This window comes from Anopheles ziemanni, chromosome 3 (genome assembly GCF_943734765.1).
Source record: "Anopheles ziemanni chromosome 3, idAnoZiCoDA_A2_x.2, whole genome shotgun sequence".
NCBI classification, from domain to species: domain Eukaryota; kingdom Metazoa; phylum Arthropoda; class Insecta; order Diptera; family Culicidae; genus Anopheles; species Anopheles ziemanni.
The window spans coordinates 56,607,310-56,668,257 of NC_080706.1; the positions used below are offsets into that span (position 1 = coordinate 56,607,310).

A 60,948-nucleotide genomic window follows, 5' to 3' on the forward strand; every position below is an offset into this window, starting at 1 on the left:
GCTACGATGGATTTGCCTGCGTTCGGTCATCTAGTCATTTTTCGGCGATCACTTGGTGAGCCCGCCTCTAACTGTCGTGACCTCAACAGATTCGACTCCGGCACATTGCCTGCGAACACCGCCTACTGAGAGGGCTACGGTTGGGAAATTTATAACCCATGCCGCCGACGTCCACAGACACGTCCTTTCGCATGCTGTGCGAGGTATGGCGTATTTTTTGTTCTCTTTAGGACAGGTCGTTTTTTCGCAGAGCACTAACAAACGGAAACGTCAAATAAAACCTCTTGAGCTTTTACCATGAGGTGTCAACAGGTGTGTCGGTTTATCCACACTGTACAATGTTTAAACCTCGACTAGCTAGTATACACCATTGGTATTATCATTTACTTTGAGCTTGCATCGTTTGCAGAATTGTTTAGATTTGCTATGGACTGACTTTTCCCTGCTCCTTGCTTTTACGCCAGCTGGACTGATACAGGGAAGTACTAAAAAGGCATGATAATCCATCGTAAAATGTGATTTATAGCGTACCACTATCGTGAAAGGCTCAAATAACGATCGTTTGATAAGGGATCCGAGCGTTTTATTAGGGAGGATGAAGGGGATTACTGCGTCGGGCGTGCATAAAACAAACCAATCCTGACGCAAGTCAATACGGTCGTAAAATCCAACCCCAAGGGTGCGGGGCGGCTTGACTGCAGCTGTGAATAGTAGTTCGCGATCGCCGGCCCCGGATTGCCACTCGTCGATGTTTATTGATACGATCACGATGGAGACGCATGGCTGTTGATCTGGGTGCGTGCGGCCGGAGGATCGCAAGTTTGTGTGTCGCTGGTTAAAAACTGCATGATGGCCTGCAGCATCACCGTTGACTGGACAAAAAGAAAGTAACAATCCAACCGGACAGCAATTCCTTATGCATGTCATACTGATCGCTAGAATCAAACGGAAGCAAATAAAAACTGATACTCATCGAGGAATCGAATTAATTTGATTTCGTTCACCTGTAGGATGCAATAAAGTGATCACTGCTGGTACGTTACAGATCCGGTTAATTTAAAACCGTTCTACACGGTAAATGATACGGCGTGAAGCGAAACGCATCGTTCCCTCGGAAACCTTTATATTGGCCTACGCTTCACGATTTTCCGGACAAGGAAAGCGCAACAGGTAAAAGGTGCTTTCTCGTACCATGCGTACGCATCTGGTTGTCCCGGGTCGCACTGTTTGGATTTTGAATTTGAACGAAATTAAGAAAAAAAAGTTTGACTCGGGGCACGAGAAGAATTTGGAGATGGAAACAAACTGAAGAATAATAAAGAGACGTTAGTCATGAGAGCGACAAAACCATAGAGCAACTGAAGGAGAGAAAGAGAACCAACAAGCGCCACAGAATCATCCGCCAACAAAAACTGGCCGTGTATGCGTGGGCATCTCGTTTGGAATACGCAAAATAGAATGAAATTGTTCCTGCCATGGTGGGGACAGTCTTCATAAAGTGGTATCATATGCGCCTCCACAAGCTACAGCATCATCATCTTCATCATCATCATCGTCATCGTCATCGTGATCACGACCATGATCAACAACATCATGCCCAGCATCATCTACATCGTTGTCATCGTTGGCGCGAACAATATCATCATCAACAGTAACATCAGCAGCAGAAGCACCCAACGTTTGAGGACTTCATTTCTTCGCAAAGCGTTTCGAAGCCGCTCTCCGTTCTTCGCACCGTCCGTCCGCCAGCCGCTCACCGATCAAACCCATCGGGTCTCCGGAACCATTTCTTCTTCCAGACGATTATCGGTCGATTCGTTTTAGTAGCGTCTTTCGTATTCCATGTTGTTTTCGTTGTCTCTCCGCTTTCCCGTCCTTCGCAGTTCCGACAACGTTACGATGCTGTTTTTATTCTCTCATTTGATCTTTCTGTCATACTCCCGACGCGTCGAGACGCACACTAACGCGAACGATCATTCCTCTGAGGACGATCCGCGATCATCATGCCACTACTGACAGCCACGCATACAGCGATGGTCGGAGAATGGCTGCTGCAACCAACACCCACGAAGAAGCGTGAGCCGTACCGCGCAACTGATCCTCCGCGCTCCTCACTCGTTGGCATGGCAGCGACCGTCCCGCAGTAGGCTGTGTAGCTCCCGGAGCCTGAACCGGTCGGAACGGTTTTGCGCTACATGATCACTTCATTACCGAAAGGCGGCAGCGGCCGCACGTTTGTGTCTCTCCCGATCGTCCGTGTCTGCAGCGCGCTGGTTCAACGCTTTCGTGGAATCGCTCTCCTGCCATCGTGTGCTTCAAATTCTCTTTCGTCCATTTCGCACCCACACGCACACAGCGAGCGCGTGCGGTCACGTCGGATCGTACCGGAATGCCGCTGACGGTGCGCTGATCCTACTCCGTGCCAAGCGATGAGCAGTCAGTCCATACGCAGAAGTCGATGCTGAGAGTTCGTTCGGGTTGCATCAGTGTCTCGAGACGGGTGTGCTGTTCCGTGTAAGACAGATCGATCGTACCCATAACGCTCGATCACATCAATTTCAAACGAGGTGAACACAAAACCCATTCGTGCGAGTGTTGTTGATTCCTGGCTCCAGCGAAACGGCAGCGTGGTGGAATACAGTGGTTATAGCAGTTTTATAACTGTGCGCTGATAATTCTTCTGGCTCCGTGGGGCCGAGAGTTGTTTCCGCGTGATCGGACGACAAACGTCCGTTGCTCTATTACCATCAACAACGGCAGCAACTAAAATCTGTCACTTACTGATGTGGTGTTGTTAGCTACCAGCTGTCAAACCAGCCTGGTGTGCTATTAGATTGTCTTGTTCCGCGCTCGTCTACGAATTCTTTATTGGAATGTGACCGGGAAAGGTAGTGTGTCCGACGGCATTTAAAATCACCGAGGTGTGTGTAGCAGTTTTTTAAACTTCAGTTTAGTTACCATTTGTCAGTGCGAGAAACATCCAAGTGTAACCCAAGTGAATATTTAGTGCCGACTGACTGTCGGTATACCGAATAATAGTGTGCGAACCAGGGTTTGTGAAGTAAGGGCTTGTCTTGTTGTAGTCCCTAAATTTATGCCCAGACAGGTGCAGCCGAACGTAGTGCTACGTTGTTTGAACAGATTCTGATTACGAGTCGGCGGTTGCAGTGTTTCGTGCAGAAATAAGATGGTAAATGTAAAAGATTGCTTATCAAGTTGCTAACAATCTGGATCAGTGTTTGGTATCGTTTGGAAGAAACGATTTTACTCGAGTCACATGGGGGCAATAGTGTCTCAGTGGAAAAAAAAGAAAAAGCTATTGCTCTAGTGATAGTGTGCTAGTTTCATTCGGGCGAGAAAAAAGGAGTTGAGATTCGGAGTAGGTCCTGGTGTGCAGCACACAATGCCGGAGAAAGAAACTTTCCACGAGCATATGCAAGTGCACCCGTTCCATCACCCCGGCCATCCACTAGCCGCGCACCATGCGCACCATCATCCGCAAGCAGGATTGTCGGCGCATGGACTAGGGGCGGCGGCGGCGGCGGCCGCAGCAGCTGCAGCAGCGGCAGCGGCGGCCAATGGTCCTGGCGGTGGTGGCGGCTACGGTCCTCTGCAAATCCCGTCGGCTTTTGTGGCATTCCACACGCAACTTCCTGCCGCGGCCGGGCTCGAGCAGCGCTCGCCCCACGATGGCCGCTACCTCTGGGATCCGACAGGATCTGCCGCGGCCTCATCGTTCCATCATCCGCACCACGCTGCACCGCATGGGTAAGTCAACGAGCGACACGTGCTTTGCATTGTAGACGTCATTACTTTCAGCTCTCTGCGGGCTGCTGGTTTCATAGGAGAAATGTGAAGGAAACATTACACAACCCCATGAGTTCACTCAGACTTTTTTGTTTTTGATTAGCAGCCAGCAAATCGCTCGTCAATGTGTTTATACATTCGAGCAGTGCAGTGCTACTGCATTCCAAATCCATATCAATTAAAGTCGGGGAGGAGAGCATCTTGATTCGACACGGGACGTGGAACATTTATGTCCATCGCTCGTCAATAATCTTTCACCCCAGCCCGTCGTGAAGAGCTGACACGCCGATAGTGTCAGTGCACGGTGGGGAGGAAAATATGATTAGAATTGAGCGCCGATCTCGAAAGGTCCACGGATGGCACGAAGATCACGGAAACACATGTAAACACATCCACCAAACAAGGCATCGTTGCCGGCCGGCAAGGTGCCAGAAAGGGTTTCCGGCGGCAGCATTAGGGGAAAAGGCACATATTTATAAATAAAATAGACAGTTTTTATGATGCCCGCAACGCATTGCACTGTAGTCTACCGATGGTACTCCGGTTGTACAGAGGCCTGAACAAACGACGACCCCCGTAAACATGTCGATGCAATTGCATCCCGGTGCAAGAAAGGGAAATAGGGAGGAACAAAAAATAGTATTTAATGGGGATGCTGCTATTGCAAGAATTACTTCTCCCCAAACAGAGTCAATCAACGGCATGTGAAACACAGCACTAGTGGGGGAGGTGTATGTGTCTGTTGAGGCAGCGAAATATGTGCGTTTGGACATTGCGTTCTCGTCAGCGAAGATGCACCGTTTATTAATGAGGCAATATAAAAGCGTCCCGGAGGTCCAGCGACCGGTCCCGATTCGGCCAAATAAACAGAAAGCTGGATAGTTGTACTGCGGGCCCGTATTTTTTGATGAACGGATTCGCAAGTGCAGCAAACGATGGAGTTATATTTAAAAAAATGAATATTATGAGCAAAACATCTACCAAACGCGACAGAGTCGGTGCGGCAAGATCCAAACAAAAACTGGACCCGTTAACGACGAATGCAAAGAAAACAGTACTAACCGTAAAGAAATTTGATGCAAAAAAAAAAAATCAATCACAAAATTAAATTAAAACACAACATTGAAAAACAGATTACAAGTTTATGGCGAAATTTAATCTATTAAAATTCCTTTACTTATTATTGTCGTGGAGCGACGAGGTTTAGCATGAATTACAAAAAAAAGGTATGATGTCGCGAATTTGCTACCCTGCCAAGTGCATCAATAAATGTACTCCAACATTACTTTGATGCTCATCAACTTTCGCTCCGGTTCGAGGTCACGTTAATCCGGGTAATCGTTTACCGTTCATTCCACGACGATCATATGCGTTAAATGGAATGATGATTTATCGTTCCGCTCAAACCCTGTCAGTGAGGTGATTGTATCCCGAAAACACTGTGAAATCGGAGATTTTTCGCTGCAACAGAAGCGTGAAGCAAGGGGTGTTGATGCCAGTTGAGTTGACAAGTCCACGGTTGCAGGTACCAAGGATAAATCGGACACCGTTCCATCGTTCCTCGTTAGTGGGAGTGGTGTTTGCCGCGTGTCGGTGGGACAGAGATATGAAGATGCTTCCAAAAGTCGGTCCCACGCGATGAAGGGATGAAGTGTGGTGTGGTAAGGGATGAAATATGGACATGATAATTTTCTACATTTTTCACAAGTTGTATTTTGAAAAGCGGGAAAGTATTTTGTTTCTTCAATGTTCGGCTTTTTCTAAAATCTAAACGGTTGTGATGTGTGCTAGAAGAAAGTGTGGAGAAGCAATGAACAAAAACATACAAAATAACGACTCTCTGCGAGTCCTTATTTTTCATAGTCCTCGCTGTGAGACGTGCACTTGTGTAGCATGTGATTTTGAAGGTTTCGTCGAACCCTCCCTCCCGCTGATACCGAAGAAAAAAGGACAACTTTCCTGGGCTAGGCCATAGCGAGAAACACCCTGCGGAACGGGTCGGAATGACCTGCCACACTTTCTTCGTTAGGAATCCTTCATGCTGCTTGGTACATGTTGAGAGATCTGCACACTTTTCCTGCTTTTCAACCAGAGTTATTCGACAGCCGTTCTAACCTTGGTATTCGCTGCGTGAGCGGACAATCGATAGGATAGGGTCGGCTGTAGTAACACGTTTTGGTGTTCCACCAGGATTAAGTCGAAATGATGCTTAACGATCGGGTCCCGTTGCGTTCGGCTTAACTAGGGTCTTGGAGGAAATAAAAAAAATAGCAGACACGCAGCATCCAATACTTTAAAGGAAAGGCTGTTGCACAATACCTCCTATCAATCCCGGCCCGAAAACAGTGCCTTTGAAGATGCATAATTGAATGCGGCTTATTGCGTTCCGGGAAGATTGCAACTCGGCAGGAGTTCCGTTGCCAAACGAGCTGTTGGCTAGCATATGTTTGATCGCCGAAGGTTAACAAACGCGTCCTAGCGGCATTCGGTCCCGCGTCTTTGACATTTGACACCTAACGTCTCGCCTTCGACATTTTGGGATCCAGAAAAAAAAACAAAGTTATCGGCTTTGACCGTTTATCCATCATCACGACCGTTCCTTTCGTGACAGCATCGCATCCTGTTTCATCCTCAGATTTGCTTATGCGGGGAGGGATTCCGAATTTTGTGGCTACTCGCTTCCAGTTAATGTGGGTAACTTTAGTCTTCTTTGGGGCGCATCAAATTTCGACAGTTGCCAGTCCAGTCGCATTCTTTTCCATGTGTCGTATGAATGCAACTAAAGAGTGATTAATTTGGTTGTATTTTTTACCCTTGTCTAAATGAGTTTCTTAACACCACTCGCTCTTCATTCAGTTCAATTTTGGGCAAGTGCAGATAGACACAGACACGGTCGGACACACGTTCCTCCATTCATCAGCCAACCGCAGATGAGCTGCTCTTTCGTCGTGTTGGTCGTTGAGTGAAGAAAAGTAACACTTTTTCGGTTACATCTGAAACCATCCGCTCTTGACACGGTGGGTATGCAGCATTGGACCGGAATTGACGCGTCATTTTCACCAAATTCCGTTCACTCCTCGTGGTCGAGTTTGTTATATAGCACGCGATCCGATAATGTTCAGTTGTCACATTTTTCTTCCGGCCACGGAAACGTAGAGTAGGGTTGCCTGCAAGGGTAGGGAACAGACGGATGAGTTGGTTATTTTTTGAACAAATTTTATAGACTAGGTCTGCGGCTCCTCCAATCGTATCTTAACCTCAAACTGCAGTTGAAATGAAAGAGTAAAAAAGGGAGCGTTTAAAGATCGCGATGATCATGAGGAACATGGTGATGAGATCCATTTGCAGGTTTTTCCTGTGACAGCTGGGCAGGGTGTTGTAGTTGAAGATTAGAACAATCGAGAAAGGAAGGTGCATACGCCCACAAATTATCAAATTGTGTGGAACAATGACAATGCCTTTTTCTTCTTTTTCGATCGGCAGTATCGAATTACTTTGCTGTCCGAAACCACAAATGTTGATCATCATTTGCCGCGAGATATGCGGTTTTCGTATTTTCTTTGCGAAGTGAATCTGACGAGCACTAACACAGAAGGGCATATCTTACCGGTCTACGGCCTCTTCTGCTTGTCATCTTTCTATTTCTGTGATACCCATCAAACCTTGAATTTCTCGGACTGTTACATGTTGCACAATCCGTACGCAGAGAAAAAGCCTTAGAGCTTTGTATATCCGCTTCGATCTTCACACCATCACATGACGTCAAGTAAATCAACACCATCACCGTGGAACACCATTGATCGTGTATCGAAAATTATCAGTTCAATTTTTGGGTCATCGATAATTTGTACCGTATTTGATGTTCTTGGTGAAAATCGAATTCCTTTTTTTTACATCGAGTCGGTTACTGCTGATACACAGGTTATGGTCATTGAAGGATAAAAAGATATAGCATAAGACCCGAAATAATTCCGGCTCCTAGTGGCACATGTGCCTGGAAAATGTGGGCATATTGCTGGTTTTCCTTTATGTCGGCAATCGACCCTTACAAATTAACACATTACTGTCGGAGTAGAAGTTCTCACAAATAATAGAACATTCATGTTCTGTTCATAGAAATCCTGCAACAGCATTAAACCGAAAGACCCAGCGACAGGAGGAAGCGGACCGTCCGTTTTCTCCGAAATTGTCCATTCAGCAAAGGTCCTTCTCTTCTCTGCCGTTTCTGTTTGCACAAAACCAAATGTCTTGAGGGAACGGTTTTTTCGTTGGCTTTATCTTGACGTCGAGTTCAGTCAAGTTCAAAAGTCATGCTTCGGGTGCTGCCACTGCTCCTGTTCCCTTTCGGGTTGCATACCATAAAGATATAGGATAAAAGAAGATGCTGATACGAGAAAAAGGATCGACCATAAAATGCACAAAGAGCGGCCAAGTTGTTTTCTTGATGGTCTCATATTCTTCGGACGTTAGAATTTGGTCGATATTGTACTGGTCATGATCAGGCAGATATGTATCCGATCGGCTGCAAATGCTCGGGAGATCCTTCCTGGAGATGACTCGAGGAAAGCTGACAGTTTTGTTGGGCTTGAAAAGTCCATAAATCGACTACAATGATACAAGTGGTATAATATGTGATGTGATATGTGAAGATTCGAAATTGCGTCACTAAAAAGAGAAGGCATAATTTTACAAACAAAAGTCACGGTGAGGAGATGAATCGAGATTACTTTGTGTCATCTTAGAAATTTTAAATAGCAGAAAGAAAGCAGACTAGAGAGTAAATGTAAATGTATGATTTCATTCTTTTAATTTCATCACGTCGTCATGCAGTCATTCAGCATTTTCTGTCCTGCATATGAATGAATGCGAATCTTTAAATGAGAGATTCGTGGATCTTCAAATAATCATAAAGAATCGTGAATTGCTAGTACTCCAAATGACACTCAGAAAACGAGCAGTAATGGAAACGATATCCTTCTTCAAAACGTTATCCTTTGCACACTAACGAATCTTTGATGCATAGTCAAGATTCATGAATGTTTAGAGATTCGAAAAATTCTCTAGTACAAAGATTCATAGGAATAGATCTTGTTGACAAATTCATAAGAAACTACATGTTATGAATTGATTACCTTTTCGATACGAACTTGGCATTCCCGTCGTAAATACACAAAAAATTGAACATCTCTATCAAACTGATACAAGTAGGCATATGGTTTGATGATGACATACACCTCTCGGTGCAGTCTGATAGCGTAACTGAGAAATCTGAAAGCTGTCGATTATGGAAGTCGTAGCAAATTAAAAACCTCACCTGCGAAACACCTCCCAGATAGAGGAAGGGGGCGAAAAACCGACTCGATCGTACTCGAGAGCTTTTTCCCCACGGAGAGGTAATCTTTCGCACCATCGCGAGAAAAGTTCCTTTTGCGGCAAACACTAGAAGTCAATAGCGCACTGGCGTAACCAGTAGTGCTGACCAGTTGTGTCGGTCCGACAGCGGCAAGAAACAGTAAATGGTGAGTTGACAAGTTCCGATTATGGGAAAGCGTTGGTAGAAAAAAATCAAAATAAAGGAAGAGAGCGAACATGGAAAAAAGTATACAGCATCGACGATCGGTTAATTATCTGCACTCGTAGCAGACGCATCATTTCAATTACTATGCTTTAAAACGCCTGATCTACTCCTTTCGACTCGTTGGTGAAAAGGAGCAAGGGGGTCGATAGCGACATCATCAATGTGTCGAGGTTTGCGTCACGTGCAATCCTTGTAATTCCTGACATCTTCGGAGGATTTCCTATCGAAACTTCCAAACAGGAAACTCACAACCTTCAGCGTGCAGCTAATTCAGGTTGCTTGTTTTGGAGCGCAATAAAACGCGGCCATTCTGTCCCGGCAAGCTTTTCGTTCGCGATGGGAGCGGCCAAAGTCGGGAATCGTGGTTCCAAATGCGACTGCCCCGTCACGGAATACGTCCACGTCGACTCGCTACCAGGGAAATGGGGGAAAAAGCGAATGAACCGAAGCTAACGAACGAGCGTGCGAAAGGAAGATCGAAGAAAACAATCATGGCCGCCGATCCCTTCGGCAGACGGCCGGCATGAAGAGAGTGGCCGTGATGACGATGACGGGTGGTAGTGGCCTTTTTCGAATCGCATCTCCTGCGCCACGATCTGCGCCAGTGCTCCAGCTTAACGAGAAATGGAGCTCCTGAGCTTTATAACCAAGACCACACGACGACGACGACGACGACGACGACGACGACGACGACGACGACGACGACGACGACGACGACGACGACGACGTCGAAGGCGGTTGCTCTGAGGATGACAGCGACCACGACAACTGAAACAACAACGAAGATGAGGTGGAATGCAGGCAGGCTTCAAGGTCCCAATCGAGCGCAGGCTTTTCGAATATATCCGGTCGGTTCTCGAGGAAAGGCAAGAAAGAGAACAATAATGAGATGGACATACACCATCGACGGAGGCGAAGACAACTCTAAACACAACGGCGAGTACTAAGATGACAGTGCATTGGAAGGCACTGGTAAGACAGGCGAGGAAAACGATGACCGTGTACGGACAGAGTGCAAAACGCACCCCAAAAAAGGACCGACCAGAACGGAGATCAGAAAGCAGAGCATAGAACAGAAAAAAGTGCTAACCAGTTGCCAAGATCTCACGAGATAGGCTGATCATGAGGCGGGTTTTTTTTCCCGGAACAGACAATTGCAGCCCTTTTCGTACCTAGTGTCCACGAGTCCGACCTGTGTGCTCGAGCTTATGCGATCAGAAATCTTCCCAGAAGCAGGCAAGGTAGACAGCGCCAATAAATAAGCTTACAGTGATGGCTGAAGGCGACCAACAATAAACACAGGACCACGCGATGAGCCCTACGACGATGGATGATAAACGAGCTTAAACTGAAAAAATTCCCAAAATCTACAAATAAGTTCTTCTTGTAAAGTAATGTACAAATCAACACCTGAAATGTTAGTACTGCTGACAAGTTGATAAGTAACGATGGAAAATATTGAAAACACTTCTAACATATTTTAAATTAGTATTTCACATTAAAAATCACTATACACATGTTATATGTTACTAGGTCCTTAGGGACCAAGCAGAGTCAAATCGAAGCAATAAAGGAAACCTGCTTGAATTAGTCAACGTTTCGATTAAATAAGCAGGTCCAATTTGGTCTGTTATTTACTCTCGTGTATTATTATTATTATCATTATGGTTTTAATGTAATCCTTTTTTGTCTGTTCTCAGTTTACAACAAAATGAAATATTTCTTGCAAAACTCTCTTATATTTTATATCTTACGAGATGAACTTTATACATAATTTACCCGATCAATTCAAAAAAGTACATACTTGCATAGGAGAATGCATCGTCGTTTAAACAGTTGTGGCCATGGCTTGTTGACAAGCTGACGTTAATGAAGCATTCCAATTTGCATCGTTAATGCTAAGGGCAAAGAAAATTAATCAGGAAAAATCCTTGAGTCCTGAAGATAAGTCCTTCCAACACAGAAATCCTATTTTTGCTCAAAAGGGAGCAAGAAAAATAAACAAACTAAGTAAACATAACATAACAAGTTTCGAGATTCCAACGTCCAAGACACAAGAACTTCTGGGGTTCGGAACATAGGGACACATGGGATGGATAAAGCGTCTCCCAAGTCCCTTTTGCTTACTCTGTGACAAATGGTAGCGAAGAGGGCGAAGGACGTGTTACTTTCTAAATATTGTTTGTGCAAATAAACAACACCAAACGACGCGCTCTCCAAAAGCAACAAGTCTGGCCCAGCTTCCCTAAAGTATCGACGAGTTTTCTGCCGCAACATACACATACATACACAAGCACACTTTCCGAAGTGGAGAAAATCTAAAGTCTCTTCCATGCGGAGTGTGAAAAAATGTTTCTTGTCGTTTAGGCGTCGAGAGACGCGGGCAGCAGCCGTTTGTATGGTTTTGCGTTCTGTGGACAAGCAAAAGCCCTCGGTGGTGGGGGATGAATGCGCCTGTTCGCTCACATTTCACACATCATACGACTGTTTGTTTATTATTACCTTTTTTGTGAGTTAATATTTGAATTCCTACTACCTTTTGACTGCCAATGTAGCTTCTGCGGCTGCTGGTGTTTTCTTTGGGACAGTCCAACGTGTTTTGTCACTCAGGGGCCATGTGCTCAAGGGGTTGAGTTTTCCAAGCCAAGTTCTTCGCCGAACCGTGGCGAAAAGACAACACAATCTGGAAGCGTTTTCTCCGGTTTGTTTATTTGCATATTGCTCAAAGAGGGTGCAAAATTTGACAGCAGCTCGTACGCTGGCCGTTTTGCTATAGGAGTTAGCTTTTCTTCTTCTCTCTGTCTCACGACAGTTTTGTCAAACCATCCATGGCAATTAGCATGTGAAAGAACACACCATCTACGCGACACAGCCACCACAACACTTGGTCATCGTGGATTGCCTTGGACATCATTTGGTCCCTCAATTTAGGAGTTTTGTTTTTGTGGTTAGGTTTCATACGGGCGTCATTTTGGTGACATTTTCATCACCTATTCACACTTCAACACTTCCACGCTCCTCACCGTAAATCCCATGGAGACCACGATACGGATCGAATGTCACTTAGCCGTTAGGCTAGTGGAACGTTTTCTCACAAGACAATATTACCGGGCGGATCGGGAGAAAACTTGTACGGCGCTGAAATTTCATCTTCATCGCTGATGGAAGCTGGTGGAAAGTCGGAGATCGACGGACGAAGCGGGGTCGTACTCGCGCTCGCCCGCATCCTTCCGTGTCGATTGGCACGCGAAGATTGCGATCGAAGCAAAATGAATGATAACAAGTCAATCACGGACTGACGAATGGAGACCGCACGGTAGGGTGTAGTCCGGAGAAGTCCGGGTGAATTGGTGCGATCTGTCGCTGCCGAAATAATGCAGTCATTCAAGGTGATTAACGCCGCTGTCGCTGCCGAGCCGATGCTGCAGTGAATGGTGCGGCAGAGACTGGTGTCGTGGAGTGCACTTGCCGGACGGAGCGAAGACGAAACCGACCGTGGACGGATCCAGCGAGATTGATCGTTGTTAAATTGAGCATGGAATCCACGGTGGAATGTTGAACGATCATTAATTTGCATCGGAACCGTAGATATTTGTGCATGGCTGCATCGATGTCTTTTTTGCATGTTGTAAATGTTTTGTTGCCCTACTTCACCATGTCAAAATATCCATAAAAAAATAATTCTATCACAATTGTTTCTTATATACTTAATAATTACGTTAAAAATAAACGTTTGTAAATTAAAATATAATCCAATTAAATCAAAGGCGAACCACGAGATGAGTGATTTATTTTGAAGGCCCAGGTAACTAGCGCATCACTTCTAACAAACACTTCCACTTTACGGATTCATTAGTACGAGCCTCGATCGAGGGATGGATCGCGCGGCTTCAGCGAGAGAAAACACATGGTCTTGAGCGATCCGATCCGGTCTGGTGTTCCGGCATTGCTGATTGCCGACCGTTCTCAATCTTTCTTTCTTTTCCCGATTTTCTGTGAGTGTGTTTTCTGGCCTGACGCATCCCAGCAAAAGACGACGCACCCTTATGTCAAGCTCTGTCCGACAGGTCTATTCTATACGATTTCATCTCGTGGAATTAAGATGAAATGCACTTCATCCCAAACGAGTTTCGAGGTCTTGGCATTCACTGGGAGAACCCCTGGGTACCCGGAATCCCAAGAGATTTTTTTTATAATGTGTTATGTCCGAGCACTTTCGAACCTGTAGGTTGAGGGGTCTCTTTCCATAGATATGGTATTCCATAGCCTGATAGGAAGGAATGGTTTGACGGAGGCAAAAACCCCGAAGCAGCATGCCGAGAGATAAATTTAAAATTGTAATGTCTTTGTTCGAAAAGCCTCTGAAGGTGCGGCACGAAAGGTTGTTGATATGTTTTCTTTCTTTTTGATGATACATCCTTGTGTGTTTATCTGAGAGTTGAAGGCCAATAGTTTTTTTTTACAAATTTGTAGTTCGATCCCATTTTTGCAGCTCAATTGAGTTAATTTGCCGTTGATCCTTTGAGTTTTACCAATTTTTTGATGTAAAGTGTAAAGTTTTACGCAACATTGCAACAATGTAGGACTACCTGTACTTTTCATGACGGAGGTCAGATGCCGATATATTGGACATGTCAAATCGCTTCCGGCTTCATGCTGAAAGGAACGAACTTGGAGTGTAGCTGGACCAATAATAACCTAAATCCCCAGTATCGTTCAGGTGCTTTAAACGGATGAGCACCCAATTAGCTTGTACCACGGATAGGTTTCAGAGCCTCCGGTTGATCCCCTCCGATCCGTTCCCTGGACCTTCGTGACGATGACAAAAGAGAGTGTAACAAAATATATCATCAGACAACATCCCGAAACACTCGAGTGGGAAAATTCATACTTTCGGGCCACGATCAAACGGCCAGAGGATGCTGCCCGTGGCCCTGTTTGGACCGTCTAAGAATGGTTTTGAGCGCTAAAAAAGCCGCTAATAACAGTGAACGAGAATATGTGGCCGGGCGAGCTCATCTTGCCGTTGCGTCGGTTTCTTTGTTGACTTTTGGTTCAACCCAGAACCTGGATCGGTGTCTGAAGAACCCTGGAACGAGTCTATTAAAATGATAGCAGACTGGATGTTGATCTGGCATCACTCGGGTCTAGTGGACCCGTCATCGTCGTCTTTCGGAACGGATGATTATATAGTAGAGGAATTTTTAATTACAATATCATGTAATGAGCCTGTGTTTGTGTGTGAACCGGCAATCCTGTGATAGAAAAAGGGAACACACCCAAAACTGTTTGATAGGCAAACAGGCGGCCACTTTTCTCCCAATTTAGTACCACCAGGCGCCGCTCTGGTTACGAAGTTGTTGTGCAGGTACCTTCTTCAAAATGCTCTTCCGGAGCGACGCAGGTTATTAGATTGATCTACTCTGGGTAATTTTCATTGAGTCATTTTTCCGGTGAAAAATTAGACGAGAATTCAATTCAAAACCCTTATTTCGCTTATGGAAAAGAAGATTAGAAATATCGTTCGTATGTTCTGGATCGTTTTTTGAAGAAATAAAAAGTATTTCAAAAGTCTGTTTTGATTGAACGGTAGGATTGATGGCTTCAACACACATGTAGAACCTGAAGCATGTAAAAGTTCTTCTTCTCTTTCCTTTGGACGTTGATTATTTCAAGCACCCAACAACACCCCGCCTATGGGCAGCCGGTTCACAATCATCATAATTATGTTTCGAGCCCGGTGGCGAAAACACGACAGCAAAGAGGCCATCCAACGAGGCCGAACTAATCAATCTGGTCGTGCGCGCAGAAACCGGTGCCTGTGTGTTCCGACGGTGTGTCCATGGGCCAGCCGTCTGTTGGCTGTGTAGTTTTCGTACGATAAACGAAACGAACTGCCCCGAAATATTAAGTCATTCCAGAACACACTTGCTCCTTCTGCTTGCGAGGGATATATTGAAGGGTTTCTAAGTTACCAGATCATTGGAAGAAATCATAAAGGTGGACGTAAAGAAGCACGTCTTTTTAAAGATCGCTCTGGCGTACGGCAGCCTGTTTTGTTTTAATGTGTCCAACCTTCTGGACGAGCTCGAGAGTGTCCGAAGATGATTATTGGCGAACGCACGAAAATGGTTGCCCAAGAAACAACGGAACGAAATTTAAAGAAGAAGGAAAGTTTTGGCGATGCTGATCGGTGCATTCGTTTAATTGCGCGTAAACACATACAAAATGTAGCGAACGAAGGATCGCCAAGGAAGAAGGCCGGGAAAGCGATCCCTACGCTCCTCGTAGCCGTACTTGGTTCCACTCACGATTTGGACCAGTAGCATCGCAATTGTGGACTCCAAACTCCAGCTCAGCATATCGGCGCGTCGGGTCAATGTGAAATTCTCGGGCGGCCCTCTCGAAATCGGCGAGAGGCAGACAAAACAAAATCGAAAGATATCCAAACAAATGCGAGGACCCCGCAAAGGAAAACTACGGAGCGGGCAGAAGCACATGCTAACAATGGCCACGCTGCCAAGGCGCTACGGAATCGGTCTGGGATCGGTGGGGGGATAAAATGGCGATTGAGACGTCTCGCGACTGCCACATTTGTGCCATTGATATTTTCATTGCCTCTTCTGCCGTGAGTGTTTGATGTTGTTTGATTGAATTTTCAACGATTCAGCTACCCACGGTCTCAGATTGGGCTGCGAGATGTACATATATGATTGGGTGCCCCATGGAACTGGTGATAGATTTTATTTTACAGTCAATTAGGCATACTGCGTGCCTTTCCATTGTGCCGTTTTTTGTACTTTTAACTGTCGTTTTAGAGCCCTGGTTGAGCCATTAGAGGACCGGGCTGTGAGGTAAATAAATCACTTGAATACAGCTGAATCACGTACCAAATAAAAGCAAACAAGTTAGTAAACCTATACGGTTCGTTCGCAGCAAAGACTGTGGGTCGCGTCGACAAGCGTTTTGCGCTAAGTTGTGAATTATTAGTTTAATAGACTTGGCGGAAGAAAGAGAGAAGTATAGTTCCCTAGGCTACAACCAACTAACCAGCCAACCTACGCATGCATGAGCTGGCGTTTGAAGCCGGTTCGGTTCCGTCAGGGATACAAGTTTCTATCGCAGTTCAATTGAAATAATCCATCTCTTTCGCAGCATCTCGTATCCCTCGATCGAATACAGCGAGCTTACGTTACCCTGGTCGCGTGTGGCATGTACCATTCGCGAATGTGTCCGAATAGACATGTTTATTTAATTACGATCTTGCCAATAAGGCATTTTCTGTCGTGCCACGATCGTGACTGATTGTTTGTGTGTGTTTGAGCGCGCGCGCCGCCCGCCTTCGGAGCCCAACAATCTAGATCTTGATCCGTTTGATCCGCAGCACACATTCCTTCGCTACAGCGCCTTTAAAAACGTGGGTTTGCTTGGGTAAAGAAAAAGATGTTATCATCTCTCAATCAACGATAGTTTTACGCGGGACCAAAGGGTAAAATACACTCCAATCTCTCATAATTTCCACGGTTTGAACATGCTTTCGTCGATCTGTAGGGGAAATAATGAAATACCGAGAACTTTGGGCACTGAAAAGACAAAAAACAAAAATTTCACCCGGAGGCGCGCTAATCGCTCGTTCAAATATAAACAACAATCAATCGGTGTGGTTTGTCCACGATTACGGGGTTCGTCGCTGGACAATGTAATCTTTTGTTATGTCTTTGGCTTCTAAATTGGCTTTAAACGCTGGCGGAACCCGAACTGCCAGGCTGCTGGAACACGCCAAACAATCCCGCCGGCCAGCCCAACGGAACAACCTGGGCTGCATGCATCAAGCTGGAAAAGCGCTAACGAAAAGCGACAGCAGGCGCGGGCAATATTTCACGTTCCATCGAAAACACTAACCAGCGGGGCAAACAATCGTCGGAGGAGCTGCTGCACACTGGTACTGGAGAGTATTTTTTCCACAACGGGACAGACCCCAGGTCGCGGTGGCTGAACGTCATCGTCCATTCGAAAAAGGTGGTTGTTTGCGCTTTCCGTTATCATGGAATAGGCAGCTCCCTCAAGATTTGACTAGTGGTTCGGTGGTGAGTTTTTGTTTTCTTCTGCCGGGGAGGGGAACTGTTTTGAGGCGCTGAAACTAAACTACGAACGCTTGCCGTGAATGATCGGTCAACAATTTGTTTAATTTATGCTGAAACACGCATTTTTCACTGAAAGCAACAAACTAGGAAAAAGGAGAAAAAAAGTCAAAGGAAGTGACCCACAAGTGGCCCCGAAGATAGGCGTTGGGAAAAGGGATTGAAAAATGACTCAATTTCTACACATTACCGGAGGTTCTGTCGGAACCGACGACGGACCCGTCCATGGTTGTTCGGTGTTCCAACAGCCTCATTATCCCGCGGTTCTGCTTGGTGAAAGTTTTTTCGAACCCCAGTCGGCCGGATAAGCCTCTTTGAAAGCGGTCATAAAGAATCGTTCCCTTCGATGACATTTGTTCGATTTTGGGAGAACGATCTTTTTGGGGTGTACATTCCTATTTCCTTCATTTTCTCAAAGCCCATTTCCCGTCGGCAACCCCTGTATGTTCGTGTGTATGTGCGAGGAGTAAATCTAATTTATATGGAAATTTGGATGGGAGTATCGTGTTATTTCCAAGCGTTCCCAACCGCTTCGGTGCCGGGAGAGAGCCTGAAATGATCGGTTAGGATCCGATTGACCGAGCGCGCGCGGCTATCGATCGATTCCGTCGTGATCCGCGGGCCACTGGACGGATTTAGAAGATTGAGTTTTTACATTTTTATTCTCCGTTTGGCCGTTTCACACTCGGGCGGCCTGTTGTGCAATCTCTCCCCGGTTGTGCCTGGGACGGTTATGAGTTGCCTCGTAAGGCGTAGCGTGATTTGTTCTTTGATTTATGAGAGGTGCCTCGGCAGTGTTCCATTCGGAGCCGTTGTTATTGTGGTCCACTAGCGAGCTGTTTCTTCTTTTTCTTCTTCTTCTTCTTGTCGGCGTATCGTGTTGCCGTTGCCATTGTTGGTTATTGGGACGCCTTTGGTTTGGGATGGATGGCATAGATTGGGTGGAAATTGTATCCAACGCTTTTTACAGCTTTATAAATCTGTGCCCTCTGGAAGGATGGACGATGCGAATTTCGGACATCGTAATAGGATGGACAGGTGTAAATTATCGAAAGAATTGGGTGTAGCCTTTTCACGCTAGAGATGGAAGGGAGACATGAACGATGAGCATTAAAAAAATTTATGGTACCCAGTTTCAAGGCAGAGGCCTCAATACCAATTCCCGAGCTGGCTGTACGCACCTCTGTATGTGCGTGTTAATGCGTGTATGTGTGAAGTGGTAATTTTTATACCCCGTTCAACAATCCATCGTGTATGGCGGGATCGTTTCGTAAGGAAAAGTAGACAGCTTTATGCCCGGCTAGTGAGCTCAGCAAACCCTGACCTGGCCTGAGAAGGAAAGCGGCGTTTTTTACTATGGCTTTTACAGAAATTTTGAGTAAACTTATTTCATTCGTCGGACTGCACACTCGGTCGCTTCAAACGAATGAACCTAATCTAGGAAGCTTTCTTGCTACTACAATTTCTGATTCAGATAAGACTGGCGCCACTAGATATTCCGTTTTGAAGTGTGGGCTCGGATTCCTTCCACCAGATATCATTTTATTCCAAGTGCACCTATATCTGCTGGGAGTCAATTAGACCCTCGCGATAACGTATCCCAACGTAAGAGTGCTGAAGGTTGAAACGGTGGATAATGCGCGGGCGACGAGTGCGTTTGTCTGAGAGCTTCTTCGATCCTTCTTGCTCTGATTTCCGCTAGTACCTGTTCTATGATGCCGACCTGAAGAATGTCCAAGCTATATGTTTGTGGCAGTGCGTTAATGTCGGCGATCATTGACGATCCTGTTTTTCGATAGCCTCTACCGCCCTAGGTACCAACGCGTTGTCTTAATTGGAACGCAGCTATGTCTTACTTTAGTCCAGGCAGTACTAACGACTTTATTTGAAATCTTTGGCTTTGATGGACCTGGTAGTGGCCCCGACCAACACTCTTCAGCCACCCGGAGTGTTTCCGATGTGTATTCACGACTTTTCAGTGAATCATGTTTCATACCGTTTATGAGTTTGCGCGGGAAGATGAAGAAAGCAAAGACAAATGTATATGAAAACTAACCAGCGCGATCCGCCGCCTCCGTTCCAGCGTGCAGGATTAAACGATCGGTACGCGAATGTAGTAGTAGTTTTGTTTCTATTTCTTTCCACTGTTTGATCACTTTTCGATCCTTTCGCCCGGTGGGAGAGGAGAAGTGGTTGCTAATCAAATAAAATAAATTTAACGAATTGAGAGTTGTGGTCCGTGGTTTCCTAGGCTGGCAGTCCGTGGGTAGATTGAAATAACCACGAAACACCTCGCGCACGGAACCGGTCGCTGTCGGCAGTGCTAAATCAAATATTAACTGCTTGTAGATAAAGTCGTCGACTCGACTTGGCGGGGGAAAGAATTGACGGAAGGTTAACTTTCCTACTTCGCGCACGCTCTTTCTTCAGCGACTTGCTAGGATTAGAAACACTCGGCAGGTTAAATGTTTTTTTTGTCTGGATAGTGTTGGAGTTTTGGACGCCACGCTACCAAACGTTGTGACACTGGTCATAGATGGGAACGGTATTGAGGAAGGTATGGCAAAAGGTAAAAAATAATATGCTAATCAGGATTCTTTAACACCACACGCTGGAATACATACAAATTGCTTAATTAAAACGCGAATGGGAGGTCACCTTTTTTCTCCTTTCTCTCGACAGAAGCCTGTCCAAGATTGTCCTTACTCACAAGCTGTCTTCCACGGTCACCAACAAACGTTTTGGGTCCGCGGTAGGGAACGGTTGGTAGAGTCCGAAAGACAAAGTCTCTAAAGCGAAATAAAAACGGATCGAAAAAAACCTTAACCTTCCTATCGGATGAAAACGGTATACACGCGTCGCCAGAAACACGCTAGGACTCGTAGATTAGGGACAATAGTGTGTAAGCCTCAAAGCGCGACGGACGGAGAACACATTCGAAGCACGGTTTTCGGTGGGAAAGGGCAAGGATTGGATGAAAAATAGAACCTGATAAAAAACGTACCGAATGCTGACCAAAAACGTCGCTACAGAGCTGTCGATTTTCACTTCTTCTCGACGCTATATATCTTCATTTTAACTACCAAATCCCAGATGGAACGATCGGAATCCGGGGAATGGTTGAAAAATGGAAAAGGAGAAGCAATCCAAACCAAAGACTACTATCGGTCTTAGCTAAATGTAGCACTAACACACCCTACAAGCTGATATTTTGTTATGATGCTGGAAATATTTCGTTTAAATGTTAATAGAAACATGCTGCCATAGTAGATCATGTGCTTTGAATTAAAAAGATCGAGAACTGTAGAGCATGACTGTTTTCTAATATTTTTGCATTGCTTCAAGGGCACACCCACAATCATGTTGTACTAATTATTTAATGATTTATTTAATGTACACGGTGTTTTCAACCAACTAACCAAGTTCGCAATGAAAAAAACTGAGAAAGTAAAGAATGTTAAAAAAATCAATTTATAAAATGTCCGTGCGTCATCTACCATTGAATTTTAAAAAGATCAAGAAAAATTTTCCTGAAGTGCATTGGTCGAAACATAAAAACTCATCAACTAAAAAAAAATCTTCGAGGAGAATTTATATGCGTTCTTGTCGAGCACAAAAATAGCACAAAAACACAGCACAAATTAGCGAATGGTATGACCTCTTTGAGCATGCGTCAATGCTCGTATATAACGATCTCGAACGCTGTGAGCTATTAAACATTGCTCTGGGACGCACGTACTTGCGAGTTACTTGAAACTGTCAAATAAATCAGTTTAATAGTGATGATGATGCTGATGATTATGGTTATTATTATTATGATTGTCTTCCGCCGCTACGGTGCGTTTGGTGCTGCTCCACACGACGCGCTAGAGCAGCTTAATCGCTAGGCGATTTGCGATTTCGAACGATCACGCGCAAATTGGCGAAGCATGTAGCTGTAAATGAAACTGAAGAGGCAAAGATCACCCGCATGCTGCACCAACGTAGGCCGATTGCGTGCTACGCCAAGTGTTTGCACCATTTCAAAGAGAAGCACCGTTTACTTATGCCTGTAGGTGTGTGTGTGTGTGTGGGTATATGTGATCCGATCGCCGATTTAAGTGCAATAAACGGCAACCTGATCAGTTGCACTGAAAGGGAAGTGCATCGCGCTGTAAAAGTGCCTTTCAAATGTATGTCTGACTAATTTTAAATTGATATGTCGTAGCTTCGAATCACCTGAGGGGTAGAAGAAAATCACAACTTGCATAGCGCGGTCTGGTGTACTCATTGTTTTTTCTTCTTTTTCTCCTCCTCTTTCGCCAGGTAAGTGATCCTTCAACAGTGTTCCAAACGACCGGTTGTAAAATCCTCAGCGAAGGTAATCATGTGCTGAATTTTCGGATTCCACTAATTAAGACATCACACGTTCTGTAGTGTTTCGAGAATGACCATCGAGCGAACTGCCCCGTGATGGGGGGTTTCGTAGCATCTTGGAAGGCAAAATACCTGAGTCACTTCATTTACGGCTCCGTTCTGACGGATCGATTCTTTCGTTCGTGGTAGCGCTCGAAAAAAAATACGCTTCTACAAAGCATGTCTTCTCGTTCGTCCAGCAGCGGGCTCGCTCACCTGCAATAATCTTTCGGTTACTGATCCGTCCCGATTGAGCGCTTGATCTGGAGGATGCATTTCTTGCACTGGTGATCAAACGTGATCGGGAACTCGTTCTCGAACCTGTTCTACTGGGAAGACGCAGAGGCGGATCAAAGTATGGTAATGTGTACGACTTCGTTGGCCAGAGCGAAAATCAGATCGGAACTCCGTTAAGCGCCTCGGTACAGCCGAGTGCATGTCAATTTGGTGACATTTGTTCCGGTAGGGTGTCGACGTTCGCTGTTCTGGATGTCCCAAGTACCGGCAGCACAGTGCGGACAGAAGGTAGTGAGAAGAACGTGGCCGTTCCCTGAAGAGCTGTGGCACACCACCTCGGCCTCTGGCTCCGATCTATCGACGATGATTAATGTTTCTGCATCAAGCGGCCGAGAGCGGATCAAGAGAGTTCGCTTACATCTTTGCCGCTGGCTACGAATACCGCGACCGATGCGAACAGGACGACGGATGGACCCGGGCCCGCTTGCCTGGGCCGACACGGGCCGGTGCTTGTTATTTCTGCGCGTCAAAGCAGCCCAAATGGAGCGGTAAAAGCAAAAAGAGAGCCGCCGCGGTCTACCTGTACGCCCGTGGTTACGTGCTTTCTCGGGCGGAATCTTCCCGAAAACGTCCGAAACGATAGCACGCCGTCGGCACCCGGTCCCGTAGCGATGCAACGTTAAATTGGCAGGCAAATCATCCACCAATTCGGTTCGACCTTCCTCCAGATGAGGGAGTTTCCCTTCGGCCGCTCGTTCCGCCACTGGCGCAATCCCTGCGAGTCATGGGGCAACGAATTCGGGGAGGACGATGATCGGTCGATTTCTTTACATCCGTGTTCCGTGCATCTCCCGTTCGAGTGCGACCGGCAGCGATGCTGTTCTACACTCGGCTCGAATTTCGTTGGTTTCGGTAGGGTGTGTATGTGTGTGGCGGAATCAAGCCATTGACGGCTAGGTATATTATTATTAGCCCACGGACTGATCCGTAGCTGATGACTCAATCAAATCGAAACATAATTAGACGTTACGGAGGTGGCGTAAGTTTCCTCTAGAACGCGGTACGGATGGATCATTGACGATCGCCAGGCGGCAGGATAAAAAGATGCTATAGCATACGTACGAGGAAGTTCGGAAAAAGGTTTCCCGTAGTTTCCGACCGGTGGGCTCGCTAACATTTAATGAAGTTGTTTTTGTGGTTTTGAGATAGCCAACTTGCCGCCGAATCATCTATGCGCGCGCTGAGCATTAGGGAACATTGTGCGAATGATGTAAAAATAGCGTACCGTTTCATTACTGTTTTTCCATCCTTTGGCGGTTATTAAAAATGCGGCTGGAGTTGGTTTGATCGCAGCACGATACAATTCTCGAGCGACGCCCGTCAAACGGCGCAACGATTTGCGCCATCGTTCATAACGAGCAGTATGGATTGATTGAGGCTAAGATTCGAAGACAAGATCGTTCATTCGCTGCCCCACCCTCACTCGCTGCTTTGCCGGCCTCCGTTCCGCGTCGCGCTGCTCCATGGATCTCGTGGAAAGAGTAAACGATCAATAAATTATTAATTTGACATCTGTTATTCCAGCAATTCGAAGTGATCGATCAAGTTTATCGGTCGCTGCCGTCGACCCTCCAACGGATCCATCTCCGCCCGTACCAGCTAACGGCGTACTGTCGCCCCGAGCAGCTCTCGCGGCTCACGTGGAGTGTTATTCAGGATTAAGAGCTTTCCCATCCAATCAATCTTCCCTTGGTTCGCCCGTTAGACCCATCGCCCCGGCGACGATTGTACCGTGACGCTGCTGCTTGTGCGGCTCCTGCCCGGGCGATCGGAACACAGCCAAGCCAAGAGCCCGGGTTCGGCTGTCTGCTCGGTTGAAGGTTGATTGGTATGTGAGTACGCGCGCGCGCACAAACGTCTTTTCCCTGCGTTGGCCCCGTCGGTGTCCAGGGCGGTGGTTCCTTCGGGTTCCCTTTTTGATTAGGAAGCTCTCTGCGTTGCCTCTAGACCGATTGGCAATGGTCGTAGATCATGCCGTGGTTCGATACACCGACCAGGGCGCCCGGAATCTCCACCAACATCCGACGGAGATAGGAATCAGTGCAGGCCGCTATCCCTTCGGGGGCTGCCTGCGCAAAGGAGTGCCACGGGCAGAGGGAGCGCAGTGCGAGCAAAGAAACAGATAATCCACTTAACACACACGTCCAACAACTCACCTCCCGAGCGTCGCTGGCCCGATGGTGGCCAGTCGGCGGCTCCGACCTGGACGAAAGGAAGGAAAAAATGTCCCGAACGATCGACGGGCAACGAAAGAGTGGAAACACTTCACCCGATTAATCAACTAGAGATGATCTCGATCTTGTTCGTTACGTCCGTGGTCGTGTTTGGACGACTCGAAAGTTGTCTAATTTGTGCCGATGTCGTTTGGTCGCATCGAACGGGTCGGGCTTTTGAATGTTTCACTTCAACACGGTGCCCTTTCGTAGGATTCCTTGAACTCTCGTACAGTGCAGGATGCCGCTATCGAACTCGAGCAGAAAGCTGGGGGAATGCTGGCGTCGTTTGGCACATCATTTACATGATCACATCCCCGAAAGCACCTTGCGAAGCACTTGGTGGGTTCTAAGAACTGTTCCCTCCTGGCCGAGATGCGATCGTGGTACGTCGGAGAGAAAGACGACGAATTTTCTCAACGTTGAATCTTACAGTATCTTCGCCAGAAATGGACGCACCAAACCACCGACCACAGCTGAAGATGATTTGCTGGCCACCTTTCGTACGCCACGCTATTTACCCTCGGGAAGCAGCGGAAACCGGTCCACGGAAACTTGTTAAACTTTGATTCCGCCCAACCGGGGAATGGGTCTTAATTAAGACATTTCTGCTTCTTTCTCTTCATCGTTCCGTCCATTTTCCTCCGCGAACGGAGTTCATGTTCTAATGAATGAAAGAACACAGAAAATGTATGGACCGGTGGACTGTTTAAAAAACAAACCTTCTCTTAGTGGCAGTGAGTGAACTTTTGCTACCCTCCCATCGCTCCCGTCCTCCCCCGTGTTACCCTCCAATGTCGGACACGCTGTTGCCCTGGGAAAATATCCCACCCAAATAATCATACGAGGATTACATTAATCTCATGGCATCTCCGCTGCTAGTAAGTCTAGCGTTCCATCGTGAAAAATCGCCCAACGATCATCTTCGTGGCGCAGGATTGCGCACGAAGCGCGACCAATATAATCGTTTCTGAATCACGTTCCCATGGCAGTTGCTCTGACCTGACCCAAAGTCCCCGGAGGAAGCATTAGCCACCGTATGTTTTTCGGGATCATAAATATAACTTGCCATTGTCTCTCTTTAATTCTCTCTCTCTGTCTTACTGCTCCTCCTTCTGGTGAAGATGCAAACCCAGAGCCGATATTGGTGGCACGATATGAGCACGATATTTTGATCGATTTTCAATCCATCGACACAGACGAGCCTCGAATAAAAGGGATGAAAAGGATCCAAAGCACATGAAAAAATCACATTTCCAGTGGTGCCCTTTTTTGATCGAGAATGGTTATTCAATCGGTTTTGCTTTGAGCTTCACAAATTTAGTTTGATGTCTTACGATGTTTCTACAAGGCGATCAAATCGTCCCGTTTTTTCGAAACATTGCATTAAAAGCGGACTAACATCATAATGTTCAAAATGAGCCCAAGGAGCTAATCTGGATGCGTGACAAAGTTCAACAAAAGTGGCAAACATAATGTAAAAACCTACAGTCGGAGACATTTTCAACGAAAAAAAAAACAGGCGTCAAATTTGGTAGCCTTGCTTAAAAGCCTGACAAGGTACGGTGGCCCAACGAAGGTAAATTGGATCATCCAGTCCAAAAGGGGAGACTCGCCAAATTCGTCGGCTTATCCGTTGCTTCCTCTCGGTTATTGCATCCGAAATGAAGTCGTCAGAAAAGTCTACTATCGAGGCGATTTTTTTCCGTTTCTTCGCTGGTCGTATAGAAATGGGTAAAATTTAAGCCGATAAATCTAAGCCATAAAAAATCTACATCTCTTTCGTCGCACCCGGCAATGGATTCGTTCGACAAAATAGCGACTGTGCTGTGCTAAAAAAATAAGCGTGGAACAAGCTCCCTTTCTTACCGATATTGCCTTTTTTCGTGTGCCTCTATGTTTTTGGGATCAAAAATCGAGAGCGAACTGTTGTTTTTTTTTTAAGTGTGTAGGTTTTTTTAACACAATAAAAAGTACTAATACCTCTTGACTTGTTTCACGTTACCTAACATTTCCGATTCATAGCAAAGTCGATAGAGAAAAACCAAACAATTTGTGCACGAAACATGTAAAATATTTTTCAATATTTAGTCAGCATATTTTTTTATTCGATTTTTTTTTTCAATATTTAGTTGAATAAGCCAGAGAGGCAAACAACAGGTGGCCATTAATTTTCGTAATTGAAAGAAGAACAAGGATTATATTGTACACACTTCTCTTCGAAACGAAGCGTACGTTAAACATTAATTACTTCGTTATGGTAATATAAAACGCAATTGAAAGCGACAGTTGTACGGAGTGGTTTCTTATAATTTATGAGTTTTTCAATTATAGTTGAAGTATGGGTACAAGAAGCGCTTCGCGAACCAATAAATTAATCTACTTAGTGTCGCTGTTGTTTGATGTTTGCTATCAGCTACCGTTTTTAGCAACGTGAACGCAAATATGTGCTGGCAAAATATCATCATCGTTTTTATTAGTTTGTACAAAACATTCCGTCGGTCTTTAGGGTAAACAATATAAGAGAGTGTGGAAAAAACAAATAAACGATCAGATTAACACACCTCAACCACGTTGGAGCCGGAGGAGGAGGATATGCGACTATGGAAGATGGGATTCTGTTAGTTTCTCAAACAACTCTCAATGCGGACTCGGTAGAATTACGGCGAAGAGACAGAAAGGCAAAGAAAACGGAAGATAAGAGCTCATCTATGTTCTCGCATGGCCATACCAGGTAAACGATGGCGGTTAAAGTGCTCATATTTCTGCGGTGTGTTGTGATTTTGAGAAAGTTGCATCGAATGAGCGGTAGAGAAAAAGGCGGAATGAATAGAATCTGAGCCAAACTGCAAGTACCGGGAAAACGATAAACAGGCATCACACAGCGGGAATGGGCCGCGAAAGTTCATCAGGGCAAAAGGGAATGGCAAGTAATGAGCCAAGATGCAAACGAGAAAATAAGAGACCAGAGCGTGCCTCAATGCTCCATCTGCAACAACTTATTTAAATTGATTAACTCGTATATGTTAATTAAATTTATCCGAGAGCACATTTATTATTTCAGTTTATTTCTTTCGGGGTTATTTTAATTTTATTTTCCATTTCCAGATCTCCGATTCGCGGGCTCGTCCGCGTTGCATTATTTCGTATTCATTTCAGTTCTCCTTTCACACTCCCACAACGGTTAGGGTATGTTGTTGGTCAGGTTCTGCGTCCGGTTCGTTCCGCAGTTCCGTGCCTGAACTCTGGAACCCGACCTGTGCGTTCCGCTGGTTCTGTTCTTTGACCGTACGTTTTGGCTGTATCATGTACGCTTTTACGCGAGCTTACGGTTGGAACAAGTTTGGCGGACCGTTTTGTTTGGTGCGCACACTTTTCCTCACGCTCCGATTACGGGGGCGATCGGAGAACCCTGCCGATGGCAGGTTGGCACAAAAATGGGACACAAGAGCACACCCGGTACAATCTCCGCGATTCTCCATGTGTTCGCTGACATGTGTTGTGGAGTTATTTCTGGTTACATCTTTCTTACAGGAGATCGCACTACCATGCGTGTGTAGTCAGTGTCTTTGGACGAAAATAACAAATTTATTTTATTTCCACTATCGCCCGCCCCGGTTCGCCGGCCTGCCCTTATTTGCTTTGCTTCTTATTTATTTAAGTACTTTCGAACACTCGTTCGTACGGTTTTTGTTGTCCTTACTTTCCTCCTTGCGTTTCATTGAATTGTACGATTGTGGGAAAATATCAACCAAGGCTGGAAGGTGGTCGGCGCAGAAGGTATTCAACCACCATTGCTTATGAATTATGGTGAATGATCACCTCAGTATGGAAGCTGCGTGGAGTGTGCACAAAAATGTACTCACTCTCAACAATACCGTGCGATGAATTATTTAACATTTATTTGCATACCTTTGCTCGGTGGTACAGTGATTGTTAGCTTCCGTTTACGGATGATGGCTCTCGAGTAAGTCCGTTACTCAACGCATTTGGAACCGACTTTTTGATCTGCATGCTGAGCTGAAGTATTCCTCCGCCAATCACCGAACGTAATTGATAAATTATGATCCAGCAGAATAACGCAAAACTGAGCGCGTTCGCGTCTTCATGCATGGAACACAAGTGGAGAGCCATTTGTTAGAAGAACAGTGGGTCCACACAGCTCGTCAAGCGTGAAGTGGATTGCTCTTTAGATTTTTCTTTATTACAACAAGCGCTATCCTGCGACGAGCGGGCCGTCGCAAGCGATAGCACGTGGTTCTTATCCGCAGTAATTAATCGGCACCTTTCCGCACCAGTAACGCATAAACCGGGCAAAACTGATCGCGTGGCCCTTCCGGCTCTGCCGACCCTAACCCCAAACGAGCCTCCGCCCGCAAGGAACATAAATCATGTTGACTCATTCGGTCCGTCGCGAACTTCGTACTTTTTATTTTTGCTGTCCCTGCCTGAGTGGCCTGCAGATGGGGACGGTACGGCGTAGGCTGACGCGGTCAGTGCGTACAGACGACACAAACTCTGCCGAGCGAGTTGTTCCACTGTACTACCACAGCTTTGTCCCGAATGTGATCTGCTGGCGTGGAGTGGTTTAATGACGTATGGCTCGGTGCATTACCAACCACTCACGCGGGGAATGCATCTGGTCGCACGATGTTTACACGCTTGCTGCCTTTCTGGCTTGGGGTGATGATTTTCGCCCGATGGTTGGTAGTGGTGGTGGTGGTGGTGGTGAAAATCAGCGATCGTGGTCGCCGATAAGAGACGTCGTGCTTGACCATGGTGGTGCGATCGAGTCTCACCGATTTGCATCACATGTGCCATCAAGCCAACGCCTCTCCCGTCCGTGCACTAAAACCCTGTAATTAATCACATTTTCCAGAAGGCGGGGGACTGAGAAAAATCGCTCACACCATCAGACAAACACAGTGTTACAATCGTCATTTTCTCGGTTAGGTGGTCATGAAATTATGTGCTTCCGCAACGGACGCAGCTTGTTGTGATTCGGAGTGATGTATATCGAGCGTCTTTGCTGCAATTTTAGCAATGAGTAACATTGTAAAGCTTCTTCGCTTGCTCATTCTCCCTGTGACCATTCAGTTAACGAAAACATGTTTCAACAAATGGTTTGTTGTGAAGATGCATTCCGATGCTAACTTCCACTCAGTCTTGCATATTATTCGTTCACGGTTTGTTGACAAGGGGCACCTTATGGCAAATGAGTTAATTTATTCGTTTACATTTAAATTGCACATTGATTATATATCGTATCCTATGACCGGTTTGTAATAAACATAAACTGCTGACTTGGATCTTGAAAATGAATTTGTAAATTTAAATCTGTGTGTTCTAACAATAATAATGAAAAGAAATAACCTTATTACGATTTCAATTCTGTTTTTCATGTACTGAAATGGAAATGTAATAATTATTTTATTACTTTTTTGGGCCTATTTTGTATTGTTAAGCGATTAATTATAATGCAAATTAAGTTTAATATTCTAAAAAGGTTTCAACCTTACTAATGATGAAAAGTGTAACTCTTGTGACATGACATTTAAAGAACCATTGACCACAACCATTAAGTGTAAATAAAAAAAGAATAGTTTTTTTCGAAGCTACATTGGAGGTGCAAAATAAAGATATTTATTTTGAAAACAAATATGCACCGAACCAGATATACGCCCCACGAACAGCAGTGGGTAACTAGTTGTACGCAACAAAGGTTTGGTATCTTTCGGATATCGGACTCGATCGCAGCGCCGCCGCCAAAGCTCTGCCTATCGATTGGAGAGTATCCATTTCGCGATTTCGGCCCATTTCCGCTGCGGCGACGTACGATCGATAGCAGTAGCGACCGCTGCTGGTCGGTAGTTGGGATCGGCTGTTCGTTCTCTTTCCCATCCTTATTGATCCGGTTTCGCCGGTGCGCACAACGGGATCCCTGATGGGCAGGGAATCACTGGAATCGTTATTCCGTGCATGCTAATTTATACTCATTAGATGGAAAGGGAAACCGGCCGGGAGGAGGGCGGTTTGGCTTTGGGTGGATGGAATAAGAAATGGGTGATTTGGTTTCGGTGATAACCTTTTTGGCAAACTCACACGTGAAGGAGCAGATTTAATTTACCTATGTTGTTGAACTTTCAGTTTAGCGGTTTACAGTTTCACGGTTGACAGATATTCCTGTTCGAGGGACAGTTCAAGAGCTGGGATTGTTGTTGCTTGATGTTTGGTAAACAAAACAAACCCATCTGTGAACGTTCGAAACTGACTGTAGAACGCCCCGGGGTCAGTGTCAGGAGGGAAACCTCTTCTACTTCACCGGAGACGTTCCAGCTGGCCGAATGGTTTCCCGTGGGCAGCAAAGAGCCGAAAAACGTACCAATACAGAACGTCTAATTGGGCGGAAAAGTAATAGGATGGCACCGTAAAATGTGGCTGTCGTCTTCATCGTCGTCTGGCTGAAGGAGTTATTTTTGATTTCCGATCCATTTGACAGGGCGTACGCCCCGTGTGATCTCCCGTGTGAGGTAGAAAGAGAGAATTGTACTCGAAGATCGAAATCGAGCGATGGAAACCCCGTTGATCGGGAACGCTCGATTAGTGTATTCTCGTCATCGAAGCGACCGACGAAGGTCGATAACACCGGAAACGTACGTTTGACAAGTTCCACCGGAAAGGTTGCTGGGAAAACGGGCGCGTGTGACAAGAAAAAAAGAAACGGAGTTGATTTTCCATCCATTTCGGTTATTTTTGTGTATGCAAAATAGTGAAATATTTCAACAACGTCGCGCTGCTTAAACAGTACGCTTAACTCAGATGAAGTGGTATGATAATATATGGTAAACTTATTAATTTCCGTTCTAGAAAGAAAGATCGATCGTAATGTTAACACTGATGGGTTATTGCGCTGCAGAGCGTGAGAGCCAAATTTGCTCCCTATCGTCTTCGACGTCGTCATCGAAGGTCCAAATTAACGTGAAATCGATAATTGATAGCTGGGCGCGCATTTTAAGACACGGTCAGATGTCAAATCATGGCCAATTGATCAATCCGAGGGGATGGCCATCACTTAACCGCGCAGAAGCCAACCATCAATCTGCACGATAGTATAATGAACTTGCATCGAGCCGTATAATAACGTCGTATCAGTGTGCAGCGGGGATGTGCCGATGTTTTTATACACTCATCCCGTTGCCCTACGCTGCGGTCAGACGCGCCGGCACGTGACGACGGCGGAAGCCGGAGGAAGAAGGCGATGGCGAGTGAGTAAATGAAACTGATCATATAAATCGCAATAATCATAAATCAGATAATTTCTGTTTCGGCCACATTACGGCGGGTGACGCTCGGCAATAACACGAAGTGGAGCGGAGTAGAGATCTTGTCGTCTTCTTGCCGGTCGCGAGACCGTCGATCGTCGCCCCTGTCCGCTTTCCGCCTTCCGACACCGGTGGCCTTCGCACGCCTCCGGATAAATTGAACATCAGATGGCGTTTAGGAAGTCGTCGTCGGTCCGCACGCTCTCGCAAGAGCGTACGATCAAAACAGTGTAGCGTCGTCTTGAGAGCCGCAAGCCGAAGACACGATCTCTGCGCCACATAACTCGGTCTCCGGGCCTGGTCTCCGGTCCAGGTCGCATCGACCGGTCGATAGTGTTGTCTTCCAAGTTGTCGACAACTGTAGAGCCAGCGGGGAACGGGCAGCGTGATTCGATGTGCTCTTTATTTGCTTTCATTATTTGCATCAATTCGTGCAGTCTTCACGACACACCGCCATCTGCTTCGAAGTGCGCTTTTCCCGTAGCATGTCCCCGGCAAAACATGCTCTGTGGCGTGTTTCCGCATTGGCAGGCAAGAGGGCAGGCGTTATTCACGAGGCCGAAAGGCTTAGACGATCCGCCAGCTGCGATAAGGCCGTTCACCATCGGGCCATCGTCACCAAGACGCGGCCGAAGACGATCAATCTGGCGTATCTTGGCCCGCGTTCCGCCGTTTATCAACCCGACCCGGGCGAAACGGGTCCGAAACGGCATTACCGTGTGCACCGGCGGCGGTAACACCGATAGCGCAGGGAAAAGGCATTAGTTTGCATGCTCATGTTGGGCCTCGCGGCGCACTTCGCGTCGAGGTTCGAGGCGAATCAAGAGCGCGCCTAATGCGATTGTAATTGATCGATTATTGGACGTACCTCGCTGGTGGCGAACATGAGCCAAACGCGGTCAATCGGGGCCGGCGGGCTCCTTGATCTTTTCTTACCGCGAATGTGTGGATAAAGCATTTCCTCGGCCAAGTGAGTAATGTGTTCAATTCTGCGCGGAGGTCTTACTTTCACAGCTTGCCCACCTCGGAATAGAGGGGACTGTGCTGGGCAAAATAAAGAGGAGGAAAAACGGCTACCCCCAGAACCACCAACCGGGCAGAGAGTTGATTAAAATGTTACACCCTACACCCCCCCGGACAGGGGGTTCTACGGACGAAGGGCACTTGAGCAATTTGGAGCCATGAGCGCTTACAAAATCAACGACGGGCGTCTGCATCGTCGTAAGGTGATCCAGCTCGTCCAAACGGCCGAACTGAAGGATGGCCAAATGGAAAACAAACGGACGGACTGCTACACGACAAGTGAAATTCAATCCCTTCTCCTCCGAAGGCGTCCCCTATTGGGCTTGTAAGTAATGCGACACAACGGGACGAGCGAAGTTTCACACTCGGGGTGGGGGACAGAGGCCCGGTTGTCGGTGATCGCGGTTAACCACTAAAAAGGCCAGGCAGCGCCTCCTTCCCACACGCAGACCACCGGCTAGCGCCAAATAAAGACACTTATTTCAACACCTCGTTTGAGCCACTTCATCGTAAATGGGGTGTGTCAGTGGGGCCGATAACATACCACCCTTGCGGACCTCTGCGAGGCGTGACATGGTGCGAGAAAACAGTCCCCATCGAACCTCCGGCGTCGGTCCTCCAACTCTCTATTGTTTCCGCCTCCCAAGCGTCGCAGCGCGGAACGCAGCACCCCCCCTGGTGTCAATAGACAACGATAATCGCGCATAACCTTAACCACGCCGCGGAGAGCCCGTCATGATGGGATTGAGCCACGGACAGCACACACAATCTTTGCGCTTTGATCGATCGCAAAGTAAGCGATCGGCTCGTAAGATTTCTATCGGGAAGGTTAGAAGCGGGAAAGCCGGAAAACCGGGGAGGGATGCAAAAGCTAATAAATAATTAATAACCTGCGCATGACTCCTAGACACTTTTGTAAAGTCTGTTCGATCGGTGGGACGATGTCGGTTACCCTCCGACGGGGAATAGGAAACAGTATGGATGAGAAAAGGATTCCGGCTTGGTGGCAAATACTGCCATTACGTTGGCGAGAAGGCTTGGCATTCACGCATTTCCGAGCGACCGCTAGCCGACCAGAAAAGCGCTTACAAATGTATTCATGTTTTCATTAATTCATTTATTGAACGGCCGCGGCTAAATATGGTGGATGGTGGATATGTTTGTTGTAACCCTTGGAGGTACAATATTTAAAAATAACATACTAATCATGCTTTTTTCTTCTTTAGGCAATATTGATTTCCACCCAACTGAACCCCGTTACACTTACTTGCATTACATATTCAACTTGCAGTATTCAAAACTACAGAACTTGCTTCAAGTAAGATTCATGCATGCATATAAATGTAATGCAAGTAGGTTGAAGAAAAGCAACGAAAGCAGCGGAGTTTTTAAAAGTTTATTTTACAATATGTTTACGGTTTCAAAACTGTTTTTCTGTTCAAACGGGAATTACATTACCCTGACGTTAGTTAAAACGGAGCAATCCAATCTTGGTTATATCTCGATTCTATGCCAATGGAGACGCGCGTATACTTTTGGACTTTTAAAGTTTTCCAGAGCTACTGAATGTGTGTTCCGTAAGGGTTAAATGACAGTGTGCAGCACGTGGTGAAGAGGTGCGTCAAATTATTGAATATAATAGAACACAAGGGAGAAGAGAAGCAACGGCACGGACCGAAGAAAAACGGTTTGAATAGCTCGCGAAGGAGGTGAGATTTGCCCGACGGTTGTGGGTATGTTTTACAAATTGACTGGTCTTTTTTCTTCCCCCCAACTGCAGTTAGATGCGCGAGGTAGAGGGAGAGAGCGAGTATCATGAATCAAATTACCCATCGAAGCTCCCGAGAGTGTAGGACGAGCAGAGGAGCGGAAGAGCGGAAGAGCGCCTAGGTGCAGCAACGTGGGCGGGGACCAGTTGGTTGAACGTCGATCGCTTATTAGTTAATGTGTTTCATTTACTTGTACTAACAATTTACTTATCACCATTGTTCCAGCCGATCGTTTCGCGCCATGATTCTCGCCACCCACCACCCCGTCCCTCAAGTGATGCTCGACGGTGGGAGCGGTTGTGGATCGGTGCGGAGGAACACTATTTCGTTTCTGTCCTGGCGCGAGACTTCGCTCTTGTCGCGAGACGGCTGCTGTCGTTTTGGGATCAGAAGGAGGGAGCAGGCGAACCGCGAGCTGGTCTTACGCAGCGAACGATGGAAGGGCCCGATGCAACGGCGGGAGGTCGTTTGCATTCCGGGAAACGCTGCACTTTTCTCCCGACTTCGCCGAGTCAGCAGCCAATCAATGGCGAAAGGGCAAACACAATGCCAACAATTTCTCGCATCTCGCTGCGACACTCGATCGCTGTCGACGCGGTTGTCGCCGTTGCTGGGAGGTGTGTGTGTGTGTGTGCAACCCACTCGAACTGTGGGGGGATTCCAAAGGGTGAACGAGACAAGCGTGCGGACGCCATATGACCGGCGGTGGAAGGCAACGACAAGCAAACGCACTCTCCAGACAATTTATTATGCGCCCCGTTCATGGCATGCGCGCATGATCGCCGCCGACGTGGTGTTGGTTGGCAAAAATTGTCGCCGAAGGTCCTGCGGACGCAGAGCGGGGCGATGTTCCAACCCCGGTCCGCGCGCATTCGCGGGCCGATGTCACTTGGAGGTGTAATTTATATGCTGGCGGTAGTACTCGCGTGGCCTAGGCCTGTAGGACAAAGCTCAAGCTACGGACAACCACACTAGAATCGGCGAATGGCCTTGTGCGCCCTTCCGTCGGTCTCTGGCACAATATCGGGCGTATTTGTGCATCACTGCCAGTTGTTTGTTTCACTAATTATTCCTCCTCCGGGGTTCGGGGTCCGGGGGAATTCACCGCTACTTGCATGGGCTGTTATTTGGGCATTTAGGCAAATAAATCATTTCGCTGGCCCAGAGGACGCAGGGCGCTTCTTTCAGCGCATACGGGGAGCTTCCGTTCGCGAACAGCGGCCCGGGTCGCCATTCCGCCGGTAACGGTTTCCTTCGGGGGGTATGTGAAACAAGCCACGAAAAAATGGGTTCCTGTAATTCGCATGAGATCGTAATTAAACTTTTACGACGCTCATCATTTTCGGCCGACACGGCCTTAGCTCCAGCGTTGAAGCCCCGATCCCCATCGGGAGGCCCCGACGGTCCCGGCGAGTTGTAGCGTTTTTTATTTGTTTGTTTTAAATTATAGATTGGACGCTAAACTGTTTCCCGATGCCGTGTTACGTAGGGCACTCGCTGCATACGTTTAAGCAGATGGTGTGAAGCATGGGCAACAGAGCAGCCAGCTCTCCAGTAGTCGAGGGGCGAACGTTTCGGCTACGCATGCGTCTTCCTGAATTTTAAATCACGGGCCGTAAGCTGCTCAGCTGCCTTTCCTTGTGGTCAGTAACACGCGCATTCCCATCGCACGCGCATTCCCGATTGAGAAGCGCAAATAAACAACCACAATTTGTCTTACGCCACGGATGTGCAACGGAACCTGGCAAAAATACACCTCGTGATTTCTACCTTGAAAGAGTTACTCCAATTATTTCCCGAAAAAAAGGCTCCTTCCAATTCATCGCCAATCCGGCCAGGATCGCGTGTTTTTGCTTGCTCAAACACAACACAAGTGTATGTGTGTTACGCGCAAGACCGAAAAATTAAAATAACAACAACAAAAAAAGCCGCACGAAGCTGGGCGGTAAAGAACCGTAAATATGTAATTACTTTATTATTTTTCATTCCTTTCGACATTTCGCTGCACGATGATGTTGTTCGAGGCGATATGATTTACCTCTTATCCGTTTTTGTTTGGTTCCTCTTTTTACGATCTTGATTCCCATGCGGGAAGCAGCAAGGGAACGAAAGGAACTGATGGCCAAGCAATGAGCGCTGCAGGATGGCATTCCGCAAGGGTATAATGATCAATAATAATCAACCACAGCAGGCCGGGGAAAGGTGCTTACCAGCCGACAACGATAAGATTTTTCTTTCTCTTTCGGCCCAGCAATCACATTTTAGGTCAATGGATTGACCAATTAATGGCTTATCAACGAGCTCTAGTCGACGGTTGGTGCCGAAAAATGTTAACACATGCCGTGATGTTTCGGAATCCTGGCGAGTGAAGAGATCCTTTGGCGCGGAAGTAACAGCAAAACTCGTGGTGAAAGAAACCCCGCCACAAAGTTAATGCTAAGTTGTGACCGTGCGAAACAGCGCAGTTCGTTGAAGAAGACATTAAAATAATGGAGCAATTGAGCAGAGGAGGCAGGGTGGTTCGGAAAGGTAGCAGACCACGAATCCCTGTTCCGCGCACCAATCGTCGCCGGTGGGCGATCGCGCGAAGGTCTCCGGAATCTCCGCCGTGCGTTGCGTTGCAGCGACGACTGACACAAACAAAGCATCCTCTAGACGATGTATCGCTTTTTCTGCAAGTTTTACTTCACGCGATATCATGATGCGGCCGGACGCGGAAGGGACACTGTTGCGGTAGTGCGCGCGAGCATTGATTGTAGCGATTGTGTGGCAAAAGGCAACGTTCAAATGAACCTCCTGTGCAACCGTTGGGGGGCCTGCGCCTGCCGGTCGGTGCGAACGCTCGGAGTTTCGATTCGGACACGATCGCTCTTTTCGCCGCAGACTCCGGCGTGCCGAGGTTCGCGTGTTGCGCTGTCCGTTTTGCCACATCGTTCGAAAGCTGCTGCGCCCGGAGTCGGTCCAATCGGCTGGAGCAGCATAATCGCCCCGCTCGACGGTGGAGAGCATACTGAGCGAGGGGTCCAGCATAGCTCGCCGTGTTCGATCGCGTTGGGAACGTTCGATCCGTTCCGTGCCGGCCGCGGCCGAGCGTGCCAACACGCCGTGTGCGGCATTTCTAACAAATACATAAGCTAAGCTGCTCGTGCTGGTAGTGGGAGGCGTCCGTTTTCTGCCCGCTTACCTGACGCCGTCGACGGATCGCGCCGACGGAAGATCGATCCTGGTGGGCGTGACCACAAGCCGGTACGGCCTTTCCTCCCTTATGTGCAGCGCTCCATGGCCGGCCGGTTGTGCGGTGGTATTGGATGCCCGATAGAGCGTTCCGCCACTTTCGCCGCCGAACAAACGGATTTGCGGGGCGCATTGCGTCGATCCTCCGAGACACGCTGGCTCCACAATACCACCGCGGTGTACACAATGTTTCATTGCACGGCACGGCAACCATGGGCTGCATAATGGTGGATGGGAATATTTGGTCTTTTGCGATGCCTCGAAGGAAATTGTTTATTTTGTTGCCCTTTCACCGTTGCGGAAAAGAATACACCTACCGTTGGTGTCCTTTTACCTCCCCGCAAAGTGGAAGAATAAATTGAACCTGACAGCAACAGCATCCCCGAGTGGTATATAATTTCGTCTCATCGTCGAATCATCCTTACTCACACACACGTCAGATCTAGATGATCAGTGTAGTGTTCTGCTTTTCGATTCCTTTCGATTCCTTTTTTCTTAATGTTATTTCTCAATTATGCACAATAGTTCATTCGCCCGGGAATCGCGTTGCATCCGTCCTGCATTCGACCGCACCTCCCATGGCTGGTCGTATGACGAACCCAGCGTAATAGATAATAATTTGTTTATCAACCAAAAGAAATCACTCCCCCGGTTGTATTTTCCACATCCTGATTTTTCAAGCCCGCAGCGCAAAGATCGCGATCTTACAGCAGAACTTTTCGCGCACACCCGAGCTCAAAGTATTGTCGAGTTTCGGGTTACACATGATGGAGTGCTCTCCTCGACGGCAGGCTTCCTGTTGTTCCATTCCCCCGGGGGTGCTTTCCTCCGTCTACGCACCGCCAAAGATCGACTCGTTTCCCAAACCGTGCCTATTGAATTATCGGGTTAGCTGAGATTGTTTTATTTCGCTGGAGATCGTGATTTATTTTCCTCCTTTCCCCGTTTGCGCAATGCAACACAATTAGAGATGCACTTGGAGACCGTTTGTTGGTCGTACGGCCTTTCGTGACAAAGGGCGAGGGGAAAGCGGCCAGCCAGCTCAATAGACCACCTTCCAAAATCCGATCCCCGGAAGATTCGTTTTCCGGGCCCCTTCGCAGCCGCGGGTTTGAAATGTCGAACCACCCGGTGTTCCCGCATCCCTGCCAAGACCTAAGGCAAGAGGAACCTGCAGTTGCGACCGATGTAGATGGTGCTGGTGGATGAAGTTTATCACCGTAAACAAAAGAAACTCCAGCCGCTCAAAAGGGAAGGATCACGTTGCACTGCGGATGCGAATGCCGTTGCTTGGCGTACCGGTTGGCCACCTCCATTCTTCCATTTTCTGCCGGTCCAACATGCCTGCGGACTCGGTAGCGACCCGCCACTGGCACGACGAGGCGTAATGTTACGTTCTTGCAGGCTGCCGGTGGATGCCGGGTTCGGGCGTGCGAAATCCGAGAGCACTGCTCTATGGTGTGTTCCCCGTTTAACGCGCTTGCCTCGTCATCAGTATGCGAGCGATCGTGAGTGCTTCAATTTTCTTTTTCCCTCTAAACGATGGTATTTCCTGTCGCCGTGGTTCGCCAAAAGAAGCGAATCTCAGAAGGAAGTTCAACGTACATCAGCACTAACTCAATACAAGTGCTACAGGACGTCCTGAACATAAGCGTGGTGTCAGATGCTGTGGCGTCGAGTTAAAGCTAAATTTGCTAAATCTACTACTGATCATAAACGCAACGCTGCTCATGACAGCACAACTCCATCGGAAGGAAAGTCTCAAATTTTGAACAAATTCTATTTTTTCATTTAAACTTACGGGTGGTCTGGATTGTCACCACATGAAACCATACTCTAAGTCTAACTGTTTAAAATGGTCCGAGTTTTGCATGGAGCTAGCACTCACATTACTACAGGATAAGCAAAAAATGTATAAGAAGCTCCTTCGTTATTTTTTCAGTGTTTTGCGATTGTTTGGGACTGTGAGTTTATGTGTAGCCTCATAAGTATTGGATTAAAATCTGTGCGTACATAAATTGTTTCGGCAAACTTTTAGCAGATCATGAATTGGCAAACTTCTAGTAGATCATGATTGCTAAATAAACATAGTCGGTGGGAAAAGTGGTTTTTTGTCGTTTAATTAAAAATAATATATGTATGTACACGAGTGATGAAACATTTTACTGATTTTTATGTAGGGAAAAAATATAAAAGTTTCGTTAAGGATCATGATAGCAGAAGAATTAGTTCCTTAAAAAAATATTAAAATATATTCATTTCGGAAGATCTACAACTGATATGAAAAATCGCTCCCCTCAGGTTCGATGATTTGTTCATTTGTTCGCCAGAAAAGCGGTAATATCACCGCTTCTATCAACTCCAGCTTGGTGATGTCTCCATCCATCACGATCATCGTGTGTCGTAGGTCGAGGTACACTTTCTCGTGTTTGATCGATATCTTTTCAATTGGATAAAAACGTAACCAAACCCCTCGGCACGGCGGGCGATGGAAGAGCTAGCCTCAATTTGAATATGGCGGCCATTCGACATCGTTGCGCGCTGGCGACCAACATGCCGCGGAAAACAATGCTTTAATGTATCTGATCTTTCCGACCAAGCCGCCGACACCGTCGGGGATGAAATATTAAAATGTTAAAAAATAACACCGAACGATTGCAATCGGCCGGGGCAGCTTTTCTTTCCCGCCAGTGTGGCCCCTTCTTCCCGCCATTGGAAGTATGACACGTTCGCCGTTCGCCGAGCCATTTACATGTGGTCTGCGAGCTGCGCAAAACCGCCCTGCAAACAGCTTTCTCGCTGAGGAGCACGCGTCGGGCCTGCGCAAGCATTGATCTTGTTGAGATGTGTTCTCAAATTGTGCAGCGTGATGCAAAACGCAACGGCTCGAAATGTACACGTGCAGAAATTATGTTTTCGTTTTCCCGTTGCGTGGCCTACAACAGTCCATCGGCGACATTGTCATGTGTTTACCCATGATCGTATTTTATCACGCTTTGCTAACCTCTTGTCTGTTCTCCTTTCCTTTCTCTTTGCAGCCTCGCGAATAATGCCAACTTTGCAGAACTGCAATTTTTGAGTGCCCGTCGAGCGGCGGTTGCCGCGGCCGTAGCCAGCGCCGAGGCCGCACATGCCAGCGGCTCCGTATTACCTCCTCATCCACCCGCGTCCGCCACCATCGTACCGCTCACAATCTCTCCGCCGGCCACTTCCGGTGCGTCACTGAACGGGGACGGCGAGCGCTCGAGCAGTACCGGCGGGAATGGCACGACTTCGATTAGCAACGGCACTTCACCGGCGGCCGGAGCGGCTGGCGGTTCTAGTCCCGGGCTGCCGACGCCAAACGGCACCACCGGAGCGACATCGCTGGGTTCATCTGCTGGCCAGACCAACATCCCTTCCGTACCAGTGCCACATCCCAGTGACTTTCATCCGGCGTACAGGATACCCGGCTACATGGAGCACCTGTACTCGCTACAACACGCCTCTGCGTCCCTCCACGGTAAGGTTCTTGTGCGACCCGGAACGACCTTGTCACTTGCCGCCCCATATCCATGCCGCGAGCAGAGCTAAACGATCAACGAACGCCGGCATCAGCCGGAAGTGTCCGTTCGGGAGACGAAGCAACCGTCAACAAACACATCAGAACACATCCCGTGTGCCGATACGACGATGCCCCTTGTTGTTGTCGTTGCGGTCGTGTAACGCACGATGCAAACAAATGCTTCCATTAGCCGTTAAAAATATACCTGCCATTGCGGGATGTCGGTGGGCCTTCATTTCGGTTCGGCTGTTGTGCATGTCTCTCGCCCTACTGCTTCCCCTATCGATCATTCTACTTGGCGCTCGTGGGATACGTATCCGCCTCGGGTGTACGGTTGCCGCGGGTCTGGTATTTTAACTACCGAATGACTAATGTCTCCCGGTTCTCCTTCCGGTTGCGCCGCATCCAAACGCCGATGGTGTCGGGGTCGTCTCGCGAAACCTCGAACAACGCCCGAGCGGCAGGCCCCGGGGAGCGGGGTGGGAGTCAAAATATTATTTCAAAAAACTCATAAAACTCACTGCTGCTTCTGTGTGTCGTACGTATCCCCGCTGTGACGTTACTGGCCATTCGCAAGCAACAAGATCAGCACTGTCGGCACACGCCGCCCCCAGTTCCCCATTCCAGGAGGACGGTGACGAAATAGGTTCGGGCAAAACATTTGAATGAAATAAAAACAACAATAAAATGCAAACAAATTACACCCACTCTTTCTCGGCCGCGTGTGAAACCAACAAACACCCGGGCCACGGGAGAAGGAAACAGAAGTGCAATCGCGGGTCCAACAACGACACGCCATCGGGTCGTGTGGAACGCCGGGAGCATTTCTAAGCTAAACGCCCTGCCAGCCGCCAACCGGCCGAGGCTGGAAATGGTTTGCGTGGTGCGTGCAGCACACAGAGGAAGGGTTACCTATTTATAAGTACGAACACGTTCTAGTTCTTAGAGCCAGAGACGCGCTTCAGGAAATCATCCAATGCTAAGCGACGTACTGTACATTGTTCGCCTCTGGTTTGTTGTCTTCTGGAAGAAGTTCCACGATGATCGATTTAACGATCAAGCCTTGGTTCAATTTAGCTAAAAGTGTTGTTTCACTGTTCGCGAAATCATCGTTCAACCTCGTTACCAAATGTATAAAATATGCCATACGTCGTTGCTTAGTGTCGGACGTGTTCCCTCCAGAAGAGTATCTCGTGAATGTCAACCGATCTTCATTCATGCTTGCTAACGCCATCATTTCACTAGGTTGCGTGCCAAATGGGTTTATAAATGCAGTCATACCCTCGTAAATTAAATTTATGTATGAAAAAAATACGCGGAAGACGTACCCCAACCCCAGGCAAGAAGTTGCGATCCTGAGGAAAACGTTGTAAGAAACCTTGATCGTAAACCGCGCTGAGCATCCCGGTGTCGGTGCGGACATACCGCATCGTTTCATTTTTCGTGTTGGAAAAATCGGACGAGGGCAATTTATCGAAGTTGTTCGCTGATACGTGGACGGTTTGCAGCACGTGTACAATGTGACTAATTCGCGAACAGGTTTGTGAATATGGTTGAGCATCTTCTCGGTCAGGTTCTGCATAATGCGCCCGTTGCTTTGATCAAGTTGGCGGCGCCATGATCATGCAACCGAATGACAACGATGCAGTACGTCCATTTCTGGCTACCAACGATGGCCTCACAGTCTCGCCGGCATTGGAGTGCACTTGGGTCGAATTCGGACATCGTTGTGATCTTCATTGCGAACGCCTGCCGAATACCAAATATCTAACGCGCATACCAATGACTTGTAGTTCACGCAGTGCGCTTTTGGGCATATCGATTCGTCGCTTTTGAGTAGGGCTCATGAGTCGTTGTTTACATGTCTTCTTTTGCTTGCGGTTCCTGCATTTGCAACCTTCCAGGAAAGCAAACGAAAAGAAATGTGTTGTGGGTGGAACCCGAAACCTGCCCCGAACAACAAGCGACGCAACTCACGCCCCAGCGCTGTGTTATGCCTATTGCCTTGAAGCTCTAACGTGTTTTCGGGTTGCCGTGTGGCAAACGATGTTGACCGTAGAAGTTGGCTTCGATGGTGATTCCGTATTAGATATGGAAGAGTTGTCACCATGCCAGGCGGACAGTTGTTGCTCGGACACGCTCATGAAAAGGACGCGAAGCGTCAGCGCGGGCCAAGATTCGACTATGTTCGATGGCACTTTTATGGCCGGTTATAAAACCGTAACCGATGGTTTCAGCTGCAGCAGGGAGGCCATTCAATCGAGGAAAGCGAAAGAACGAGAAGTCAGGTCCTTGTGCGATGAATGACATTTCAACAATGATCATTAATGGTCTCGATGATCTCGGCCACTAGAGGGTGGTGTTGCATTACAAATGAGATATCAATCGTTTTTCGTACCCATATGCGTGAGATAATTAACGTCTTACTTCCGATTGGCCATATTAATGGTTTTTTCTTCTTTATTTTCATTCCGTAGGCCTTGGGCTGACATCAGAGTACATCAACGCCCGAAACGCAATTGCCGATCTGCATCCGGCCAGTTCACTGGCTAGTGCGGATTTTCACTTCAGCATCGACGCAGCTAGCCGCTTAAACAGTCCCCGGCCGGGCAGTATTCGGGCCAGCGTGAGTCGCAAGCGCGCCTTATCATCATCGCCGTACTCGGATTCGTTCGATATCAGCTCGATGATACGGTACTCTCCAAACTCTCTTGCTTCACTGGTCAACGCTTCGCGTAGCAGCAGTACCAGCGGTTCGTACGGCCATCTATCGGCCAGCGCGCTTGGGCCCACCCTCGGCATGCACAGTGCTATGCCACCTCACCTGCAGCATTTACTGCGCAGCAGTGGCTTCCTACATACACTCCCAGGACACCACACGCCGACGGCCAGTATGTTCTCACTGTCGCATCATCCGCTGCATCCAGGGCATTCGCTCAGCAAACCACAGGTACGACACAATACTATGCCCAAACAAGATTCCCATCTAACAAGCAACCAAACTTTTCACTCGCAGCAAATAACTGATCTCTCGAGCAAGAAGCAAGAACAACCCACATCCAGCTCACAAGTGACCCGTGTCGAAGCGGACAGCGCCAGTACTGCACAGCAGAAAAAATCCCGCGTTAAACGGGATGGAATACTACACGTGCCTACCCACAAGGGGAGTCCGCAGGACGATCGTGCAACAAAAATCACCTCGAATAACCATCTAAGCCCGACCTCTACCCAAGGACCGTCTAACCAGGGATCAAATTTGGCCACCTCCACAACTCACAACGGTGGATTAAATCTGAGTCCTGTGCATCCAGAACTGGGCAGTGGCGGACGAGGTGGTGGTTGCGATCTAGCCGGTGGAACTCTTGGTGAAGGTGCTGGTGGAAGTGCAATGGACGTAAGTTGCAACAATGGTAACATGAGCAACGCAATGGGAATGTGTGGTGGTTATCGAGAAGTGGGCGGAATCGGTCATGATGGGGGGTCCAGAGCGGATACGACAGAGCCAAAGGATGAACCGGGAGATTTCATAGAAACCAACTGCCACTGGCGAGATTGTTCGCTGGAGTTTAACACCCAGGATGAACTGGTGAAGCACATCAACAACGATCACATTCATGCCAACAAAAAATCTTTTGTCTGCCGCTGGGACGATTGTTCGCGAGACGAGAAACCGTTCAAAGCACAGTACATGCTTGTGGTGCACATGCGTCGTCATACGGGTGAAAAACCGCACAAGTGCACGGTAAGTGATGGGCTGGACTCCAAATGAAACGAACTGTTACTTGTACCAGTGGACTGTTTTGCAACAATTCTACTTTCTTTTCGTTTCAGTTCGAAGGCTGTTGTAAAGCGTATTCAAGACTGGAGAACCTTAAGACTCACCTTCGTTCACATACGGGCGAAAAGCCATATACCTGCGAGTATCCGGGTTGCAGCAAAGCATTCAGTAATGCATCCGATCGTGCCAAACATCAAAATCGAACTCATAGCAATGAGGTAGGCAAATATGTTCGATTCTTCTTTATGGAAATATTTATAAATTATGAGGGAGTGGTAGAGGAGGAACCCGTTGTTAATGAATTGGTCGTCTATTTTTTTTTTAGAAACCATACGTTTGCAAAGCACCAGGCTGTACGAAACGATACACTGATCCAAGCTCGCTGCGGAAGCATGTGAAAACGGTCCATGGAGCAGAATTTTATGCCAATAAAAAGCACAAAGGCAATAACTATGGCGGCGGTGGAAGCAGCGGTGGCGACGGTGCTGGCGAAGACGGAGAAGGCTCGAATCATATGTTCGATAGCAGTCCCAGAAGCGAGGATAAGACAACAAGCATGAGCAGTCCTAGTATTAAGTCGGAGTCTGATGCCAACTCACCGACCCATCCGCCGATCAATAGCCCCATGTCCATTTCGGCACTCACCGCTGGACTCGGTGAAGAGCTGCATGACGGAGGAAACATGCAGTTGGGCAGTATGGTGGGACTTGATGATCCCGCGTGGCCATACGTTGACGAGGATCTTGAGGTGGCCGACCTACCGTACGTGCTGCGTGAGATGGTCGATCTCGGTGGGGCGACGGGAGCTGCGACAGCAGTTGCGACTCGCAATAATCCTAGAAACCGGTTCAAGAATCGCATTAACCATAAGAGCTCTCTGCTCGGTAGCAATCCACTTTCCAACATACCGGAGATGAACAGTGGACATATGCGTAGCTTTGGTCTCGGGGAGCTGAACAAAAAGATTACCGATCTCAAGATGGAACCAGGCACTACGCCACCCCCGCAGCCAATGTCACATCCATCGCCCACGATTGGCAAAGCTGGCCAGACGGACCTACAAATGCGTCCACCCGGTCCACCATCATCCACGACCACGGCGACAATGATGATGATGAATGCGTACCTCAATCCAGCGCAGAACCGACGCGATAGCAACAACAGCACGACTAGCAGTTCATACTACAGCATGCGATCGGCGGATATTAGTCGTCGCAGTAGCCAGGCATCTCAGCAAAGCTCGATCTCAACCATGCGACCCAGTTACTATAACTCCTCGTCACTGTACGATCCGATCTCCCCGGGCAGCTCTCGACGATCTAGCTCCATGTCGACGGCCACGACGGGTGGTCAAAGCTTGCCACCACCACCTTCGTCTCATCTGATTGCTACCCATCTGCAACGGTTCGGCGGAAACGGTCAGATGATGAACTCCATGAACGCCATGGGTGGACAATCCGGTGTAAACGGTTCACGACACTCCATTCCGAACAACACGAGTAATGGGGGTATGAGTTTCTTCGGTCAACAGCAGCACGCCCCAGCAGGACAGATCGATAGGCGTATGTCGGAACCCGTGGCTAGTGGATCACATACTACTACCAGTACCGGTAATGGTATGCTAACTGTCGGTCCAATGGCTGGCCGTATGAACTCTCAGTATATGAACCGACGCATGGTACCAGCGAACCCGCAACACAGCCAACGGAGTGTCCCAACTTGCACGGCCACATCCGGAGCTGGAGATGGTGCAGCACCGGGCTCCGGAACGGGAGTTGCTTCGATGAACAATAAAATTTCTAATCCTCCCAACACTGGCAAGCTACACCCGAACCAAGAGGTTGTACTGGACGAAGTCGAGGAAGGTGAAATGGTGGAAAACAAACTGGTCATCCCGGATGAGATGTTACAATATCTCAATCAGGTAGCCGATATGGCTGGAGACGTAGGTGGGACTAGCAAAGTTGCTAATCGAACGACCACCGAAACACCCAGTGATCCATTACCTGGTGGCGGAAGTAATTGGAACGCAGCGCAAAACGATAACGGTGCATTCGGCGGTGGTGGTGGTAATAGAACGATAAGCCGCCCTCACCCAGCCGTTAACTTTACCCAACCTCAATCGAACATGCTAATGAGCCCACAGTCACAGTATAGCAACGACGATTGTAGCCTTATGAGCAACGTTATGTCGCCACAAACACCGCAACACCAACAGGTGATGTCACCGATGATGCCTGATAATACGGTTGCCCCCTTAGCCCCAACCACCAGCAATACCAACAACTACTCGATACCTTCGCAGATGATGTCGCAACAGACACCAGCTACCCAGGGTCAACAAACTCATCCTCCCGTTCAGTGTCAAATGATGCACAACGTTAATGACATGCAAAACTTCAATAATAGAAACAACAGCTATGGTATGAGTAACAATGGCACCGAAGTTTATTCCCAGCAACAGCAGCAAGAACAGCAGTTTCAACAGCAACAGCAACAGCAGCAACAGCAGCAGCAACAACAACAGCTACAACAACAACAACAACAAATGCGTCCAATCGCTTGTTCAAACATGATCGGATACTATCACCGAACTGATCAAAGTGCTCACCATTGTTGTCTTGCAATGATGATGCAGGGATCACTTCACATCAATCAGCCTTCGGCTGCAGGTCCATCCAGTCAGCAGCAGCAGCAGCAGCAACAGCTTGGAAATGGTCCAATGCAGCAACACCAGCTGCAACAGATGCAAAATAATCAGCATAAGAATCCTTTCAGCATCAATGTGGCCAGTTTCGCCGCAACCAGCAACAATCAGCATCGCAATTCAACGGCAGCGGAGAACATATCCGGCAATGTCGCTAGGGCGAACATTGAAATCCAGTGTGGAGACATCAGCCAATCTCAGATGTCTCCCGCAATCGCTGCCATTACGCCGAGCGGTGCCATAGCCCCGCCACTTGGTGCCAACGGATGCCAGCAATCGATCGAAAATTCAGTTGCGATTGCTGCCCCTTCGGCTCCACCGCAACCGATGGAAAGCAGCCTTCAAACACCTCCGCTACCATCCACACCGACCGGTTTTGGTGACCCTACGGCTACTGCTGCCCCGCCACCCGCTTTGCCAATGTCACTTACCGAAGACAACGGTATTGTCATGGCGCAAGCGACAAACAACGGCAGTGCCATGGGGTCTGACACGTACCAGCGCACTCTCGAGTACGTTCAGAACTGCCAGAATTGGAGCGAATCGGCAGCCGACATGGTTAGCAGCAGCACGCATCCGTCGTCGAACCTGGTCATTAACGATATGAGCACGTCGCTGAGCTCGTACTTTGAGGAAGACCGTTACCTGCAGATGATCCAGTAGAGAACAAGAATGCCATTTCTTCTCGATCAACGGAATTGATGCCCATCGCGGAAGTAGTGGATTAGCTATGAGATGAACACAATTTCACGATTTCGAAAAGAACACCCATCCTGTTCAATTATCTTGAACAGCAAATTCTGCCATACCTTGATCAGTCAAAATGCGATCGATCGATCGATAGGCTGGTCGGTTAAACGAGTTTCCTATAGACTTTAATTTTATTTCGACCCAGGCGGCTTTGCGTGTAGAATGACTGTGGCTATTTTCTTCTTTGTGGGAGACATTGTTTATCCTTTACTCTCCTTTTTTCTCTTTTATAAAGATGAAGGTTTGAAAATGGAAGAAAATAGATTCGTTGAAATCGTTTGTTTGTATCATTCTACAAAGGTTGGATTGTACATAGTATGTAGACCATGTACCATTGTTGGTGCTAAGAGGCAACGTTTAATGTATCAGAGGAGGTCATTGCAAAGACAAAGCTTATCAACAGGCACCGGATCGGATCATTTCATTATGATCGTATACTTGTAAGCGATAGGTTGAAGCCGGCTCCTGATAGTGTTTAACTTCGATTCTGGCTTCTAGAAGTACTTTAAAATTGAAAAGAATGTGAAATAAATGATTCGTTGAATATAAACCAATAATCCCACATTGTTTGACTCATAATTATTCTCTTAAGTAATGCCAGAATCTTAGACTCAAAGGGCAAAACCCATACACACAGCTTGTGTTTGTTGAATGCTCTGACTAGCGTTGCAACTATGAATAACAAGTTTCAGCACCGGCGCTGCGATAACGTTTCGGAAATTCCACTTGTAAACTGACAGACGCATCCCTCGAGCTCTGCTTGCACCAACGGAGATTGTCAGATGTGATCCATTTGATGAAGTCATTCACGAAGGGTGACACGCTACAATAGCATATTAACAACCATGGACTTATACATAAAAGGTTATATTTTTTTAGTGCTGATCTTGACAGTGCAGGGTGATTGTGAGTAAACAAGTTTAATTAAAAAGACGAGTGAAGTTAAAATTGCATTGATTTCTTTCGTTTAAGGGATATTTCCGGATAAGGTACAATTTGATCTAAGCGAAGTGTTGAACAAAAGGTGCGGCGAAACGCCCTACACCGAACGGCTTAAGCCAGAAAATGGTAGAATATTTGAGAACCCTTGGTTGATCATGTTTCGTCATCCAGAGGAGAACGATGGATTCTGTCATGGAACGTTGCTAACCGAACGCCATGTGCTGACTACGGCAATTTGTACTGAAACGATTGTACTGAATGAGTAAGTACGGGAGCAATGTGGTGATCACGCGTACGTCGCGTTAGATGTGCCATGTTTTTTAACATGATCAATCGATCGACTCTTTTGCAGAACGATTGCCGTTTTAGGAGAGTATGAGCGCAACCGAGATCTCGACTGCGATTCGAATGGAAATTGTACCGACCCGATTATGGAGCTGACAATAGGAAACTACATTGCTCATCCGGGCTTTAAAGGATCTTCATTTGAATATGATATTGCTCTTGTAGTCCTAAATGCAAATGTCACGTACAGCAACAGTTGAGTATTGACAATTACTACACTACCAGTGTGTAGGAGCCGGAATGGTACGCTGAATGGATGTAACACCTTGTTCTCTGTGTTCCAGGTATTCAGCCGATTTGCTTGCCACTGACTCCGATCATAGCATCTTCCGTACACATTCCAGTCCAATATGATGTACTTTGGCCCGAGGAAGGCGCACTTCCTAAACAAATCCCGATGAAATATGTACCACATGCAATTTGTGAAAAATTTACCGCAAACCTACTGATCCTGCACGAAGGGCAAATTTGTGCGAAATATGAAAGGCAAATGGCGGCTCGTTTGATGAATGGTTCCGGTTCTCCGCTGCTGGTTGAATTCCACGATCGTATCTTTCAGCTAGGAATACTTTCGATTGGTCTAGCTAACGCTACCTACCGTGATCCATATGTGTACGTTAATATTACTACTCACGCCAACTGGATCCACAACACCATACTCAATGATATGCAGTAATAAAGGTCATTTTTATTCATCATCATTACAAATGTGAACATAAAAGCAAATATACAAACCAGGAGATTCATTTTGGCGAGCTTCAAGTTATGTGAAGGATGTATACTTTCGTTTTTCAAGATCACTCTGAATGGTTTCCGTGAACCAATTGTAGTACGGCGCTACCGGTGTGATTATATAAGGTTGATCTAGTGCGGCCGGGTATCGAGGTCCGTACGACAAAAGCCCAATAAGATAGATTTTGTTGTCTCCTTGCACGGTGAAAATAGGTCCTCCGTTTCCTCCCCGTAGGTTTGGCTCTTTTTTCTTATCTGCCTGCGGTGTTCTATGGGTTTTTCCGAAAATTACACAAAACATTCCATCAGTCAAGTGTATGGTGTAACCAGGCATGCGGTCGCTGCAGTCCTGAGGGCTGATTTTTTCCAGTTGGTACTGCTTTGGGACCATAGACAGACCCGTATCTCTTCGTCCACACCAAGAGGCAGTGTACAAGAACGCCTCAACGTCCAGTTCTTGGTTCAAACAGATAGGGACCACTGATAACCCATTTATGTTAGCTGCCGAGCGTAGTTTCACCAGGGCGATATTATTCGACTGTTTGAACAGATTAAAATCTGGATGGGGAATTACCACATCGACTAAAATATCCTGTACAGCGGGGGCACAATCTTTATTTTGATTTGAATTCCCCTCTATGCAGTCACGATCACTAGTGGTGTTGTATTCTCCCAGACGCGCGTATGTACTATAAATATTCATTAATCGAAAGATATTGACATAAAAATTATTTTAATTATTTACAAAATGATACTTACAGTTGCCCAAAGTCTTCAAACCGTGCCACGTGTACCGTCGTCAACACATACTCTTTGTGGATCAAAAGCCCTTGAAAAATGTTAATTACTAAATCGTCCCGTTTGAAGCCAAACCGAACAAGCCAGGGATGCTCGAACAAACGAGAATTGACAGGGAATTCAGATTTTTCGTAATGCCGTTTTCCACATTCCTCATTATTGAGCAGGAGTGACCCATCAGATTCTATATCTGATAATTCAGCAACAACATAGTTATTGGATATTATTCCGACTATGGCCAATGGAGCCAGAAAACGAAAAATGCGAGCCATTAATTGGCACTCTTTTGTCTACGTCTAAATTCTTTCTTCCTTTAGCTGTAAACTTCCGTAGCAAACTGATTGCAATAGCTATGAAACGAGTGATAATGGATGTCCATGAATACATTACAGAGCAAATTCTTGTATGTGTTATCATTTTTGAAACTCACATTGTTTAAACCATTTAAATTTGTTTTCAATTGATAAGAATATTTAAAGAGTGCATGTCGCTCCATTTTATTCAAATCGATAAAGCTCGTGCGTGTAAATCAACGCACATGTAGGTGTGAAAGCGTCTAACACAATGTAACGTTCGTTTGTGCTAACACAAATGAATGTATGCAAATGCATCATAAAACATTTTTGTGTCGAATACACACCAGCGATGGCAATTTTACATTGGACTCATTTCTACTTTGTCATACACTGCTGGTATACAAACATGCAAGTAAACAAATGCTTCAAACCAGTTGCTTTGGTTTCAGTTGAGTCGTTTACGGTGGAGAGTGGGCACGCATCTAATCCGATTAACGATGCGGATAATCTTTGTTTACACATTTTTCATGGCGGTGCTCAGTATAAGTGGACAATGTTTGTCAAGATGCTTTCTCATATAAGATAAGTTCACGATCTTCCATACTTAAACTGATGACTATTTTTCAGGGGTTTTTCCGGACAAACTGCACACAGAGCTGAGTAATTCCTTCAACAAAAATTGCGGCGAAATGCCGTACAGTGTCCGGAACCGCCCTACATTCGCTCGGATGTTTGAGAATCCTTGGCTAGTGCTATTGCGTCATCCAGAGGAATCGTTGCACTTTTGCCACGGTACATTGATCAATAACCAATATATACTTACGACGGCCGTATGTGGCAGCGCAGTGGTGACTAATGAGTGAGTTAGAGAATTAAATTACTAAACGTTTCACAACGTTACTTACCGTAACTTCCTAGGAATGCTACAACTCGCCATCGACCGACAGAAATCGTGCTAGGCGAGCACGACCTTAGCACCGAACCGGATTGCGTAACTCCGTGGAATTGTTCACTGCCTGTTAGGAAGCGTTCCGTTAACAGAGTGGTCATTCATCCACATTTCAGTAATGTCACTAACGAGAACGATATTGCTCTTTTATTCATGAACGATACCGTACAGTTCGACAGCAGTTGAGTAGATCAATCGAACATGTGTGCGTTTTTAAATTCTATATTAATGTTTTTTTTTTTTTTGTTTCATATCGTTATGCAGCTCTAAGGCCTATTTGTCTGCCAGTGATACCGATCCTGGAAGAGAGCGACCACTATCAGCAGACCATTTATAATACCATTTGGTCTAAAGACAGTATACAAAGGCAAATGTGGATGCGATACGTTCCTGCTACCGAGTGCCGAGAGGTGATAAAAAGTCAGCACACACTCCAGGATGATCAGATATGTGCTAGAATTTACGATAAATATGCTGTCGATTTGAATGGCAGTGCGGGCTCTGCATTGCAAGTTGACCATGACGGTCACATTTTTCAGTTTGGCATTTTATCCGTTGGCACTGATGCTATCCATAAGATGCCTCAAGTCTATATAAACATATCCAAACACATCAATTGGATAAATAATTCCATCTAAGAACTACTGAACTTTGATCGTAACGGTTAAAGCGGATAAAAAGGCGAAAAGTATGATTTCTATAAATTTTGGAAACAAAATGGCTATCTGAAAATTTACTAAACCTTTGCAATATTCGTATCTGTTGAGGTTTTTTATATGCATTACAATAAACTACACGCTATCCAATGAGTATTGAACATTACCTTTTCTAGTTTTCCTGTTGTCCATTGAATCCAACCGTTACTTTAAAACCATTAATCAATGTGAATGTGAACTGCTGAAATGTTTCACTGTCATCGATCGATATCTCATATAGTGGTGGGAAAATCAACTCCCTGCAGGGATTCGAATCTACAAATATGAATCCATATACGTCATATCTTGCGTATACAGCACGGTTAATGACTACGGTTATGGAATAGGGGATTTCATGTCCACCATATTGATTAAACTCAAGTGTCAAATATTGTTTATAAACAAAGGGAAAACGACGGCGGAGGACCCATCCTTACTCATCGGATACCTTGATGAGGACGCCTATCTGGGACAACTGCGTATCGGCAGCAACTTTCTGCACTTTTCGGCGGCAACCAGATAGCACAAGCCTGCTTCAGATAGGCCTGCGCCTGCAGGTGGTTTCATTCACCTGCTTCACTAGCTTGATCAAAAAGCAAGACAGCGTTTCGTCGTCCACATTGCCTACTGTTCCGTTGACCGTTTCGCACTTTGGAAGACCCTTCAACGTGTACGCAAACACCTGACCAATAGCAACATGCAACGCGGGATCTTTTATCAACTTCAGTAGCCTAAGAAACAGAGACAGCACCTTCCGGAAGTAGTACTCCCGATCGCCAACGGCCAGCTAACCGTGGCAGTGAGCAGCATCCTTGCAAATCTGCCTTCGTGTGCGCTCAAATTATGCAACATTTTACTTAAAACAGACACAATTACCACAACCGCAATAGCACTCCCCAACACAACGGTCATTCTAAAAGCAAACAACATTAACCGGACTGTCAAAGGTTTCTTGTATTTTTCTTTTGACGATTTGTCAAAATGCTCTACAGTATTTGACCAGAGTATTACATTAGACCATGGTATACAGGCTGGCCCCGGTTTTCGTCGTTTGACAAATCGTTCGAAGCTGGTTTATAGCAGCGTGCTTTGTTCTTTACTCATGTGATTCAATGCGTTTTGGATGACAGAATGACAGAATTTATTCCGCTAGCCTCGGTTTTCGTCGCTATCTCGTTTGGTGACGAAAACCGAGGCCAGCCTGTATTCGAAAAGAATGCATGTAAGGCACTTTGCATAGCTTCAGCTGGAAATGTGAGCCAATATGAAGACGAAGAACTAGGCTTTCATTTACCTTTTGACTTCATTTTCTCCACCCTTACATAAACTACGCGGAATCCTTAATGGATGTTCAATCCATTTTATACAACGTATGATTTGAGTAAACTGGAATCAATCATTCAGTCTTTACATTGACTCGTTTAGTGATTAATTTGACTCACCTCGTGTCTAAATCGAGTCAAATCATATTCAAATAGATCGAGTCACAGCCGAATCAAAACAAGTCTCAAACAAATCAAATCTGATTCGAATCCCAATCGAATTAAATTTTTAAAATCTGACAAATGGGATCCAAATCTTTAGAATCCGTCAAATGGGTTTCGAATCTTTATAATCCGTCTAAAGATCGAATCTTTGGATCTTCCGATCCGCGTTCCTGCCAACACTACTTTGAAGTTATCAATTTATCAGACAAATATCGAGTTATTGTCATCAATTTTCTGCAACTAGTATTGTTGTAAAATAGTAGTAACATTCGGTGTACTAGTGGTTTGCATGTAACTGATCAACTAATAAAACAGGTTTGTTCTTGCAAAATGCTGCGATGACGAAGCGTTTCCGACAACCACATTACAAGAAAAAGAAAAGAAAACAATAGATCGTAAACTCAAGTTTAGAAAATTTGGGTCTTTTGCTTGAAACGAAAAGTGTCAATAATAACATTTTCCTGTAATCCAACAAATCCCAATCCCAAACAATTTGTTGTTGCCATCAACAAATCTATTGCTGGGCTAGAGCAGTGGTTGTAACATTATTCTCTTCTTGATATTTCAGAGACGAATGGAAAAGTGTCTATTCGTTTAAGCCAGACACCTTAATGGAAGATAGTCAAACTTTCTCCTTTTTATCTTGTGGCCAGCTTTCAGCTAGGTTGTGAAAAAAATCCCCACAAACTGCAATGTGCTCTATGGAAAACCGAAAAAGAGGAAAGATGTAGAAGGTAAAAGTTCATCTTGTAAATTTTTACGCAGATAGATGAGTCACCGTTGTTGTTGATTGAATGTTGTAGGAATCTTAGTAGTTGTGCTTTTCTGATGTCATTTAAAAGACTCTGTGTTGGTGCAATGCAATTTCATTGCGTTTGAAAACCTGTTTATACTAATTATTATGTCGTGCGCTGTTTTTTGATTCCATTGTATTTCCAGTTGGCAGAGACGAAATATGCCATACCTCGATAACAATATCAACAAAAGCAGTATCGGCCAGCGTAATACATTCCGAAATTACTGAAACAGCCACAAGGTGTCCACATGTGGTGGGGATCTAAGTAAAGAACAACGTTGAATCCGTGCTCAAACATAACGATATATCCAGGGCTGTAAGCTTCCCCGAGGAGACGGTGTGCATAACCACATCCTTGATAGAGTGTAAAATGTCCGATTCGAAACCCACAGCTGATCATCATAGACAGCAGATTGATTCTCAGCAAGCGGGTTTAGCACGAACGGTTGATCCCAACTCGCCACCTGCTGAAACTCCTCTTTCAGCTAATTCAACGCCAAAAGTAGAATCTGCAGCGGCCACAATAGTTCCGACGGATATTTCGATCACAGTCGTTGAAGACACATCCGGAAACTCGTCGGGAAGTCAATCCACTTATACAGCAGCTGATCAATCCTTCTCGGCTGAAGTAGTCCCGCCAATGCATGCAATTCCGACTTCTCAAGGATCGTCAATTGAGCGCCAGACATCGGTTGGATCAATCGATAGCACGACTATGCCATCAGGAGCGCACGGAGGAAACGGAACGGGTAGCAATGGTTTCCGGAGTTCTTTCAGCAATGGTCGTGTATCGTTTAGTCGATTCATTTCCGTTGATCGAACCAGGGCTGCAAACGAAGGATCTGGTTCATCCGGACGAGGATCAAATTTTAGCAATGATATATTCAACGATTTCCTGTCCCTTATGCAACAAGCGAGGCATCCGAGCAGCTTATTCTCGTCGGAGCGAAGAGGTCTCTTTCTTCAGTCGGGTCGATCCCATGGAACAGGCTCTAGCACACCACCACTATCGGGTACCAATGGTTCAGTCGGCAATACCTCCTCCAGCGACGTTATTATTGATGTAGACGGAAGTAACATCAATGCCGGTACCAGCGCAACAAATGGTGTGGCTTCCCTACGATCGTCCCATAATGAACTTTATCCGATTTCGACCTCTTCATCTTCGGCAAGCACTGGAATTCGTCCTTTCTTGTGGATGCAGGGCGATGATAATGCCGCATCTTCGAGCAATTCTATTGGCGGACGGTCGCCAATAGCTCCAAATTTCAACTACAACCATCATCACCATCATCATCACTTCCATAACCACCAACCGTTGCACCAGCACCTTCACACGGCTGCAGTGGCAGCAGGAGGATCATCGGCGGGGCTATCTACAGCTGCTGTACAGCAATCTACTATGGCATCCGGTAGTGGCATCGGGGATAGTGGTGTTCCAACCGGTAACGGAGAAGCAACAGCAAATGGTGGCGCTTCTACACCAACAGGAAGTGTTCCGCCGATGGCAGGCGCCACCCGAAGTAACAGCGTAACCTCGAACCACCCAAATGACGAGGCCACGGTACACGAAGCATTAAATCAAATTCCCGAGGCGCGTGCCATGATGGACACATTTGCACGTTATACGCCGCTGCTATTGATCTTGGTGGCCAAACTTTGTTACGATCATCTGGACGGCATCATGCACTTTCTGCTGCTACTCATGACGTTCTACCACGCGAACTGGGTCGTACGGCAAGAAATATCCAAGCAGAAACAACGGCGCATTATTGTTCTGATGCGTGAGCTAATAATCATTAGTGTGGCTCTGTTGATTTTTGGGCTGGTGATCGAGTGGAAGAGCATCTGTTTGGTGATACTGTTTATGCCCGACCATCTGCAGCCACAATCGTTGAAATCGTTGCTCTTCTCCGTCTGTATAACTGATTTAATATTGAAGTTGATAACTATTATTATCAAGATTGTCGTTACTCTCATGCCTCCGAGAGTAGTGGACTACAAAAGTCGAGTAAGTTCAAATGCACGATCAACCAAATATTGATGGATTTTTTTATTTTATTTAACCAATTTATTTGTTTTTTTTCGTTTATTCATAGGGAAAAGTTTATCTTATGATTGAATCGTTATCCCAGCTATACCGAGCCGCAGCGCCAATTCAACCATGGCTCATATTTCTATTCGAATCATACTCTGGGTCTGAAAAAATGGTCGGAGTAATATTATCCGCAGTTTACATCGTAGCCAAATCCACCGATTTGCTCGACAGGATCAAATTTGTGCGTCGATCATTTATTAAACTTCTGCAGAAAACGGTAAGTATCGTTGATATAAGCGCTGGTTTGATAGACCTGAACATTTCATGATGCATATAGGATTAGTTAACATTTAAAACAAGCCATTTTTGTATGCTAGTACTATTTTGTAGTTTATGTTGAACATGTTTTCTTTATCAGCATAAAAAATTAAAAAGTTATTTGATGATTGGCTCCAGAGAGGATCGAACTCACGACCTTCGCGTTATTAGCACGACGCTCTAACCAGCTGAGCTATGGAGCCAGATCGTGTGGTTGACACTTGTGACCGTATTTATAACTAATGCTGTTTTTTCTACTTAACCCCTTCACAGTTTTTTGTCGCACGTTTTGTTTCTACTTTCGTTGCGCGTCGTTTATTTCGAGTGGCCTCCCCTTTCCCGAATTGTGTGCTGCAAAGAGCAGTTCTTTGGTGATTTTACGATACTTTTTGAAGTTTTATACTTTTTGATGATGTCTGAATCTGTTAGTTTGCTAATGTAAGTCTAATTTCATATGTTTTGAAATCTTTTTCCATCGTTATGATGGATAAATGATGACGTTTCGCTCCAACAAAGTAGTGTGACGAATATTTCAATAAAAACTTCAATAATATAATAAATCGAATCATCCGAGTGCTTCTAACGATGCCCAAGAGTCGTCTGCACCGATAATAACAAATATCAAGTGTCGAAACTAACTTACACACCACTTTAGCTAACAAACATATGATGAAATATAACTGTCCGACTTTGCGATTGGCCGACAAAATTCTGACGTTTTCCTCTCTATTGTTTATTGCGCCGCTTGGATACGATTTTTTTCACCGTTCTTTTTGCAAGTACTTCGTAGGGAGGTGCACCAAGAAGATGCAATGAATAAAAATCATTGTTATCAATTCTAAGTACTCTAAAATCGACCACAAAGTCGGACGCATGCTCATTTTTTGAGCGTCCGGATTAACTTTGGGCCCAGTGTATGTGGAATGAAGTTCAATGTACATAAGCTCAGTTGCTTCACATTGAGCACAAAGTTTTTACAAAGTATCAGGACAACATTGTGCTTTACATTATACAAATTGCTCCAGTGTTCTAATGGTTTGTTTGCTGTTAAATTTCATGATGACTAATTTGATTCATTGTTTTTCCATTCTTTTCCAGAGTTATGGAACAGTACCGACCAAGGAGCAGTTACAAGCTTGCGGAGGACAGTGCTCGATTTGCCATGATAATTTTAACTCGCCTGTGTTGCTTGAATGCAACCACATTTTTTGTGAACTGTGCGTCGGTACGTGGTTCGATCGAGAGCAAACGTGTCCTCTTTGTAGGGCGAAAATCGTTGACGATCCATCGTATCGCGATGGTGCCACAACATTCTTTTTACAGCTTTACTGAATATTGAAATCAGATGTTTCCGTTTTTTTTTTGTACATTAAGAGACGTGTTTGATTTTTTTTTTTCTAGTTTTGTTACTTATTATAGATTAATATGTTTTTTTTTAAATTCATTTTACAACAAACAGTCAACAGAAAACAGTTGGCTTGCATGTGCTTGGAAGCAAAAAATTATCGAAATGTTTGTTTGAATAATTCGAAAACTTTTGTTAGGCGATCTAAAATTAAAGCAATCGTGAAGGAAAATTGAATTCGCCCTATCCTAAGTCAAAAATTAGATGGAGGCATAATCATGAAAAACGTATCCAAACGTGCATTTTACAGTTGGCTGTTGATTTAATTCGAGTAATATTCAACGTCGAGTCCACAGTGAAAGAAGACAGTAGAAAGTGTAGTGCAAGGAAACGCAAAATTCTTTCTGTTTACTAGAACAAATGCGAAAACAAAAATTTTCTCGCCGAAAAGAAATAGCTAGCTATTAGAAATGTCGTCTGGAGAGAGAAAGAAGTCAGGTCTGGATGTAAAGATATGGCAGTGCATGTAGAAGTAATGCATCATTAGTGCAAATCGTTAAAATATATTGCAAGCACTGTCAACATGAAAACAATGTACAATAGAAGTATGTATTCGCATTCAATAATAAAGGTGTCCATTATCTGTTTCAGTACTTTATTGAACATAAAACGTGTATCTTCACGATCATCGTCATGGATGCACCTAATGGAAAATAATTGGGTACCCGCTGGTAATGTCAGTAAATTGAATTAGAAATATTTGGTATTTATGATTTGCAAATCATGTTTTGACATGCATTATTTTAACTAGATCTATATTCCACGGAACATGTGTAGCTGTGACATTGACTTAACAAATAGGTATGTCATAGTAGGTATAAGAGAAAGAGAATTTTCGCATCAAACAATGTAATCGTTGGGAAGAGGGCTCTTGTACATGCATCGAGTTTAAAATTTATGTTAATTTTAATGAGAAGCCAATATTATACTTTTAAAAGCAACTTCAGGTGTCGCCGGCATGGTTGGTTGTCTTATCTTTCTTTCAGCATTTGTATATTCATATTCATTGTATTGGAACTATCTTACGAACCAATTTGATGAATAACACAAACAATCAAAGCTCAAATTTTTATATTTATCAATGCATATATTTCTACCAAAAGTTGTTTATAATTCACACATCATAGTTTATAATAATTCAGTAATTTTCTTTTAAATGATAGGCAGCAAAACAATTTTCCAGATGCAGCGCTGCTCCACAAGTCTTGCACATATAACTCGTTAAACTGCGTTTTTTGTTTTTATAACACACACGGCAGTTTCGTCGTACTCGTTTCTCTGTTTGTGAAATTTTTACTAAATAATGTTGTTTAATCTGTCCGGAAAGTCTTTCGCACGCATCATACTGGGATGAACGCAATGATGATGATTCTTGAGAGGTTTGCGCGGAAGCAGAAAGTGAATCTTTTAACCATATTTCGGCTACTTTTAATAGGAAATCAGGAAATCGGAGACCTTTATGTTCCTTATTGAAATATTCCCACGTTTTAAATGCATTAAATAGTGCACAATTGAAAAGGTACAAGCCCACCTTCTTAGGCCATTTTATGCTTTTTCGATATAACGGGTAGCAACTAAGATAATGGTCC

At 46.0% G+C, this 60,948-nt stretch overlaps 5 protein-coding genes and 1 non-coding gene across 7 annotated transcripts; 4 read left to right on the forward strand and 2 right to left on the reverse strand.

Annotated features, from left to right (window-relative positions):
• Positions 1-3,403: 3,403 nt before the first annotated feature.
• On the forward strand, positions 3,404-49,015 carry LOC131289873 (transcriptional activator cubitus interruptus). The gene is made up of 6 exons (XM_058319212.1): positions 3,404-3,768; positions 40,818-41,281; positions 43,801-44,273; positions 44,340-45,065; positions 45,155-45,319; positions 45,427-49,015. The coding sequence occupies exons 1-6, from the start codon at positions 3,404-3,406 to the stop codon at positions 48,469-48,471; spliced, it is 5,238 nt and encodes a 1,745-aa protein (XP_058175195.1). The 3' UTR covers positions 48,472-49,015.
• A 388-nt stretch (positions 49,016-49,403) lies between these two features.
• On the forward strand, positions 49,404-50,045 carry LOC131285072 (CLIP domain-containing serine protease B9-like). The gene is made up of 3 exons (XM_058313930.1): positions 49,404-49,464; positions 49,531-49,762; positions 49,853-50,045. Exons 1-3 carry the CDS (start codon positions 49,404-49,406, stop codon positions 50,043-50,045), a joined length of 486 nt encoding a protein of 161 aa, XP_058169913.1.
• A 496-nt stretch (positions 50,046-50,541) lies between these two features.
• Positions 50,542-52,079, reverse strand: LOC131285073 (CLIP domain-containing serine protease HP8-like). The gene is made up of 3 exons (XM_058313931.1): positions 52,061-52,079; positions 51,337-51,565; positions 50,542-51,266 (listed from the first exon to the last, which is right to left on the reverse strand). Exons 1-3 carry the CDS (start codon positions 52,077-52,079, stop codon positions 50,609-50,611), a joined length of 906 nt encoding a protein of 301 aa, XP_058169914.1. The 3' UTR covers positions 50,542-50,608.
• Positions 52,080-52,095: 16 nt separating this feature from the next.
• Positions 52,096-53,414, forward strand: LOC131288083 (melanization protease 1). Of its 2 annotated transcripts, XM_058317182.1 has the most exons (4): positions 52,096-52,226; positions 52,299-52,530; positions 52,590-52,801; positions 52,885-53,414. In XM_058317182.1, the coding sequence occupies exons 1-4, from the start codon at positions 52,169-52,171 to the stop codon at positions 53,256-53,258; spliced, it is 876 nt and encodes a 291-aa protein (XP_058173165.1). In that variant the 5' UTR covers positions 52,096-52,168; the 3' UTR covers positions 53,259-53,414. The 2 variants fall into 2 exon arrangements, with proteins under 2 accessions (XP_058173165.1, XP_058173166.1); XM_058317183.1 differs by lacking the exon at positions 52,885-53,414 and having other exon boundaries at positions 52,299-52,463; positions 52,590-52,659.
• A 2,342-nt stretch (positions 53,415-55,756) lies between these two features.
• On the forward strand, positions 55,757-59,303 carry LOC131288355 (RING finger and transmembrane domain-containing protein 2). Its single transcript, XM_058317479.1, has 3 exons — positions 55,757-57,609; positions 57,698-57,913; positions 59,053-59,303. The coding sequence occupies exons 1-3, from the start codon at positions 55,969-55,971 to the stop codon at positions 59,284-59,286; spliced, it is 2,091 nt and encodes a 696-aa protein (XP_058173462.1). The 5' UTR covers positions 55,757-55,968; the 3' UTR covers positions 59,287-59,303.
• Trnai-aau (transfer RNA isoleucine (anticodon AAU)) lies at positions 58,084-58,157 on the reverse strand. The gene has a single exon. It is a non-coding gene; the product is annotated as a tRNA-Ile (tRNA).
• Positions 59,304-60,948: the final 1,645 nt, after the last annotated feature.

Excerpts from the sequence above, each read along its gene's own strand:
- LOC131289873 (XM_058319212.1), top strand. The coding sequence starts at position 3,404 with ATGCCGGAGAAAGAAACTTTCCACGAGCATATGCAAGTGCACCCGTTC. Across the intron at positions 41,282-43,800 it reads CGCCTCTGCGTCCCTCCACG|GCCTTGGGCTGACATCAGAG; the intron begins GTAAGGTTCTTG and ends TTCATTCCGTAG. Across the intron at positions 45,320-45,426 it reads ATCGAACTCATAGCAATGAG|AAACCATACGTTTGCAAAGC; the intron begins GTAGGCAAATAT and ends TTTTTTTTTTAG.
- LOC131285072 (XM_058313930.1), top strand. The coding sequence starts at position 49,404 with ATGGACTTATACATAAAAGGTTATATTTTTTTAGTGCTGATCTTGACA. Across the intron at positions 49,465-49,530 it reads CTTGACAGTGCAGGGTGATT|GGATATTTCCGGATAAGGTA; the intron begins GTGAGTAAACAA and ends CTTTCGTTTAAG. Across the intron at positions 49,763-49,852 it reads GAAACGATTGTACTGAATGA|AACGATTGCCGTTTTAGGAG; the intron begins GTAAGTACGGGA and ends ACTCTTTTGCAG.
- LOC131285073 (XM_058313931.1), bottom strand. Across the intron at positions 51,267-51,336 it reads TTTGAAGACTTTGGGCAACT|TACATACGCGCGTCTGGGAG; the intron begins GTAAGTATCATT and ends GAATATTTATAG.
- LOC131288083 (XM_058317182.1), top strand. The coding sequence starts at position 52,169 with ATGCGGATAATCTTTGTTTACACATTTTTCATGGCGGTGCTCAGTATA. Across the intron at positions 52,531-52,589 it reads AGCGCAGTGGTGACTAATGA|GAATGCTACAACTCGCCATC; the intron begins GTGAGTTAGAGA and ends GTAACTTCCTAG. Across the intron at positions 52,802-52,884 it reads TACCGTACAGTTCGACAGCA|CTCTAAGGCCTATTTGTCTG; the intron begins GTTGAGTAGATC and ends ATCGTTATGCAG.
- LOC131288355 (XM_058317479.1), top strand. The coding sequence starts at position 55,969 with ATGTCCGATTCGAAACCCACAGCTGATCATCATAGACAGCAGATTGAT. Across the intron at positions 57,610-57,697 it reads TAGTGGACTACAAAAGTCGA|GGAAAAGTTTATCTTATGAT; the intron begins GTAAGTTCAAAT and ends GTTTATTCATAG. Across the intron at positions 57,914-59,052 it reads TTAAACTTCTGCAGAAAACG|AGTTATGGAACAGTACCGAC; the intron begins GTAAGTATCGTT and ends ATTCTTTTCCAG.